Source organism: Indicator indicator, chromosome 3 (assembly GCF_027791375.1).
Source record: "Indicator indicator isolate 239-I01 chromosome 3, UM_Iind_1.1, whole genome shotgun sequence".
In the NCBI taxonomy this organism is placed as follows: Eukaryota; Metazoa; Chordata; class Aves; order Piciformes; family Indicatoridae; genus Indicator; species Indicator indicator.
This window is the reverse complement of record NC_072012.1, coordinates 40,801,752-40,873,840: the sequence shown is the minus strand read 5'-3', so window position 1 is coordinate 40,873,840 and position 72,089 is coordinate 40,801,752. Positions and strand designations below refer to the sequence as shown.

Genomic DNA, 72,089 nt, shown 5'->3' with positions numbered 1-72,089 from the left:
CAGAGAACATGTGGTAGTTACTAAAGGAACTTGTATGTACAGCTCAAATGTAGAGATACATCCCTAGAACTGTTTATTAATTCTTAAGCTGTGGAGAGAGGTTATGGCAAAGCTGTTCAACCAATATATGCTGAGTTTGTACTAACGCAGTGAAGATGTTGTAAGCAGTATGTAAACAGGACTGTTTATATTTTCTTTGAAAAAAGGTCAGTATTAAGATGTACATTCTCCAAAACCAGTATCTTGGAAGCACCTCCAATCCAGACCTCATACCCTGTGTTAGTGATAAGAGAGGATTTTCTCTGGGTCTGTCCATGAAATTCTCGAGAGAGCTCTGATGGTCATGTTGGAGACAGCTAACACTATTCCTTATTCTTCCAGAGGTAAAAATAAATAGTGTGAGAGTTTCTGTTATAAAAACAGAGTAAGTTATATATGTGTTAGGATTTACATCACAGCAAAGCAGATTTACAACAACTGAATGAGGAAATCAATGAAGGGAGTGCTGACAGACACAGGAGAATGGTTAAGTCATCACAAGTTTTTCAAATGTTGGCTGCACATGTTTGTCTACAACTATATACTTTAAGAATCTCTGAATCTTTGCTTGGTGAGTTAACTGCTTACAAAATAAGTTCTTAGCATGCTGCTCCAGGCAGTGTGCAGTATGCACTAGGGAATTCCAGCAATCAAAAACCTGGTCAGGATTTGGATAACAGTAGCCTTGGGATTACGAACTGATTTTTAATTTAGGGTACCTGACTGCTTCAGTGAGCCTGAGCCACTTATTCAAAGGTGCATCTAAAGTCAATGGCAGAGCTAGAACTCTTTGATAAGGTTATTCTTATGTGACTCAATAGAAGCTGAATTTACCAGGTTTATCATCTAGGAAATATGTCCTTGCTTATTTTAAAGCAGAGATAAACTTTCTTTGCCTTTTTTCCTGAGAGAGACTTTGTCCTATACATCACTGTGCTGAAATACCTGATTTATTATACACAGATATTTAGGTAATTACTACGTATTTATTACTTACTATTTTATTATGTGTTTATTCTGGAGAAGCAATAGACTATCTGTAATTGGGTTTGCATCTGTTATGAAGGTCTTTTATAAGATGTTTTATAGCTCTGATTTGCCTAGGCTTGAAAATTACCACATTTATTTTGCAGGAAATAAGAAATGTTTAGTTTGAAAAAAAAAAAAATCCTTGTACCTCAATTACCAAACTTAAACTTGGAAACAGAAAAGGAAATTACTTTTCTCACTTATTTCACTAAGGTGACAAAAAAATACGTTTGATGGAAGGATTTTGTTAATCTTTGACAAGATTCCTGACAAATTGCTGTCTCCAAAGCACACAGACAGTAGGCCTGTGAAGAGTTCCATCCTTTCAAATCTGAGCATTCACAAAAATTCTGTGAAGCAAACGTGCATCTACCTATTTGTAATTCATCCTCCAGACTCAGGGATTTATAATCTATTTTCTGTTTGTTTCCCAAGCATCATTCTCTGTCTGATCGATAAGAGATTTGGTCATGAAACACGGAAATAAAGTGGTGTGAAGTGAAACACAGCAAGTCCCTCCTGGTACCAACTGTTGTGTTTGAATTGGTGGCTTGCTTTTTGTGGTTGTTGTTAAAAGATTCCATTACTAAAACTTGGTGTGCTCTTTCCTCATTATTTAAGTGTGAAAACTTGTTCCCCTAAACAAGGTCCTCCTCTTTTAGTGGTAGAAGGGTGGAAAGCAAAACATCTGATTAATACATTCCTGGTCAATATCCCACCAGCACAACCAGAGATAGGATTGGTTTACAAACAATCTTTTTCCTCAGTAACTCTTACTAGAAGTTCCCTTTAAACCTACCAGGATCAAACTCTTGCAGTCCTCAAATGCAATTGGTTTTATCATGCCTCCTTTGAGTATGCAAATGCAGTTGGTTTTATTCCATTTTGCTCTATTCCTTAAAAGGAAAAAAAAAAAATCCTAAGTTTACAGTGTTTAAAACGGTCTAACGGTGACAATCACCGCACTGACTTCAACATTTTCTGCATCAAATTTCCTCATTTAAATTCCTTTTAGTATTTTTGTAATCCTAAACTAATTTAACATTGAAATGACATGTAAAGACAAGTGTTAAAAGTTTAGTATTTTTTCTTTCTTAGGCAATAAACATCCCGAGATTTAACAACAGGTCTCATTTGTTTAGTTAAAACCCATCTTTATTACCTCTTTCACTAACGCTAAAAGGTGCAAACATTTCGCAACATCGAAAGCTCTTTGGTGTTCCGAGCTGAAAGGAATAAACAGACTTGAAGTTGCCAGTGGGCTGAAAAAGTAATTACCAAGGGCTTTCTAGAAGAATTAGTGTCCTTTAATATGCTGATTAATCAGCTTTGAAATTGTGAAAATCCTCGATTAAATATTTCCAAACAAATGGAATGTCTTTAGAGCTTGTAGATGATAATGGGATTTGAAAAATAAAAAATAATTAATACCTGGTGTGTTTAACAGTACAACTATAATTATTTTCAGATAGGAAAAAGTTCTTTCTAACACATCTGTTGTCTACCTATCCTGTATGGCTGAACACTTTACTGAGGAGTTTTCTTATTCTCCCAGAAGCAGGCAGCAAATATCCCATGGACTTCAATGAATGCAGCTGGGAGCCTACCCGTCCCTGGACGACATCCACAGGGATAGCGAGAGACGCTTTGCAACCCCCACCCGCTCCACAAAGGCTCTGAATGACAAGTTATTGATGGCATTCAGCATCTCAAAGTGCTTCACACTTTGCGAAAGTAAGTGGTAATAGGCCTGCTCTTTGGTGCTTTAATTAGTGCTGTGCATTGGAAATGGCTCCTGAAAGCTTCTTAAGATTTCCCAGTCTAAGGCAACCTCGAAAGCAAATAAATAGCAGACAAATACCTTCTTAAAAGCCCAGTTATAATTATTATATTATTAAATATAACGCAAAAATACTCTGCCTCTTTCTTACAAGTAAACACAATTATTTACAAAAGCTTCTTAAAGTGACACCCACATCTTTATACGGATTTAAGGAAAATGTCAAATGTCCTCTTGGGTTAAACAGGATTAAGTCTTTTGTCTGTGCTGTGTGATAAGCTCACAAGTGCAGTTCCCTGATCTTTCACTCCCACACCTACTTGTGTGTTAGTTTTCTTGCCCTCTAAGGATTCTCCTTTATCGAAATCTAAATTTCTGAGTACAATTCACTATATATATTGATTTTTCTGTGATTAATCTCCTTCTTAAGATATTTCTCTCAATTCTTTGCATGATTTTAGATACAGAAGTAGTCTGATGGAATTAAAAGACCACTCACACTCCTAAAACTAAGTATGTGTGATTCTGATGTAGAATGTAGTCCTAAACTATCTCTTGTCCCTATTTCTAGTATTTCTAGGTTGCGTTTATTATTTTCTATCCTCTGTTGTGATTATAGTTTTTAACAATTATAAATATGCATAAAATGCTTTTTGCCAATTCTTTGAGATCACAAATTGAAAGAAAGAATACAAAACTTAATATCCTACAGTGTTTTTCCAGTCCCTTTGTTGGTCTTTCCTGAAGTTTCCAGCTAAAAATATGAACTGTGACCAAATAACTTTAAAAAACAAAACAAAACAACAAACAAACAAAACCCCCCAAACAAACAAAAAAAACCCCAAACTAGATTTCATGCAGAACAGAATCACAGAACTGTCAGGGTTGGAAAGGCCCTCAAAGATCATCCAGTTCCAACCCCCCTGCCATGGGCAGGGACACCTCACACTAGATCAGGTTGCTCAGAGCACCCTGTTTCATTTTCCAGAATGAACCAAACATGTTCCCAGAATAATTCATGAAAGCCATGGCTGCTACAGGACTGGGTTTAAGGTCACCGTTAGACACTATAGCACTGTACTGTTAACTATGGGTCAGAACATCATCTTTCTGATGGGGAGAAAGGCCCAGCCTTTTCTTTCAGGGGAGAAATGCCAGCTTCTTTAAAGCCATACAATAAAACACCCATTAGCTTCAGTGTTATCCCCCTTAGTTTATTTACTGTATGTGTAGCAGTAACACATATTCCAACATTAGCATCAAAGAGACTCAAAATTGCAGTTGTATAACAATCTGGTGAGTTGGAAAGAGTGACACAAAGGTTCCTGATCTGGGAAGATCTAACGCCTCAGCAGAGAGGGTGTTTCTATTGGCACTGCAAGTCACAGAAGCCTGTGGGGTGCAGCAGGATTTGCAGGTTTTCCTGCCAGGCTGTTGACCCTGAGGCTCAGCTGAAGGCTGCATTAGCTATGCTTAGAACCTACTGTATTCCTGACAGAAATGCATACAGTAAATGAAGTTAAATATTTGTGGAGAAAGTTGAAATGCATATAAAACATATTTGTGTGCATATGTGTGTATATATATATAGATGTGTGTATATATGAATTTGCATGTATAATATAAAAATGACAGTCTGAGCATTAGCTGCACATAAACCAAATAAGAAAATAGGACAAAAATGTATTAAAGAGCTGTAGCATACATGCAAACTTTCTGTCTTTAGACAGGTTTCTACAGCACTAGAAAAGGAAGAACTTAAAGTACAAGCACGGATGCATGCTGTTTGGTTTGCCTTCAACCGCTTTTCAATTTTTGAGCTCCTATACATTTTTTACTGGCAATCTGAATATCTGAGCTCGTTTTTCTTGTACTGCAGGTTCCATGATTATTAATACCAGATCTGCACATTACTGGACTAAATGGAAGGGTACATTGAAGCAAGATTAGGCAGGATTATGCAATTGCATTCTGCCAAACTGGACAGCACGATTTTTAATGCTAACTTTAGGATCTATTGCTAGCTTTATTTGAGAAACAAATAAATCCATTCTAATCCAACAGAAAGTTAAACTGGAATAAGACAACATTTGAACTAGCAGTTTTCAAGGACAAAGATACTTATAAGAAAACATATTGAATGTAGTTGATGAGGCAGAGTGAGGTTTTTTAAGCTGAAAGGACTGTGATGTTCCTACAAAAATTGGATTGCTAGAAAAAAATTGATTTATCACCACATTAAATGAGTTTCTTTGGGCCACAGCTTCTGTGGGCCACAGCTTCTGTGATATGTTGTTTTCAGTGGTAACAACAGCTTGAGTTGCACCTTGCCACATGTTCCATGCTTCATATTGTGGCACCTGGCATCATTTGTGGGGCCAAACGACAAACCAAATGAATGAACAGAGCCAGGTTAAAAACAACTCAAGTTAAAAATCATGACCTGGCTTCCTGTAAAGCACCACAAGCAGCTGTGCTTGAAAGTGTGGTAGGGGCAGGTCTGAGCAGGCACTGGATGGGAAAATCTGAAGCTATCACTGCTGAGAAAATGATTGGAGGAACCATCCAGGAGGATAGTCTGTTTGCACTGCAGTCCTTAATCCTCCCCATCTGAAAAGTTGTCAATGGGTATGGAAAGGTCCTCAGACCACACACTAAAGGCTGTTCAGATATGGCTGATTTACCGTAGGGTAGTGCTAGAGACAGTTTTGGGACACTCATGCTTACAGAACACTTACAGGTACAATGATTTTCCTAACAACTGCAGTCAGGTCCACTTTGGCAGAAGCCTGCATACTCAGATCCTAGTTCATGAAGGGGTCCAGGTCAGGAATAGTTCTCACCATCCATACCACTGGCTTTCCATTCTGTGTCCAAACCTTCTTCTTAAATGCACACTGATGTGCTTTTCTGAATCAAGGCTTTTTGCAACAGTCCATAACAGCTCTGGATATCAGTGTATGCCACTAAATAATGATGAGAAAAACAAAGGGCTCTAGATTTTTTGGTAGAGTTACACGTTTCTGTGAGCTGCTCTAACATATTTTATAATTAAATATATACTTACTTTAAAAACATCTGTTTAAGAAAATAAATCAGAGAATGAAGTATTTGGAAAGCATTAGAGTAAGTTTAAGAGATTTAAAAGAAGTCAAGAAGCTATGCTTAAAATTAAAAAAAAAACAACCCTACCACTTTAAGTGTTGCTATTTTTTAGAAAACAACATGCGTTTAAAAGCCATGTAAGAGATGATGGTTTTAGTTTTAACTCTGAATGTTCTCTTGTTGATTTTATTTGAACACACTTTATGATTTATTTTTTATGACACACAGGTGTTAAAACAACTTTATTTATAATTCAAGATATTAATTTATATGTGAAGTGAAATATATACAAGGCTAAGTTTCTTTGCTTGATATTGTTTTTAAATTGTATTAGTTTTCTAATAAGATGCAAGTCCAAGTGTTTAACATTGCCCCAGGAGAATTACAGTTTCTGAGGAGCACATGGCTTACAGCTGAGGTGAAATATCCATCACTGAAAATTTCAGCACTTTTAATTTCATTTCAGTGACATCAGTGAGATAACTGAAACATTACTCACATGTGGTACTCAGTAAGTCTGTGTGTGACTTAATCAAACTTCTAGGAAGGTTATTTTATGTTTATCATTAGCATTTTTTTTTCTAACAAAAAATCAGAATGAGAAATGTTAGTGTGGATAATGTGGTTATTAGTGGTGGATTTTTTTTTTCATTATGATTAAAATGTGATGCAATTTTCCAAAAGTTCAGAATTATCACCAAACCTTTTCCTGATTAGTTTCTGGGTTTGTTTGGGGGGAGGGGTGTTTTTTTTTCCTTTCCCCCCTAATCCCCCCTCCAAAACCTGGGAAATTTGTTCAGTAGAAATAGCTGAGCCAACCTTATAGAGGCTTTTCTGATTATAAATTACTCAAAGGATACCTCACTTATCTAGTGTCTGCAGTTCAGAGGAAACCATGTTTTCTTAATCACTGCTGCCAGACTTGTCCCCATCGTGATCAGTTATGTGGTAGTACTATTTTTAATCTTGACACTGTATATGTGGGCCAAGGTATCTAATAATCCATATTGTGGCACTGTGTCCTCTTACCTAGGTAAGATGTGTTAGGATGCCGACTCTGTTGTTGGCATCTCTCTAGAACACTGCTTTTTTCTACTGCAGAGCAGTCCAGAGAGCTGTTTGCATTGAAGAAATGCTAAAGTATCTCATTCTTTCATCCTATTTATTTCCTTTCCATGAGCTGCAAAAGCAATAGAGAAGATAGCTGCAAAGAGTGTCCCTGAACCGGAAGTTTCGTGTTTGGAGATGTCAGCAGACAACCAAAAAAGTGGCTTGAGATTCAATACACGAAACTCTGCACTGTGAAATATTTCATCTGATAGACTGGAGACTGTAGAGAGACCAGTGAAAGGGAGCAATGACTGAGAGGAGATTTCTAAACTGCAAACCTGGAAGGGAAAATAACAGAAAAACTTCACAACAGGCAACATTTACTGAAATGTGTGCTGAATATTGTTTTAGCTTATCCTTGCAGAAAACTCACTTGACAAAGTCATTGCGGACCAAGAGAAGTGCCGTGGTCATTAGGGAATGACAAACTCAGTCTTCCAGTGTTAGGTGGCAGATAACAGGGCTATTTGAAAAGGGACAGCTGCTTTTCAGAGGCTTCACAAACCATGTTGCTTGAATGTGAGAGATGTGAAAAAGACCATACAGAAAGTTTTGCTTGTATATGGTTGCCCAAAAGTGTGAGAGCCATGAACCAGATTCATACTAGTATCACTTGCAGTTTTTATCCAATTCTGTATTAACAAGATCGATACAAAGAGCATACTGCAGACCATTGTTCACCAATCTGGCCAGCTGGTGCACAATGCTGGGGTTTGCCACAAGTCTTTCTGGGCTATTGCTGGCAGCCAGCCCGTTCAGATCAGCAGGCTGTGTTTGCTGCTTTCTGATCCAGCCTGCTCTTTAATGCTCCATATCAGAAAGGAAAACACGGCTATTGCAAGTAACCACTTGAGCAGCTGCAGAAGTGGTGCAATGTATGTTTGGCCAACTTCTTGCTGGGACAGCACTTGCTTATTTCATTTCATATAATAATAATTGAGAAAGCAACAGGGAGCAGACAGCAGAAAGAGGGGAGCAAGCCCAGACAATGCTACAGTTGGCTATGACTCACTTTTTTCCTAAAGATGGCAATGGGACAGCTTTGTGCAAAAGCGCTACTTGCTGTGACACTCGGTATACTTTTTGAGAGAGCTGTAATCTGTGTTCTCCTAAGCCTCTTACGAACTTTTTGTAGCCTTCTCCTCTTCATTCAGTTCCTCTCCAGTCTTTCTCTATCTGACCTCAAAATGGGACATAGTACTTCATCTCAGCCCTCACCTGAACATAATTTCTTTTCTCACATAGAAAACTCTGACTGATATATCACCAAATGTCTTCTCAAATGTTTCACTGGTGACACATACTTATTTAGTTTGTGATGCACTATTAGATCCTTTTCCACACGGTCCTAATTTTGTATTTTTACATTATACTTCACTTAAGCACAGCACTTCCCTTTCTTTTAAATAAATCTTATAAGATTTGATGTTAATAAATCCTTAATACATCTTGTTACATCAGCTTACAACAAAGCAAACTATTATCATGGCAGGGGATTTGAAGCAGATGATATTTTGGCATCCCTTCCAACCTAAACCATTGTACGATTCTCTGATTACAGAGGTGTAGTAAAATCTAAAACTACAATTCATGTTTGCACTAAATTTTGCTTGCAGCTGTTACAGCAGCATAGCTTATAATGCCTATAGTATGTATCACAGAAAAAAGTTTAGAAATATGCTTACATATTAGCCTATTTAGCTATTTAATGTGCATATTTGAAGACACTGAGAATCATCCAAAAATTCAAGGTCTAGTCTACTCATAAGACTCTTTTTAGTCAATAGAGAAGGAGAAAAACCTCCAGAGGCTGATTCAATCCAAACGCCTTGATTGCTTTTTTTCAGAAAGGTAGTAATCACTCGCTGGATGAGACTTTCTACACTGACTACAGAAGAAGCAAAGAAAACTGCTTTTAGAATAGACAGTAAATTTCCAAATTGCTAAAATTCTACAAGATTAGTCCCTGCTGCATCTTGTTGCTCTCCTGGAACAGACAATCAGACTTAGATTCTTCAGAGGTTTAGGCCCTAACTCCCATTGACTTCTCACTGAGATTCTTTTAGCCATTGACTTCAATGAGAGTTACACACACATAACCATGGTGAATACTTAACATCGGGGGCTGCAAATAACTGACAAAAACTTTACCAAATCTGCCCATGACCATTTAGCAGATACAGCCTTCAAGAACACACACCTCTCAGGCAGAAATTTCCATCCCCGTTGCAAAAGGGAACTTGTGTTGATGTTTCAGGTTCAGTAGCAGAGGAGGGAAGAGCTGGAGACGTTACTGTTTGGGAGAACCATTGCTGGGTTCAAGAGAGCATTCGATTCATTTTTCTTGCCACAAAACCTTTACTTATTTGAAAAGAAAAGAAAAGAAAAGAAAAAAGAAAAGAGAAAAGAAAAGAAAAGAAAAGAAAAGAAAAGAAAAGAAAAGAAAAGAAAAGAAAAGAAAAGAAAAGAAAAGAAAAGAAAAGAAAAGAAAAGAAAAGAAAAGAAAAGAAAAGAAAAGAAGAGAAAAGAAAAGAAAAGAAAAGAAAAGAAAAGAAAAGAAAAGAAAAGAAAAGAAAAGAAAAGAAAAGAAAAGAAAAGAAAAGAAAAGAAAAGAAAAGAAAAGAAAAGAAAAGAAAAGAAAAGAAAAAAGAAAAGAAAAAAGAAAGAAAAGAAAAGAAAGAAAGGAAAGGAAAGAAAGGAAAAGGAAAGGAAAGAAAGAAAGGAAAGGAAAGGAAAGGAAAGGAAAGGAAAGGAAAGGAAAGGAAAGGAAAGGAAAGGAAAGGAAAGGAAAGGAAAGGAAAGGAAAGGAAAGGAAAGGAAAGGAAAGGAAAGGAAAGGAAAGGAAAGGAAAGGAAAAGAAAAGAAAGAAAAGAAAAGAAAAGAAAAAGAAAAGAAAAGAAAAGAAAAGAAAAGAAAAGAAAAGAAAAGAAAAGAAAAGAAAAGAAAAGAAAAGAAAAGAAAAGAAAAGAAAAGAAAAGAAAAGAAAGAAAAGAAAAGAAAAGAAAAGAAAAGAAAAGAAAAGAAAAGAAAAGAAAAGAAAAGAAAAGAAAAGAAAAGAAAAGAAAAGAAAAGAAAAGAAAAGAAAAGAAAAGAAAAGAAAAAAAGAAAAGAAAAAAGAAAAGAAAAGAAAAGAAAAGAAAAGAAAAGAAAAGAAAAAGAAAAGAAAAGAAAAGAAAAGAAAAAGAAAAGAAAAGAAAAGAAAAGAAAAGAAAAGAAAAGAAAAGAAAAGAAAAAAGAAAGAAAAGAAAAGAAAAAAGAAAAGAAAAGAAAAGAAAAGAAAAGAAAAGAAAAGAAAAGAAAAGAAAAGAAAAGAAAAGAAAAGAAAAGAAAAGAAAAGAAAAGAAAAGAAAAGAAAAGAAAAGAAAAGAAAAGAAAAGAAAAGAAAAGAGAGAAAAAAAGAAAAAAACCCATCACCACCAACAAACCAAAACAACTAGTAGAACAGACCTGGCAGGTGTTTTATTACAGTAGCACCATCCTGAAATTCCATTCACTTATTTTTATTCAAATTTACAACATTTCAACTTGAGTGTTCCTTAATGACACAAAACTAACTGTTCCTTTTTTTTTTTTCCCCTCTTTTGAAGTTACAGCGTTATAGATGTTGATTGTTTAATTGTCCTTCCAATCATGCACTTAACTTTCCACTTAGTCCCATGCAGGACATGACTTGAAGACATTAACAATCGTCACTAATGTGGATTGCCTTAGGATGTTTAAGTTTATTTGTAATGGAGTCAAACATTCACTGTTTGGATGAATTCTATAAAAGCTGAACACTTTCTGCCCTAGGCAAAGCTTTCAGAAAGAGTTCATATGGTTTTTCTGGTTGTAATCAGTGCATTCAAATTATGCATAATTTGGTTTTCATGGTTTCATCGTTGGATCACATAAAGTCAAGTATAATTACTACCAAAAATAAATTTCTGTATTCACCTTGGGATATTCACCGTGGACTTATGGTACACTAGTTGAAGATTCACAATTACTAGGAAATTACTTGATTTTTTTTTTCCTTCCCTCAAACACAACTGAAATTGCAGTGGTTAATCACAGGAATTGAAATAAATGGTCATGAATTCCTGGGTTAACACAGTCCACTCTTACAAGCCCCCCTCCTCACACTCAGATGGGAGGAAAAGTAACACCAAAAAACCCCAAACCAAACCTCTGGGCTGAGATAAAAATAGTTTAATGGGATACACTATACAGCTACCTTACCAAAAGCAGAAGCAGAAGCCAGTGACAAAACGGTGCCCCCTCACCGAAGCACACAGAAGCCAGCACAATATTAAAAAACAACATCCCAAACTTCAAAACTGCAGCAGCAGCTGGCACAGGATGCCTCTCATGCTACAGTCTGAACTTCAAGCCCCATGATACTTTGCTCCAGATGGCACTTTAATTTTGAAGCTGGCATGATAGCAGGATGGCATTGAATATCAGCAGCAGATTCAGCCCAAACCATGACTAAACATAGTATCTGTCCAGAGGGCAAAAGGAGGATGGAAATCTTTACATTTTATTTCCATGAAAAACATTCCATGTTATTGGATGAGATTCTTGTTTACGCACACAAAGTGATGAAGTGAAAAGGGTCTTCTGAATCCAACAGGGAGTTTTTGTAGGACTCTAGTAAGCTCCAGACAGGCACCTAAGGCAAAACTTTCTATTGCATATTACAACTTATTTTATATAAGCAGGCAGCCTCCACAAAAACACATCCTGCTCCACTTTTGCGTTTTAAGCAGGATGGGTCTCTCACTGGTTCCTCTCTCTCTCCAGCTGCAACTTTAGAAAGGCTTTGTTAGCCCTAAGATTTTAATTTTTTTAAAACGGATTATACTGGGAGACCTGCAATAGGGAGTGATTACCTTGAGAGGATGAATTCTTCATTTCCTTCTCCCAGAGAGTCTTAAACATTTTCTTTAACCAAAAATACAATTTAACTGAGAAAGGTTACGACTAGATAGACAGGACATTAATTCTGCCAGTATTCCTACAGGGCCATTTACTGAAAGTGGATAGATGGGCCATTTATTTCTATCTCACTCTATCAGCACCGAGATGTGTCAGAGTATAAACAATGTTGTTCTGCTTTGTTTCTGCATTTAGCTGCTGAACACTACTTAAGTCACTTTATATACCTATGAAAAGTACAAAATGTGAAAGACATACTAGACACAGATGTGGATTACCTGCTGATCCAAGACAACATGAGGAGACTCTTCATTCCCATGGTGGCCTTAAATGGATGTAATAATTTAGTAGATGCAACTGTTCACTCTTTTTGACCTTCTGACAAATCCTGGAGATTTGGCTATATGTAACTATATACAACTATATGTAACTCTCTCTTTTAGTGGCTTGAGATTTCTTTATGAATTAAAAAGAAATTAATTTAGATCAATCAAATTGTTAAAGTTACTAGTGTAATAAAACATCTTCTAATTTTAACTCAGAATAGAAAATGTATACTATCTTAATTTGTTTTTACTTAACTTAGCAAAAGGTAAATTACTGTTAATAATCAGCTAAAACCAGCCTGATTTATGGTTGACCTTTTCTGGAGCTGGGTTACTTGAAAGCAGTCCCTGATTTCAATGCGTTAATGATATGTAAAAAAAATCATACTTAGCTTTTGGGTGTGTCTTTTGCCTGAAGTGAATGCATATTTTAAACAACATATGTTTGGACTTGAATCTGTAAAATTGTGTTTCTCTGATTTAAAATAATCAGAGACTGAAAACGACACCATTAGCATTAACCTATAATATCCCAGTGAAGGGTCTACAGTTCACTATGCAATGTCCTTTCCTCCACAGCCAACTCACCCAGACTACTATGTTCAGTAGTCTTGTGGAGGAATCTCATTAGCCAAAGAGAGAGCTTGAGGGTCTTGTTTTACAAGACCTTTTCTCAGCAGCTGTGCTTCCCCCTCCTCAACATCATCCCCTCAGGGTGACCTATATTTAAGCTGCCATGGAAAAGGCCTGTCTTTGTGTAACCACTATGAATAAGTCCTCTTCTGTGTGCAGCTATGTGAAAAACTGGATGAGAGAATTATTACAACTCAGAACTAAAGCAGGGATGTGCATGTTATTATTTTTGATGGGGTTTCAGTCACATCAGTCCCTTAATCCTGTTGAATATTTATTTACACTAATGCTGATGCCAAACAAAGCACAGCAGAAACCCCTTGCATGTAGAGATAACAGGGTAGAGGAACAGGAGACTTCTCACTTTGATATAAACTTACTTAGCGCTAGGGCACATATAGACTAGTCAAAACTGTGAAAGAGACATTTGTAATTGCTTATTTATAGTTTCAAAGATGCTCTCTCAAGGTAAAACTAATGATGAGGACAACACTGGGCTGGGGGGTTGCCAGTGATTGCAATCCTCACATCAGGTGCAGAACTGGTCCCTGAGACTTCTGAAGAGCGCAAACTTCCCTGCAGGAAGATTTTCTGTTATGGGCTCTGAAATACAGCACATAAGTATTTTAGAATTCACAATATATACAGTTTTAAAATGTTTTTTTTTATTTTTAGAAAAGATGCTACAAAGACAAATGGATTAATTTTCTGAACTGATTTAGCTTGCTTAATTTAAAACAGCTTCATACATTATTAACACTAAATATGCATTAGGTTTTTCTAAGGGCACAGTGTTCCATGGCTGCATGACTGGCTTTCAAAACTACAAAACCAGAAGTTCTTGCCCTTTCCAACATTTTAGTATCTTTTTCTTTTTCTGCTTTCTTTTCTCAGGTTATCTATTGTTCCACAGTTCACACATGCACCGTGCATATTATTGGCTACTAAGATAAATTCAAAAGGTTGTTTCTGTTTTTTCTTTCCCTTGGATGTTAAATCTGACAGCTTAATAAATCTGTTGCTACTTACTAGTGAATCACTGCCTTTAACAACACTCCAGCTCACTTTTCACAAGTAAGAGACTCTTGGCTGTGCACTCTGGGAATTGTAGTACAAGGTTTAGTCGTTTTAATTTTGGCAAGATGCTCAGTAATTCAGTGGAGCTACATAAAACCTTCCTCTTGAATTTTTGATTACTTCACAAGTAGCAAGTACAGCATATTTTGCTTAAGTGTGAACACAACATGCTCAAGCGTCCCTTTGTCTTACTATAATGGTATGAAACAACTGGACAGCTAGAGTAAATGCTCGAACTTTTGAAACAGAAGGAAGCTCTCCCACTGACTTCAGTGGAAGCGGGTACAAGCTAATGATGGATAGCTCTGAAAATCTGAATTTGGCACCGTCCTACTGGCTGTTTAGAATGCCTTAGTGTTACACAGGCTTTATTACTCTAATGTCACTGTAATGTTTTTAAAAGGAAGATGTCTGCAGAGGGACTGAACAACTACAACACTGGAACAGGTTGCCCAGGGAGGTGTTTGGAGCCTCATCCCTGGGGATGCTCAAAGTGGGTCTCAACAGGGCTCTGGGCAGCCTGATCTAGTTGAGGATGCCCCTGTTGACTACACTGGGGGGGTTGGACTAGATGACCTTTGGAAGTCCCTTCCAACCCAGACCATTCTGCGATTCTATGACACATCAAAACTGCCAGGACTGTTTCCATTTACAAGAAATAAACTATGGTAACTGGTAAATACAACTTTTTTACTGTGTATTTTGCTGCTTTGCTTGCTTGCTTTTCTGTAAAAAAAAAAAAAAAAAAAGGAAAAGAGTGTCCATGAAGTAACTTCCTAAAGAACCAGTGATCAGTGAACGACAAGCTGACAAAACACACACAGCTGTGCACACCCTATGCACCTGGAAAGAGTCATGTTGACAGTTGCACATGAATATTCATAGTTACACAAGATTTACCTGCTTGGCTTGCAAATTCATGATTTCTGACTAAAATGTAGTTCTGTTCCTATACTTTAACCTGCATTCTGAGATGCACATGGGAACACAACAGGAACAAAGTTTCAGCCATATAAGCCTACGTATGCGAGCTGTCAGGTTTTTGAGGCTCCAGATTCCCAGTGTCCAAGATGTTTAAAACTTGCAGGTGAAATATATCAAGGTGGGAAAGAAAGCACAACGTCCATGAGCAGCTTGATGTCTGCTGCTGCCTGGTAAGGACGTGTGAAGCCTATGGTAATTGAATCCTTTGCAGGGTCCCGGCTTACATATGGAACTTGAACAATAGGTATTTACTTAAATTACATAGATTACCTCAGAGATGTGGAATCTGTATACCCTGCCCACTTCCCTGAACTTCTGGAGCTGGGATCCTGTGGGGAACGTAATGGGCTTAATTACGGTGTCTGGACTAGCCGCGCAGGACCCGGAAGGCAGGAGTTAACCTCACCTCACCTTTTACATGCCAGTGACCCCAGGCTTGGTTGGGAACCTGTTGGGGCCTCTGGAGCAGCTCCTGGATTGCCCCAACTCGCGCGAAGGGAAATCCCGCACGGGCAGGGCCTGGGCGCCTTCGCGCTTCGGCTCGCGTGCCGTCAGCGACGACCAGGGCGCGCGGGGCCCGCTGCCCGCTGTCACCCACCCCAAGAGAGGCCGAAGGCACACACGTGTGCCTGCTGTGCTGCGAGGCTGGCCGTCGGCTGCCCCCCCAGGGCGGGCAACGGGCCCGGGGTGCCACCGTTGTGGCCTGGCAGCAGCGGGGCTCGACACCAGCCCACCCGCGCCTCTGCCCACCACCGTTCGCCGCTCAACCCCGCAGGGCCGGGCCAGCCCGGCGGGACGGCCGGGGGTTACGGCTGTCACATGGCAGGGGGAGGGGGCTGCGGCGGGGCGGGCCGCACTCGGGGCTCCCCCGGCCGGGCGGAGGCGGGTTGAGGCGCTCGAAAGTTTGTGGAGTGGCTGGCGGCCGGCGGCGCTGCGGAGCCCCCCTCTGCCGCTTTCTCCCTTTACTTTTTTTCTACACGATCTCTCCCTCTCCCACTGCCTTCCCACCTTTGCTGCGGCTCCGAGGCATGAGCAGGAGCCGCCACCCGCGCTGAGAGGCAGGAGGTTACGCTGCGCCCGGTTCTGTCAGTGAAGGAAGAACAGGAACGGGAGCGCGGGCAGCGGCTTCGAGTCCGCCATGCCCCGCCGGCCCCGCGCGGCTCCCGCCGCCCTCCTGGCGTTGCTGCTGCTGCCGCAGATGCTGCTGCTGGGGGGCCGCGCCGTCGCCGCCCGCTGCCCCGCGCCCTGCCGCTGCGCTGGGCACCTCGTTGCCTGCAGCCGCCTGGATCTCAGCCGGCTGCCCGAGCGGCTGCCGCGGGCGGCGGTGCAGTTGTAAGTATCAGGACGATGGGCACCGCGACGGACTGGGGGTGTCGGGCCGCGCCCGTCCGCCATCTTCCGCCCCTGGGGGCTGAGGTGCCCGGTGGAGGCCGCGGTTCCGTCAGCGGGTGGGCTTTGTGTCGGAAGCGCGGGTTTCGTCGCCGTAGTGAAGCGGGAGGTGCCAGCAGCGAGGTGCGTGGGGCAGGAGGGACAGCGCCGGTGGCCGGCCGCCGAGCTGTCAGCGGGGGCGGCGGCCACCTCAGCGGGACAGCGTCCCTCGGGCGGGCTGCGGCCCCGGAGGTGGTGGCGATAAGCGGCCGGGCTGAATCTGGACCTGGGAGCGCTGCTCAGTATTTTCAGAGACGGAGGAAAAAAGTTCTGATGACTTTCTTGGGAAACTTGCAGTAGTAGTCATTAAGTTAATATCGATTCATGTATCGAGAAATCTGGTCTCAGTTTTCGTAATCTAAGTTCCCCGATAGTTGTGCCTTTAATGACTTTAACTCGCACGGGAGCTTTCCTTGCTCGCTCCTGTGGCATCGGTTCACTGAATCCACAGTAACACGTCCTTGAAATGCCATCTGTACAGAATTTACTTTCAGTGACAAACTTTTATGGACAAAGCATAAACTACGGGAAGTTTCTAAAAGCCTGAAAATAGCTGAGGGACTTTGCACATTTGTTTTTAATCTCTTGTCACTCAAAGATCTTCTATATTACTCGTATTAATTTTCTATTACATTTCCAAACCAGACTGAGATAAGGACTTTAGAGTAAACAGGAAGACTTTCAATTAGTTGTGGCTAATTCTGTTCAATTGCCTTGTCTGGAGGTCATGCTGCTTTACTCGTGAAATGCGGATGGCTGTATTGACACCATATGGAACTGAACATAGGAATGGCTCTGGGAGTTGACTATTTCCAGGAGTGGTATAGGAACGTGTGAGGGAAAGAAACTTTTTTTTTTTTTTTTCGCTTACGTGATTGAAGCATACGAATCGAATGCTGGATCTGCTTTGTATTCAACAACTTGTTTTCCATCCTATTAAATTTCATCCTTTTTGTTATTTTAAACTATTTCGGTGTTTTTGAACTACTTCTGACCAAACCAAACGCTTTTTTTTTTTTTTTTGATGCTAAGCTAACCCTCATAGCTTAGTTTCTTAGCTTACTTTAGTGCTGTAAAAAGCCAGATATGACAGCATACTAAACACAAAAACAAGGGGAAAACTGGAACTTAAATTTTTTAGAGTTGCTTTAAAAAGCATTTTTCATTAACAATAATCCAAATTTGTCTTTTTCATTTATGTTACTGAGAAAGAATAAAACACATTTCAGGGCCTTTTTGTTAGCACAAGGGAGATTTTTTTCTAATTAGAATTGCCTTGGTAGTGTAAATTGTCCTTATGTAAGTTCACATTCCTTTGAAAGTGTGAGAAAATAAGTTCCACTTGTATAAATAAGCTTTGGTCTGGTGTAAGAAACCCTGCTGTGAGTACTCATTGGACAGCTGTGTCATTCGCTCTTAAACTCACAAAAGTACATCTTTGTAGGTGTCACCAAACCATGTGGTCTGGTTGCTTTTGTGTAAATATTTCTTTTGTTTGTGTCAAATGCCTTAGAAGTACTCTACTCTTTTTTCCTTCTCCTCTTTAATAAGAGAACAAGGAAGACTGCAAATTGTCTGTCAACTCCAGCAACTCCAGTACCTGGAGCTGGGACTGCACCATCTATAAGATTATCGTGTGTTTCAGTATCACATACACAAAAGAGGTTTGACTAGTCTGGATTACTGTTGCAACAAAACGTGCACTTACAAATTGTAAAAGACTGTTTATGAATTTTACTGGTGTATGTTTGCTGTGTTTTCCATGGAAGTCCATAGCAGGTATAGCCAAAGGCTAGTAGTTTTAATTGCAGGCTTTCCAATCCTCTTTAGAAAACACAATCTGTGACACCATGCCTCAATATATGCAGTGGAGATCTTCCAAGCAAGAGAGTGAAAGCTCTTATGCCCAAGAAGGTCTAGGCCTGTGTTAGACTTTACACCTTCTTCTGCCCATTTGTCGTCTTGCCCAGATGTCTCCAGAGTGGGTCAGATGAGGTTGGTGTTTTGAAGCTCCATTTCGTGCTTTCATGGCTTTTGTGTTATTCCCTGGTGAAATAGAATGAGAGTGTCTAATACGAAAGGACTGTGTGACCTCAGAATGGACAAGGAGGGAGATGATAAAAAAATGAGCCTGAGTACTCGGTTACATCCCCTTCTTCTTGGTGACAAGTGTGAAGCTACTACTTTGTATATAAGCGGCTTCGCAAAATGGGGTACAAACAGTCTATAATTGTTAACTTCGCTGTGATTTTAGCCAAAAATACAGTCTTCTGTAACCCTGCCTTCACCGAAGATACCAATCTGAAGCTGATAAGCGTTTGTAATGACTTTGTGTAAAAAGTATGAAGTTAGATTTACTTTACTTCAGGATGTGTGTTGCGAGATTGCAAGTATGCGGCTTTGTTAGAACTGGTGTAGCAGAGCAGGAGGGGGGAAGAGCGTTTGGCTGGTGTCCTCCATGTGTGCAAGCTCTTGGTGGTATTGCTGTGCCCCTCTCCTGGTTCACCAAGGAATGCTAGAACTGTCGGTGGGGCAGGAGGGAAAGTCTGAAAGATGGTTTTCACTTGTGTTTGTATTACATCTTTAGTGTTTATATTTTATAAATCCTCTAGTTCTCCACTAGAATTGCCAGAAAAAGGGCCGTATGGTTTTCACAGCTGTTTTTCAATATTTTCCAGACTAAAACTTGAACAAGCTGATTTATGAGTCACTTTGGATCAGTGTCTTAAAACAGCTACAGCCCAGCTTTTTGTTTTTCAGCTCTCCTGATTTCTGCTGAATTAGCAGCTCTATAGGCCCCAGTGGGACTGATTAAGAAGCTGTTGCTGGATTTGCATTTTAAAATTTGACTTGGGGCTCAGGGTTCTAAGTTCTCTAAGAAAGATGATAATTGTGACTAAGTTGTATATTAAGTTAGGGTCTAAAAGATATGCATTAGGTCTTCCTTTCAAATTTTTACCACATAAACATTGATGATCAGATTTACGTTTCATCTTTCTAATGCAGAGACCTGTGAGTTATGAAAGATGCTTATAAAAACAGTGGAATATAGAAAACAGTTTATTTCATAAACTTGCTTCTTAAAATACCTCACAAAACTGGTATGTTTTTTCAAGTGGAGGCATTTCCACTTGAATGCTTGATCACTTCTATTAGAAATCGTTGAAGAACAGGTAAATATACTTTTTATTGCAATAAACAATTTCTTAATATAAATCTATTTTTGAAGTTTCAGAGTGCATTCACTGTTACATCTTTCATGGTTTCTGAAATTCTAGTAGCAAGAGTAATCAGGTGATTTTCTCCACACTTGTAATGTGGTTTTAAGAGACAAAGAAAATGAATAGTAATAATTTTAGTGTTTTAATATCATCACTTCCATTCCTGTGGAGGAAAAATACTCACTCATTTTCAAACATTTTCCTCATAGTTGTTTTAAGATACGTTGCGAAATGCATTGGACTGAAGCTTTGTGACAGGGATGATAGATTTTTGTTTTAAAAATGTATCAGATCTAGTCCTTATAAGTTTTAGAAACTTCTATGGGTCTAAGCTTCGTTTAGAGTATTAGTAAAATCCAAATATTTTAATAACTCATGGTTCGCTTCCAACCACTGATTTAGCTTAAAAATAAATAAAAAAGCCTCACAAGTTACATGTTTCTCATGCCAGTAATATAGTATTGAAATAACATTTAATGAAATATTTATAATTCATATTTTGTCCAACAATTGGTAGACTGGTAGACAATACAACTGTGTGAAAAAGGGGATTCACTAATGTCTGGAGGGTTGAGATTTTTTGTTGTTTTACTTTGGGTCTTTTTTGCAACTTGTGTTTGACAACCTGTAAGTAGACCAAGAAGGAGGATTTTGTATGTATATGTTTTTTTAAAGTAGGTGATAGGTGGAAAATCTGAGGGTATCTTTAGTGTTAAAAGACAGACACAAAAAAAATAGTTTGAAATCTAATGTAAGTTGTTACACTCACGGTTGCCTTGATAGACTCCAGATGGATGTGAGCTTGAGCTCTGAGTGAAAGTGTCTGGCTCCAGTGTGGTGATCATGCACAGCAGTGGTTGTAATTGCAGGATTTTTATAGTTTAAAGACTCTGCCAGATTTTTTTTTTTTCTTAACATGTTATAACTCCAACAGAACAAATCTACTCATGTCTGTTACTGTCTGGTAGGTCCTTTAGGCAAATATGTTTTAAATAAACCTTTTGCAAGGTTCTTAGATGAAATGAAGAAATGCAGTTTTTTAGCAGTAACGCTGAAAGACCTTTGTTAAAATAATTACTGATTCCTAAATCTTGTCTGAAGCATGAAGAGCGGTAACATACTAGGCACTAACAGCCATAACTTCAGTGAATTTTGGCAGTTTGTTTGCATAGTTCTTATAATCCCTGCAGACTAAAACCAAATACTGAATTAAGTTTAAGGCTAAAAGTTGTCTCTCTGTCTAGTTTAAAGGACCAAGTTAGATTCCAGTCTAGGTCTTTGTACCAGATCTTATTTTTCCTTTATCTTCCTTTTCCTATATTCCTTTGTAAGATTATTTGTATCTTGCACTTTAAGAATGCAATAGGAGAGTTTCAGATCTATGCAGCTAACACCTTCAAATGTTATACAAAGGGATTTTTACTCGGTCTATGGCCAGGTGAATTTTAGCACTAGATTCTTAAGCAGTGACAGATGCAATTCTCTAACTTAAGTGTGGTTAACCTCATTTACAGGAGAACTCAAAATCATAATGATGAAACTAACATTTGTGGGTTTTTGAGAATGTTAACACTGTATTGGTTTTCTGTCTTTAAGAGGAAAATCTGTACGTGTTTAGACACCTGGAAGAAGACACACATGTATATTAGCTGTTTGAGTCCAGAGCTGAGTTGCAGAAAACATCCCCCATGTGGCCACCTGAAGGTGGTGGAGGGTGTTTTCCTTCTTGGTGTCTTCCCCCAGCCCTCAATCCCCTTTCCAATTTGCATTGAAAAATGCCTTTTACACATGTGGGTCTGCTTTGTGCCCAGTCTGATGTAGCCCTGGCTTGGGAAATGTCATCTGTATCTTCTCCCTGCCTGTGGCCGTGAGCCAAGTGCCAGTGCCATAGCTCTGGAGTCTGCTGAGCCTGATCCACTTGCTCAGAGCATATGTTGTAACCAAGTACTGATGGTATTCCTTGTAACACCATAATCTGCCTGTGGTTATTTTTAATGTTTAGCTTTTATTATTGTTATCTTTTTTTAACCACTGACTCCAGGGGAGGACAAAAGAGATGATGGAGTTGTCCTGACAACATTGAGCAAGAACTGCATAAGGCACCAAATGATTAGAGGAGTCTAAAATACGGTTTTACCATCCCCATGTGCTGTTGGAGAAACCTAGATGCATGACTGGGTTGCAGCTTTACACAGGTGTCTAAGAATGTGTAAGGGTGGGTGCAGAGAAACCAGAATTCCCTCTATCTGCTGTTCACAACATAGTCACAGAGCAGAACACCTAGCACAGGCCTTGAAGCTGGCTTGATTTAAGCCATTTCTGGCCTGTGTGCAGCAAGGATTTGCTGATCATGAAGTTTCTTCACTTCCAGAACTGTAGATGGAGAGTAATGCACATCCATGACAGTCAGGCCTGTGTTTGGCATGCTCAGAAGATGTGACTGTGCTGAGTTGTATTATACAGAAAAAGTAAGGAATCCCACAGTCTTCTCATAGATTCATCCTGAGGTATCCCTCGGGTGTGACTTGATGAGTGCCCCAGGCATGTTGGATGCCTGTTCAGTGCTTAATCAGGGAGAAAAGTGTTCTGAAATGTGAGAAATTTCTTTGCCTTTACCTAATGATAGGGCAGCTCACTGCTGAAGCATGCTGATGTAATTCTTAATGTGTCTGCATTGCAAACTCTTACTGGAGTTACTACTCCTTAAAAGTAGTGCTGTTTTTATTTGCTGACTTGAATAAACTCCATGTTATAACATTCACCGAGCACTTCTCACATGGCTGAATCAGTTGGGAGATGAGTTCTAATATGGAAGCAAGAAGGTGCATGTTGTGATGGGCAAGTGACTAATAAGGCAGAAGTCAGCAGGGCCATCGTAACAAGACTAGTTGTGAATCTGTACCACTTGAGCAGATCTCTATAGACATGCGAGTTTGAGTTTCTGTAATTAGCTTCCATGTCTTCTGTTTTATGGTCATTCTTTTATTTCTGTGATGTTTCTAGTACTTCCGAAGCTACATCAAAAATTTCTTAGGGCTATTTTATAATGTTGTCAAATGTTTGAGAGGACATACAGTGAAGATGCTTGGTGTCTGTAGGGAAAGGTGTTACGTACTTAGTACCCTGGGTTGTTCTGTAGCAAACACTTCAAAGATGCTAACAAGTTTTCTTATAAACTGCATCAGTGTATGTTTGGCATCTTCTATACAGAGTGGCACAGTCTAAGTGCTTGAGCTACTTCTACAAGTGCAGTTAAGTGCAGTATTAAGGCAACTAGTGTTGCAGACGTTTTAAAACTCAGAATAGAATTAGGCCTTTATGTGTCAGTTTTCTTCTGATACTGTGTGTTCAAGATCCCTATTAAATTTAGTTATGTAGGAATGGAATCCTGAATTATGTGAAAGCATGAAAATAGAGCTGTGATTTAGGGACAGTCCTCATAGTGTACCTATGATCTGTGCATTGCTTTAAAAAAGTGAGAAGAGTAAATAATAGAAATATGATTGGTTCAAGGAATGAAACTGCAGTGAGCCTTGGTTTATGAATTTTCCTTGTAACCAAGAGCTTGCTTTAGCAGTATCTTTTGTTGTGAAGGGATGGGGAAGAGGGATTGGTGATAGTGTATATGAGTCAAAATCTTAATGTTTTTCTTGGGTCTTGCACACATCCCAAAGAACAATTATAAATTGTTCAGAGGTATAGGACACTGCTGGCAGTGATCCAGATATTTACACTTATTTGTACCTTGTGTACTCAATTTCTATTACAATTTTACTAATATAAAACCTCAACTTTTTTATGTACTTGGAAACAAATGATAACATAATTTGGATTGAAATTGTATTGCTTTACCTGGTATTTTATGGCAAAACTGACAGGCTGTTTATTTTTGTAACCTTACAGGGACTTAAGTCACAACAAATTATCTTCAATCAAGACTGGTCTTTTGGATCACCTTCACAGTCTTCAGGAAGTGTAAGTTAATTTGTCTTAATTAAAAAAAAAAAAAAAGAAACCAAAACACAGCAAACCCCCCTCCCCCCAAAAAACACCCCAAAATCTGAACCAAAGAAAGCCAACCAGTGTTTGTGTGTACTAATTGTATAGCTATTTCTCTGAGGATAATTGGTTGAACAATAAAGATGTTCTCTGTTCTAATATTTTACATTAAATAAGCCAGGATTTTTTTTTTAGTTTTAGGTTGTTCATCAGTTTAGCAAATCCAATGTATATACTTCTGTATGTTCATACATCAAAACTGACTCTCCCTTTTCTAATATTAATAGGAAGTTGAACAACAATGAACTGGAGATCATTCCAGATCTGGGACCTATCTCTGCAAATATAACTGTTCTGTCTTTGTAAGTAGATATTCCTCTTGTCTGTAGTTAGTAGAACTAACTATACAGGGTTTGTGGAAACATATGCATTGCAGAGATTAAAGTGAAATAATTGGAAATAGAGTAGCTTGTGGTTAAGAAGTTGATTATGTCATATTATTTAGCAGTTTGTTTAAAATGTGTATAATTGAGCTTAATCCTGGTAGTTCTTGCACTTCCTTCAGATACAAAGACTGCGTTAGAATTAATTTATGTTGTGGTGGTGCCCAGAAGCCTCAGCCCTGTCGTGCTAGGTGCTGCACAATCATTAATAAATATTATACAAACTTGTACAATGCAAACTTTAAAACAAGAGTTGCACTCTATCATTATGCATCTTGGCTGAAATCCCACTTGTGTTAAATCATGGCAGAATTCCATTAATTTCAATGGGCAACATGGGGAAATTCCCTTGAGACACAGCTTCAGGACAAGTAGCTAGGTTAGAAGATGTTTTGCCAATATCTTTAAAACTACTTTCTGAGACGATTTTAATGTATGGCATAATGTTTTTATGGCTGCAGTTAATACATGTGATTGTGACACACAATTATATCTATGTTCAGTTTTGTTTGCAAGAAACTTGTAGGTTACTTGAAGTGGCATCTGTAATAATGTTGTGAAAGGCATATAAGGCTCATAACCAAAACAGTTGATTCTAAAGGAAACTTTATGCCTGAGGTTTTCATTTGGAATGAGTTTGATAATTTTTTTCCCTGTGATCTGTTTCCTCTAAAATTTTGGAGAAGCTGTTAACAAAAATAGTTACTATCATGCTATTCATTTGAAAAAAGAAAAGACATGTTTTTCATGTGTGGGATTTGTGTTTTATCAGTGGAAATCTAAAGTGTCTAAAGCTACTAATATGTAGCCCTCTGGCCAAATCCTGCCCTTGAATACAAATTGCAAGTTACCTTTCTTGAAGAAAACTGAAGGATTAAAACAATACAGTTAATTTCGGAAAGCTGTGCAGTTAATTAAATTGATCACTATTCGATTGCTTACATCTGGTGATTTATAGGGGTTTGTTTTTGCTCTAGGCCCAGGTCAGCTAAGTCAGCTGGTGCAGCCGCTGTGTCTGGGCTGCTCTGTTTGAATAAGAACTAAGTGACATTTGATACTGATGTGGTTTCTTACAGATCAGAATCAGAAAAGAATGAAAGAAAAAGCAGATGGTGTCTGACAAATAACTGTTGAATTTCAGCATATCTTGTATTTTGCATTAATGTTGATGTTAATTTTACACTGGCATAGCGTTCTGTAGTTTAAGTGTCTAATTGATTTAAGGTCTTTTTGTTTGTTTGTTTTGTTTTTGCCACCTTGCTAAGGTTCTTTTTTTTCAACCACAAGGTTGAAAATATTAACATAACCAAGTGGTTTATTGTCTTCCGTCTTTCTGATGATTACAAAATTGAGTATTTGTGGTAGCATCTCCTCTAATACTTCTCATGGAAACTTAACTAGTTTAAATGAACATAAAATCTTCCTTCTGCAGATGTGCAAAGATTTTTGTATTCCTTTGGGAGAATAAATGAAGATCAGTCACTGCTGGACTGGTTGTTCCATATTCTTAGATCACTAGTTTGATTCATCTACTTAGGTGATCAAACATGGAAAAACCTTTGTTAGATCTGTGTTTTGCACTCTAGGTACTGATACTTAAAAGGAAAAATAAAAATGGTATTTATAAAAGCTGTTACCATACTGCCAGTGAAGTGAAAGTTGGCCTGGTTGGGTGCTAGCTTGTTCTTGTTCTAATTTCCATTACTTCTGTGTGGTGTCAGGAGGTAGCTGAATATAAATATGCTTCAGCTGAGATTTAATACATACTCTATGACCATAGCAGAAATTTCTTGAGATTAATACAGTAGAAAAATTTCTTTAAGGTATATGAAGGTTTTACCTTAACTTACGAATGTCAGTATGTGGCAATTAAGACAATTTTTGTTCCATATGAAAACAAATGTACATAGAACATAAAATTAGAGAGAGGTATCATATTGTTAAAAAAATAAAGCATCTTGTTTCTTTCTCAAAGGTTTTTCTTTGAAACATGGAATAGAACCATAGAATCATTTGTATTGGAAAAGACCTGTAAGATCATAGAGTCAAACCGTAAACCTAGCGTTGCCAAACCCACCACTAAACCACATCCCTAAGCACCACATATACACATCTTTTAAATCCCTCCAGGCATGGTGACTCAACCACTTCCCTGGGCAGTCTGTTCCAATGCCTCACAACCCTTTTGGTAATAGAAGTTTTTCCTAATATCCAGTCTAAACCTTCCCTGGCACAAAGTGAGACCATTTCCTCGTCCTGTTGTTTGTTCTTGGGAGAAGAGACTGACCATCACCTTGCCACAACCTTCATTGAAGTAGCTGTAGAGAGCAGTAAGGTCTCCTCCCCTCATCTTCCTTTTACTACAGATTGAAAGTTACTTATGTAATGATGTTAAATCTCATTATACAGAAAAGTGCATATATATAAAGAGGAACAAACATACAGCAGTTGTCTGGCATAAACATACGTGCAATGCAGTGGTATAGATGAATAAATAGTGATGCGTTTTTTTGTAAGTGAAAAAATATGTTAACTTATTTTTTCCTGTGGATGTTACTTGGAGGTGCTGAATTAAACCCAGTTACAATTAGAGTATAATTCTCAGAACCACTATTTAGAGAATCACTACTTGAAATATCTGATGAGTTTCTTCAGGATTTTAAACTTTTACATGAAATGAGCTTGTGGAATCTTTCAAAAACAAAACTGCTGTTTCCTTGTTGAATTACCTTGTTCTTAGTTTCAAGTAATATCAGAAAAGAGAGTGCTGGTCTTCTGGAATTTGATTTGATTAAATTTCTTATGAGATACACATACATTGGTTCATTACTGTCAGTTGAAAAGCTGGTTATTTTTTCAAGGATTTCAAGGAATGCTGTGGAGGGTAGTGCCCTCCTTTCTTGCCAAAAATTTACATTATTGAAGCAATTTCTTGAAATATTTTTTCCCCTTCTTAGTACTTGTACAGTCAACTGTGGAACCTTAGAATTTTACCTGTTCTGCAAAACATTTCTTGATTTGCAAAGGAAAAGACACTGCTAGTGTGTCTACAGTGAATACTAGTGCAAGTATCTCCATACAGCACTGTATGTCTAAATTCTTGAAGCAGTATAAACAAGCATGAGTGGATTATCATGTTAGTGTGGTTTTGATTTCTGGAGCTATCTCATTTCTGGCTAATTGATATTTATCTACATTAGATATTTACATACTGTTGAAATATGCCATGTAAACATACTCAGAGCAGTAGATGTTCCCAGTTTAATGTCACGGCCTGTCTGTAACATGAAAATGCAATCCTAACATTTTGGTTTTATGGATCCAGTTGAGATCTGAATACCATGGGAGAAAAGTGTCAGGCAGGCATATACCTCCCACCACTCTTGGAAGAACTTATGTCTGTGTGAAGGAGTATGCAAGTCCATGCAGCACACTTCAATTACATGGCTGGAGATGCAGCTATGAATTTATTCATGTGGTGAGAATGTATCTTGTTGTGTGGCATAGGAGAGCTTCTGAGGTTTCTGAGAATCTGGAGGCTGCTGTGGACTAAATGGGTGGTACTTTGGGCTACATCTGGTCAGGAGGCCTTAGGTTGTGAAGTTGCAATGCCTTACTTCACACTGACAGATATAATATTTACTGGATGGAGCAAGGAGTAGGATTCATCTTCTCTACCCAAAATTTTTGGAAGTTTGACATCATGAGTTACTAAGTGTAAATCCTCTTCAGGATGAGTGGAGTAGAAAAGACTCCCTCTGAAGTGATTTCTCTTCCTTAACACAATTGGGTTTCCTATTGAACTGTACCTAGGTTATCTATTTTAAACTTTTAGGTATCTAAAGTTAGGTTCTTTTTGAAACATCCAGCCAATGTAGCTGGGCATGCTTGTCTTACAGTGATGTTACTTGCAAACGTCTGATGACTTCTTTCAGCATATTTGTCCATTTTAAGTCAAATTACTTGAAACTGAAATTGCAGATTGTTCTTTTTGCATAGCTACCCAGTTTCTCTGTCTTCTGTTGAAGAAGGCAGGAAGAGAGCAGAGTGTCAAGGTGGAAAGGGAGAAGTTCATCCTTTTCCAAGAGACTGCCGTCTCTCCAGTCAACATAGTACCTCTAGTCAGGAGGCCAGAATTCCCCAAGTTTTGGACAACATGAGATTTTGGGGAGAATACTAGATTTAACAATGGATTTCCATAAATATATAATAGGCAGATGTTACAGTAGTAATGGAGATACATTTCTCTATCACTAGAAGTTAAAAAGTTAGATGTTTCCTAATTTACATTCTTGAAATGCTTGTAAAAGCAGTTAAATTAACACAAAATTGCATTGAGTTGTTGTGGTAGATAACTCTTCAGTTGTGGAAGAATAAACAAGTTATTTATCATTGCTTCTAGATAGATGGAGCACTTTTGTGTTGAGCAGAGAAATGTACACTAATGCCCTTGTTCCAGGAGGACAAAGGTTCTGAATTTGTTTCCTATTCCAATGGCATTCCTTATCCAGTGTGTATCAGTCTGTTCCTATTTATCCTGAAAATCTGCTAGAATCTCTGATGTTGGTACATAAGAACAAAACAAATGTTACCTTTTAGGTCACTGCTGTAAAGTTTTGTACCTAGATGGAATCCAGAACGAGGCTGAAACCAGGCAATGTAACTACTATAGTCTGGGATTGAAATCCTACATGAAGAACTACCAACTACTATTTACATAGGGGTTTTACTTAAAAACTCTTCAGAAAATGTTAACTACTTTTAGTGTGATTACAGGATCACAGGATGCCAGGTTGGAAGGGACCCAAAGAGGTCATTGAGTCCAACCCCCCCTGCCAGATTAGTGCTTTGTAAAGAAGAAGGACACCAAATTGCAAAGGCTGCAAAGTTATTTTAGGATTTTGTTTAAGGATATACAATTTTAATAAGAAACTTATGCTACTTAACTTGCAGAATTTTAAAAAATGTAGACACATTAGCAGTGCACTGTATGCTTGAGTACTTTGAAAAGCGAAGGCAGAAGTGTCTTTAATAAGACAGACAGCTTTGAATGTTAAAGTACCTTGCTGCCCCAGCTAAATTTTAACTGTTCTTGTAAAAATGTGTAGAACTAGAACAAATATTAAAGGTTTCTTATTACCCACATGCAGGATATGTTATATAGTAGTCACCTTGCTGTCTGTAGTGCCTAGAAAAAACTGTACATACCAATGTCTGTAGTGCATACAGTGAGAGTAACATAAGGCTAGCTTTAAATGATGGAATGTTTTAAATAAACCTGTGATTCTATGCTTTATTGGCTAGAAGTTATTTTATTTAAAAGCACTAGTACATATGGTACAGACTATTTAGATGAAAATACCCTTGTAGCTTATGTTGTATAGACTGATCATGTTAGTCTAGAATGCAAAAGAAAACCGTTGGTCTTACTAAAGCGAGAGTGGAAAATGTGAAATTCGTGGTGTGGAAGTAAAAGGAGCATGGATGATTCACAATTCAATAATGTTTTTCAAGTTTTACCTTAATATGGGGTTTGTATTAGGTTTTCACTTCACTTCTTTCAGAATATGAAATCTCTTCATAAGAGACATACCGAATATGGAATGTGCTGCAGGTTTTCCTCTGCTATGCTGAGAGGACTTTTCAACCCCAAGCGTGTAGGAAGCTTTTAAGGCAGTTAAAACAAAGAATTGCATGCCCATTACCCCTATTGAAGAGGTTTCTTTAAATGCGCCTACTTGTTTGTTAGGCGCTGGACTAAATCCACAAGTCACTTTCCTGAAGGCTCTTTACAGCCTTTGGTTTGTAATGTGTCCCTGTCAGTGTGTGCTGAGTTAAAATGCATTGCCTGTGAAGACACGTGTTGTTTCTGGATGTTTAAAATAAGTAAAAGAACAAAAAGTATTATCAAAAAAGATTAATCAGGAAATAAAAACAGGACAAAAAGACTGTAAAGTACCCAGTCTTAGGTGACTGCAGGGGTTACAAGTTTTCGTAGTAAGCAAAATTGTCTCAATGTTAAATGTAGATTTCTGATCAGCCACTATAGAATGACTATGATTGCTTGATTACAATTACTTAATTATTAAATTGAGGCCTTTATTGTTCAGTCAGGACTTCTGAAAAGCAAAACTAAAAGCTAGAAGTGAACTGTTCCCCTTCAAAAAAAAAAAAAAACAAACCATGAAAAAGGAGCAATCTTACCTAATCCATCAACATTAAAAAAAAAATGATCACTCAAACCAAACAAAAACACAGAGCATGTTTAAGAAGTTTTTTTGAGGTCCAGATGATAGTTGTGCTCTACTTGCTGCTCATCTAATCTGCACAGTTGCAGTGGGGAATTTGTTAGAGAAGACTTAGGAGTTTTAGTGTATGCTAGGCTTCATAAATAAGCTCTGAAACTTTAAGTTATCAGAAGAACCCAGATTTAGCTTTGTGTGTTGCTATATTAGTTCCTTCCTGCTACCTTACTTTGTTGCTCATTATTCCTGATTTCAGTCATCAGTAAAATTTGTTCAGTGGACAGAGTGCTTTGATCCCATCTGGATGAAATCCTGTTGATGTAAGACCTGGTTACAATGTGATTGTTTCTTGGATGGATAAAGCATTGTGCTATCAGCCAACAAAGACAGGCCTAACACTAATCTAACACAAACCTTTAATATGAGGAGCTTGCTATACTGCAGTTCTGTATTTTCACAGATAGGGCTTAAAAGGGTGAATGGGATTGTTCATGCTATCTAACTGAAATACGTAATCTGAAAAAGGATTTTCTTTATAGCTGTTAAAACTAAGTAAACTAAATCTTAAGTTGAAGTGGTTTATCCATAGATCTTTGGTAAACAAGGTACAGAGCTTGGGAATAAGATTTGTGAATTCATCTGTATTTTAGGCAGCTTTATGCTTGTTTCCATTGTCCTTGCCAGGAAGATCAAAACAGTCCTACGTTCTTCCTTTACCGGGGAATAATAGAGCATATACTGGTCACTGATTCTCATTCTCGGTTAAAAAAAACCCCAACTTTGTTGCCAAAAAAATAGCTTCCAAAATTTGAGCGTACACTGTTGCATCCTAGCTTTGATTAACCAACATACGGCTTACATGTCTTTCTAACTTTATGCCCAAATGTATTTACTGAAAGAGAAGTGGTAGTTAAGCCGAAAGATAAAAAATATGTTTAGTGATAATTTCCATCCCAGATCATGTTCCAGGCAGTCGTACTGAGAAGTGAAACTCAACTGATTGAAGCAAATGTGCAAAATAGATAATATGTTTATCCTAGCAGGCATTGTGGAAATAGTGATAGTTTGCACTGTGTAGCAGTAACTTAGTAAGGGAAGCTGCTGCAATAGGTGTTCTGTAAAGACAGAAATCTTTTTTTCAGAATTGTTGTTTGCAAGATTATTTGGAATAGGAATAGGTGTGAGAAATCTGCCTCTTTGTCATCTCAGAGCAGGCTGGGAGTAGAAGCTCTGTGTGTGTAAAATCCAGAAGAACGCTGTCTAAGTTTGCATTTAGAAATTTACAGTTGCAAGAAAGAGGTTTAGGCACAACTCCTGAAAAATGAAAGCTTACATTCAGTAGGAGTGGATGCCTTTCCCTTCTGTGCTTGCCAGAGAAAGTGGTATTGTGTGTTTATAAAGCTAGCATACTAAACTGAAACCTGGCTCCCAATATTAAGAAAATGTTGGTCAAATATTTTACATCCTTGTCATCTCTTCAGCTACCACTTTATTATGGGAAGGATTAAGATTTGGATACTGCCTGGAAGAATTTGTTTTGAAGAAGGATTGAAAGAAAGGGTCGAGGAATGCCAGACTGAGCTTCAGGCTGCTTGGAAAAAGTCCTAAAAATGAGTAGTGGTGAGGCATGTGTGACTTGGGCTGAAGTTGTGAGCAAAAAGCTAGAGTGAAGAAACTTACTGGAATTAGTTCTTGCAGTCTTTGACATTTGGTGTGGAGACTAAGAGGAAGTAAATGGAAGAATTTGAAAAGTAACCTGTTTGAGTCAGGCTTACAGACATGGAAAATAGATTTTTATGGCAGCAATTTAGGCTGAATGATGGGAAAGGGAAGAGCCATGTAAAAACCAAAGTAGTGAGAGACTGGATGATTGCATTTGCAATGAGAATGAAAAAGAATGCAAATTTTATGAGCTAATTTGCAGTGGAAAAAGATGGCATGATTTCATGATGAACAATGTTTAAAAAAACAGATTAATTAGAATAGTAGTGGCTCAGATAATGAACATTCTTCTTTTGTGCGAAATGGAAGAATGATAGAAAATTTTACCAGGGAGGAGGTGTGAAGTTATAGAGCATACGGTACAAAGCATTAGGGAAGTCACGATGAAGTTAAGAGGTCAGTATTGGGATTGTATTTTAGGAAAGTGGTAGGTGGTTTAGGTGGTTAATATGATGAAGCAGCGAAGTGTAATGACTCAGTGTCTTGAGTGTAGTAAAAGTGAACAGGAGAACACCCCTTAACTTGTTTTACAGTTGACATTAGGAGTGGATCTACATGTGCAATTTGAAGTGTCTAGGCTTTGGTCCATTCCTTCCAAAAGGGAGAGTTTGCTTTGTAACAATGAAGGATAGATCATTTTACTTCATGAATCCAAACATCAGATTAGGAAGATAATTTTTAACACTGGAGAGCACTGTGCTGGGTTTAATCTAGTTCATACCTATAATTGTACAAGATGTTAGCATTAGCCCACAGTCACACAGTGCACAATGTCTGCAGTAGGTTACTATTCCTGTTGTCAGCACATGGTGAAACAGCTATGCTTGATGAACTTACACATTCACTTGGCTGTCACATGCTGTGTAACTTGTGATTATTTTGGAAACGCCGAAAAGTGGAATGGGAGGCAGACTCTGGGCTGTCAAGAAGAGAGTTTGGAAGGAAAGTTTAATTAATTTGCATATTAATTAAATATTGCATACTATGATTGGACTCAAGAGAGAATTGCTATGGAAGTATGTGTTTGAAAGGTTGGGTTTGCCTGTCTTCTTATTGATGAAAACAATTCTGATGCCAAAGTTGTTCCCTTTTGCATCTTTCTTTCCTGTTTTTGCCAGTTGATGTTTGGTTTGGGACCATTGTTCTCAAGTTTTGGGCAGCATATCAGTAGCTTACAGAGTTCTGAGTTTTCGTTTTCTACTTTATGCCCGTATACCACAGAAAGCACAAAAAATAAGAGCAGAAACTTGCTGACATCTGGCTTGCAAGAGCAGCGACAGGCATGGATCATAGAATGAAGGAGATCTTCAAAAGAGGATCTTCTTTGCCACAAAGAACATGAGATGCCTATGTGTGAAGGAGGCATCAGACTACTAGTAGGACTGGAAGTGAGGCAGAATCCTGGCTTGCTGATACCTGTTTTTTCTCTCCTTGTGGGAGGTACTGAGACTTTCTTCTTATGCATGGCTCTTAAAGCTGTCCAGCCTTATCCTAAAAGCCACAAAGCATGTGTCTTCCAGCACTTTCTAAGGAAGTTTATTACAGTCTTAATCTTTCAGCTTTACTATAATTTTTTTGTTTGTTTTATTTTGTTTGTTTTTTGGTTGGTTTGGGTTTGGTCTGAGGTTTTTTGCTTAAATTTTCTTCCACTCACTTCCTTGATGTAATCGTTTCTTAAAAGTCCAAAGGAGTTTGTGAAGGCAGGACTGAGGGAGTGCAAGAAACAGTGTATGATATTCCAGCAGTCATATGATGTCAGTGGGTGAATTGAGGGAAGAACAAGTGAAGCAACCACAAAATTTTGAGGAAATGTGAAAAAGGAGGCTGAAAGATACAGTGGCATGTAATGGAGACCACCTGATACGTGCTTGGATGTGGACAGTCACGTCTGCTTTGTGGTGCTTCGATATGGCTGCCTTCAAGACAGCTCAAATTTGGAAGCTGGGTAAACAAACACAGGATGGTCAAAGGAAACATGTATGAATGCTAGCATCAAGCTCCAGATAGCAGTGTGCTTTATTCCTCTTTACATCTCCTCTTAGTCTCCAGCAAGACACTCCACAATTTTGTTTGGCTTTTTATGCTTCTCAGGGATTAGTTGAGGGATGGGAGATAACAGATTAGTCTAGAATCACACAGATCTTAAAATGTTGTTTTGCATCTAACAAGTTTGGAGAACAGGTTGCAGAGACAGTTCTCCAAACTGTCTTTCTAGACAACTTGGTTTTTACCAGGTAGCTCCACCTCCAGACTCCTACACCTGTTCCTTGTTAGGATCATGGTGTAAGATAAGACTAAGACATTTTAAAAATACAGTAGAGCAAGATCTACCTGAAAGAAATAATTATGTTGGAGAAGGAAGTGCAAGGGTATGTTTTTGTGCTGAGATTTTGAGTAAAAACAAAAGATAGGGCTTTAGGTCTTAATCTGTTTGAGTTGGGGCTTCCGTGTTATAGGATCAGAGCAATGAAGCTTGCACAAATTTTTCTCTTAGGTAGAAAACATTATAATTGACAATATTTAAGAAGAGATACTTAGTCATACTATCTCAGATATTTAAAAACTGGGTTTTTTTTTCAGCATGTAAGAACTAGATCCCTAAGAAAATGGATACAGAAGTTGCTGTCCTGCTTTATGTCTCCTCAGAGGCAAGGAGAGTACAAATCAGTATGTCAGTTATGTTACAGATGTTGTTTATAGAGTGAATCTTGAGGTCATAATTGATAGGACTGTTATAGATGTTTTGGCCTAGTGGTGTGGTTAAAGTCATGAATGTTGAGAGGGAGGGCTCAGGTTTCTTATACCCATAACAAAAAGCTGGTATTCTGTCTTAAGCTGGTATTTACAGAGGTTGTGTAAAAGTAATTAAATCACTCTGCTGGCACTCTTGAGTTGGGTTTCTCTTTTGCTGCAAGTCACACTGTAGGCACTCAACCTGCAAAAGGCGTATTCAGATTCACACAGGTATTTGTGGTGCTGTGATCTGTGTTCCTCAGTGCTCCTGATGCTTTAGTTGTAACAAGTTTAAGGAGGCCACAGTGTGTTGCTGTTTCTTGCACTTGAAGAAATTGTGATTAGATTGCTGCAGGTCCACTGCTGTGAGAACTTGATGCACTGGTGCTCTTGCATGGGATCTCTCCCCTTGAGATGTTCTCATCTCCACTTGAGGGTCTGTGAAATGAAACCAATATGGTGTGTGCAACTCCTTTTGTCTGAGCACAGTAATAACAGCATTTTGTTAGAAAGTTGGGGGCCTTGTTTTGTTTAGTTTTGGTTTGGTGTTTTAGTTTGGTTTGTTGTTTATTTTTCACAGTGAATAAATTTATATGACATTGTGCTCACACAAAGCTTACTGTTTGGTTCTGCCTTGACAATTGGATAGGCTTGTATTTTCAAACACATCCTTCTTGACTAATTTTGATGGTGATTTGGCAGTTATGAGGAAGATGATACATTGTTTTTATGTGATTTGCTTAAGTGATGATTGTGAAGAAAAATAGAATGAAAGTTTCTCATTTTAACTAAAATTGGGTCATAAAGTGGAACTGTTTGTGTATATTAGAATAGCTATGGGTAATCTCCTTCCATATGTGAATTATGGTACCTGGGTTTTTTAAGAGAAAACTGTATGAGAAGGTTGGAGCAATAAGTAGTGAACCATTCAGGTATTTTGTGGGAAGGTGCAGTGAGGGCTGGTTTGATTTTCATTGTGAGATAGACTAGGACTTTGATACATAGCTCTGTTTCACTGAACAAAAGAAGTTGCTTTCTCCCCACAATGTGACCGTACCATCTCCAAACAAGAAAGTATGTTCCCTGCAGCAAAAAAGCTGTGTTTTTTCATTTGTTTGTTTTTGTTGTAACCTGCTCTGTGTCAGGTAATTTGCCAGATAGTTTAAGTGCTAATCTGAAGGCTGTATAAGAGTTCTATTCTGTTCCATTAAGTCCAACTAAACTTTGTAATACAGAGGCTATTATCCTGCCAGTTGTGAAGAATTTCTGTTTTATGGAGCAGTGCTGACACAAAGACAGCACTGTGCAAGCTGTCTCTATAACTGAGCACTTTCACACTGCAATTTAGGAGGCGTGCAGTTCAGGAAATTGCTGGCTTCAGCTGGAGCACACTTTTACTGCAAGGAAAATTTTATTCGTCACTCAAGTAATTGGCAGTTTTAATACCTTGTTAGTAATTACCTTATAAACAAACTAATGCATAAAGGCAGGGCTCTGTGACCTGTTATCTAACTCACAGTCTTATTTGGCCAGTGGAACTGACACATGGTGGTGATGTTTGTTGTTTTTTATTAAAGTAATTTGTTTCCATTTATTATAAATACTTTCAGCTAAGAGTTAAAAAATGGAGTGTACCTCTACCAGGAAGCCTGAGGAATGAAACATGATACAAGTGCAATGCTGAAAGGGCTGCAAGATCACTTACCCATTCCTGCATGTGGTCAGAAGGACCATTAATCTAAATTCTGGTTTAGTTTTTAAGTCACGATTTTTTTTGTCTTGAGCAGTAATCTCTCTACACCCCTTGAATATGTGTGAGTTTGTCCATCCTATCCTAAATGTGTGGCTTACTATTTGATAGTAAGAGCAAGTATTTCTAATAAAGGCAAACACCTTCCCCAATTGACATTTTTGTTGATAGTTCTACTGAAATTGTCTTTTCATGCAATCTCTAGGAACTGGGGAGGTTTGATTTTGATCATTCATCATTCTAGGTGCAGAATGTACCACAGCCAGAAGTGACTGAAGCTTCCCAAGATAACAAGAATAGTTTGGGGTTACGTTTATTTAATCAGTTTTCCTCTGTGCAGCATTAGCCCCAAACAAATAACCCCAGTAATATTGCTGATTGGTGTGTATGATTCTGTACATGATGCAGCTGGGATGGAAAAACTGCTGGGCTGGAGATACTAACATGAAATAAGATCTCTGGAAAAAATACATTTCACTGGATGAGAGTGTTACTTATAGTAGACTAGGATACCCATGTCTTTAAACAGTTGCAGAGGAACTGGGTGTGATGCTTAGCTGAAATTTTACCAGACATGAAGTCCAGAACCTCTGTAATGAGCCGTAATAAGCGGAAATTTTATTCTCTGCTAAGTCACGAGAAAAATCTATGGGATGACATACTAGATCTCATTGCAGAATTATAGAATATCTTTACGAGGGGGCATGCTGTCACTTATCTTTTCTAATAAAGCTCTGTTTTTTCTGGAAATTGTCTAATTTTCATGCTATGGGGATTTTTAAAAAATGACAGTGTCTAGCTACTAGGATGTTCATTTGGTTAAAATAGAGAACGACTTTAATCTAATTTCATTACAATACTGTGACATACTGTTCAGTGAAAATACCAGGTATTTCTACTGTTCAGTAATAGATGTGCATTGAGTTTTATGTCTCGTTTTAAAAGCCATGATTTGCAGTAATTGGGTTATAGTGCAAATTTTTTCATCTTCTTTGGGAATGTTTTTAAAGAACTGTTGATGAACACAGTTTAGAGCATTCCGATTTGTGATTTGGAATGGCTAGAAATGAATGTTATGTCTAGAGAACATAACTTTATTGGTTTCCTTTAAATAGAAATTATTTTCAAGCATAGAAATTTAGAAGTAGCTTTCATCAGTCATATGTTGTGAACAACTGCTTATGCTGGAAATGACAACCTTGACTACCGTCCTTAAATTTCAGAACCAGTAACAAGATTGCCAGCATCTTTTCTGAACACTTAAAGCCATTTCAGAGTCTAGAGACTTTGGACTTGAGCAACAACAACATATCAGAGCTAAGAGTATCATCGTTTCCATCATTACAGCTCAAGTATTTGTAAGTAAAACTTAGTATTCTTTTCTTTCAGTTTGCTTTCAGAAAACCTACTATATATGTAGACTGGCAGCTGTTAATGTACTAAATCTTTTAATTAGACAGGAATTAAATATTCCTACTTTTCATTTGTTGAGTTTAACATAGACTCTGATAGCTCAAATACATGAGTTGTTGCAATGAGATCTTTTGGTTCATAAAAAGGGAAGGTTGGTATCTTGAGATGAAGCAAATAGATGTGCTTTTATGTTACAATTATATTACAAAAGTAGCAAGTTCCTGATGATGGGTCTGGTGTTGAGTTACACTGAGTTTGGTGGACTTTTTTGAACTCACCTTAATCCTTATTCCTAATACTGCTATGCCAGAGCTGTATTCTGTGCAAGAATAAAGTAAGGGAGTTGCAATGTGCTGTTTTCTGCCAATAATACACTTCTGCAGAGCAGAACAAAATGTTGGTGGTGAAATAAAATTTGACCATGGACTGAGCTGTCAGGAGCTCTAATTAATATGATAAATGAAATTCAATTTATCAAGGAGTAGGCAGTGCAAGAGCTTTGTGTTTCACTACTGGGTATTAAGATTTTATTAAATAACTGTAAATTTAACCTTCTGGACATTTTTTCAACAGGTACATTAACAGTAACCGAATAACCTCCATGGAGCCTGGTACCTTTGACAATTTGTCTACCACACTTCAAGTATTGAAACTGAACAGGAACAAAATTTCAGCAATCCCTCAAAAGATGTTTAAACTCTCCCATCTGCAGCACCTGTAAGTGCAACCTACAATTGACTAATTGTTTTCAGGTTTTCCAAAGCACTGGCAGTGCTTGAACTTTAGCCTTTAATTTAACCAGAGGCAGAGTGAGACAGACACAAAACCCATATTACTGCAGCCCTTGCTAACTGCAGCTTTGTAGTGAACAAAACTAGTCTTATATATGGGTGAGATTTGAATAGTATTTGTGTTTAAAATTGTGTTTGCCTATTAAAAAAAAGACAAAAAAAAAACCCCAGACAAGGTTGGAGAAGGTGTAATAGCAGTTTTCCTGTGAGAAACCATTGGAAAAATGTGAAATGAAGTAAACTTACATAGCTCATTAAAGCAGTCTCTTATTTATTTTGTGCTTTCATGGTGAAATGAAGGGAATTAATTTGCTTTCGAGTATGACAATAAGCAGTATGCTTGAGTAAATAGACCTCCATTGATTTTTTTCCTGTCCTACAACTCCTCCCTTCCTTAGAGTACAGGAAATTGACAAAAGGATGGGCTAGGATTGCACTTTGTCAAATCCTGAATAATTATTTTGCATGTTAGATAGCCAAGAGTGAAAAATAATAGACTCTTTTAGGTTAACCTTGAAAGTGAAAGGTCGTAAGAACAGTGAAGTGTTAGGATGCTCGACACGTGGAAATGGTGAATGTGTTTTCTTTGTACAAATGCAGGAAGTAGCCTCAGTAGAAGAGTGTGAGAGCAGTCCTGCAAAAGCTAATATAGCATCATTTGTTAATGAGCTTAACAGACTTTCTGATCTTCAGATTCAAGGTGGATTTGAGAAGTTGGTGATATTCTTGCCTAAAAAAGTTCTGTTGGTTTCCAATTTAATCAGTAGTCTGACCTAGTTATGTTAAGCAGCTAATCTGTAATGAAGGTGTAATATTTGTGTTATCACCTCAAAGAAGTATTTGGAGAAGAAGTGGGGAAGAACTGAAGGGTGATCTTACTGAGTGTTCTTCACTGGTTCTGCATATTTAGACGTAGGAAGAAGAATAGGGTTCTCTGTCAGTTATCTGTTGTCAGCTAGAGTTTTTATCAGGCTATAAGAGAGAAAAGCTGAATTCTTATAAGACTTGAGAGTCTTAAAAATAATTGTGGTATAGCTACGAGAAAGCATTATTTAGGCCTTCATTCCCCATGGGGAAGTAAACTTTTGAAGGGAGGGATTCATGAAGGGGCAGATGATCACTTGTATGTAAGTCTTTTCCTAGTATTGTCTAATCCTGTCTCTTTTTATTAGAAACAACTGATACATAAACTGTTAATTTAACAAACGATGGCTAGTTGAAAATTCACAGTTGTAAAAACAGTTAGCATTTTTTTGCCTGTGTGCAGGTAGACTTCCCTTTTCACATAGCTCGTAAATTTGCAAAGCTGCTTGGAGTTGGTGCAGGGTTTGGAGTTAAAAATTGCTAATGCCAAGAAAGTGTTGTGGAGAGCAGGAAAACAGAAAATACTGAGTGCTACTGTCCCTGCAGCTTGCCCTCCAGTTAGTTATGCCTTGTAACTCCTTTCCAGGATACGCATAGGTCCCAGCTTCTGACCTATAAGGGGTGTATGTAGTGGTAGAAAGGTGAGTGCAAAGACTACTTGAGAAAGAGGGAAGGGACTCTTTATAACTAGTTGTAGAGAATGGGCGAGCAATGCCTAGCAAGTGCTTGGTCCCAGATTAAGAAGGAAGGATATCATCCAGAATATTTAATTTTGCCTTGTTAACACAACTATTTTTTTTTGTTTCTGACTGAATATTGATTGATATTACAAGTTAACCTGGATGGCTCTACTGCTGGATAAACACAAAGACCTTGCTTTTACTTGAATTTGTAAACAGGATTAACCATGATATTCTTGGGTACAGTCTTTTAACTCTGAAAATAAAGAAACTACCAAGTACTTGTCCTCAGTATCAAAAAGTCAGAGAACAGTGGCAGTGTGGTTAAACATAATGTGTTACTGTATAGTGTTTGATTTTTATTATATCTTGTCTCTGTTGTTTTATGTACAAGAAATGTGTTTAAATAACATTTTGTTTCCAGAGAAGGAGGAAAGTTTTTTGTCAGGTAAACTTACTAGACTGTAACTGTAAATTTTATCGATGCAGGGAGCTGAGTCGCAATAAAATTAAAAAAATAGATGGACTTACTTTCCAAGGACTTCCAGCTTTGAAATCGTTAAAACTGCAGAGAAATGGGGTTACTAGGCTCATGGATGGTGCTTTCTGGGGATTGACCAACATGGAAGTCTTGTAAGTACTGACTTTTTGCTGAAAGATTCTGTTAATAGTGAACAAAATGAATGGAATTGCTTGGTAAAATGTAAAGATGTTTTTGAGTTAAATTGTTCTAATGTGGTTTGAAAAGCAGCAAACAGTCATTGGCAAATGTGTGGGACAGCACACTCTGAATGCATGTGTACATCTGTAAATGTAAATAGAGACTAGAGCTATCCAGCCAGTATCAGATATGGGCCTATGGCAAAGCATGCATGCTGCTGAGTTCCTGATCCTTATGTCTTTTATCTGTTTGTATGTGTTTATAGGCAGCTGGACCATAACAACTTAACAGAGGTAACCAAAGGCTGGCTTTATGGTTTGCTGATGCTACAGCAACTCCATCTCAGCCAAAATGCTATCAGCAGGATCAGTCCTGATGCCTGGGAATTTTGCCAGAAACTCAGTGAGCTGTGAGTAGTTTCTATTCTATTCCAGTTTTGAAAGCTAGGTACATGCCAAAGCATGAGCTTCTTGCCACTAATCTCTGAGTTTTTCATAACAAAGTTTCCAGTGTGGCTACAATTTTTTTTGTATGTGAGACAGTTATATTTTGTTGAAAGACGCGAAAGCCAACCCTGACTGCTTCATTTCACTGTGGCAGTTGTACTAAAGCTGTAACACAGTCATTTTCAAATGAAAGAAATTAATCCTGCAGTAATTCGTGAACTGTTGGAAATGATACGTAAGCTGTATGATAAAATGCAATGCAGTAGGTTTTGTGATAGTTGTAAGGAAAAAAACTTTCTACCTCCCTTGAAATTCACCTGGGTTGAACTGAGTAATAAGCACATTGGCATAAACATAAAAATAATTTCTTTTCCCCTTGAATTTGCAGAGATTTGACGTTTAATCACTTGGCGAGGTTAGATGATTCAAGCTTCATTGGTTTAAGTGTGCTGGTTGGACTGTACATTGGAAACAACAAAGTAAATTACATTGCTGATTGTGCCTTCCGGGGGCTTTCCAGTCTACAGACTTTGTAAGTTGGCAAACTCAATTTTTAAGGTCAAAAATCTTAAGAAAAACTCTGTGTTTATATATTCATTTTTTTCCATATGAAGTACACAAGAATGTTTTGTTAACTTTTCCAGGTCAGCATGTTTTTCTTGCAGTAGAATTTTTTTTTTCCAGAGTAGTTTAGAGAGGGAGGATTTGGTCTTTCATTAAGGCTGTGCATAATGAGTGGTGGTAATTATGATATGAACTTGCAGTAGCGTTATTATGGCAAAGGCATGTCTCCATTTGAAGGCAGCAAGCAGCACTGCTGCCAACAGCTTTAGGGATCTGGATCCTACTTGTGTCTTAATCACATTTCCCTCATGGTAGAAACAGGAAGACAAAAATCAAAACTTATTACTATGGCTGCTGATGCTTGTCATGACTAGGCAATTGCTTTAAGCATTTGAGCATTTTTTGAAATAGCATTTCTTAAAAGAAGGGGGAAGAAAGATGGTAAAATAATTTAAATATATTCCACTTCATTGAAATCTTCCAGTTACATACCATTAACTCATCTGTTAGACAGATGAATGAAATGGTTGCCATCTTTGAAATGGTTTCAGACACTTTACTTTCAGGAATTTACTCACATACTCATACTTTGGCCGTCTAGCAAAGATGCAGTTCAGAGGGAGGTAAAGAGAAATCAGAGATTTGCAAGGTGTCTAGGAACTGTTAGATTTACCCCATACCATTCTTCTGAAGTCTCTAATCACTTTATGCTTCACAGATAATTAGGCTAGTGTTGTGGGAGTTGTTGTATGTAAAAATTATTCACTTAATAAATCTGTGTTCTCTGTGTGTTAATTCTAAACTTTGAAGGGCATGAGTGTATTTTGTTTCGAAGGGGTGACAGCTGGTCCCTTCCCTTCCTATGACACTGCTTCTCTTACAGTAGTCTTGCATCTGAATGCCCTTGTAGGGAAAGAGGGGTTTGTTTTCTAACGATTCCTGAATCTTTAATTATCAGTGGAAAAAAAGTACTAATAGCCTTCTTTTAAAAATCAAACAAAAGGAAAAGCCAAGCAAACAAAAAAAAATCACAAGAAAGATATTTCAGAGATTGTTTTAAATAATACATGCTTTTGAAGAATTGAGTGCCTTGGTGTGTTTTTAATAGTTCTTGTGATTTGATTTTCCCTTCCCCCCACCAAATAGGGATCTGAAAAACAATGAAATATCATGGACTATTGAAGATATGAATGGTGCCTTCTCTGGCCTAGATAAACTTAGGAAACTGTGAGTAATTGCCAACAATATTTATAGTTCATCATTCCTTAAAAAATTAGCTTATATTATGTGTGTTTCAAGGGACAAACCCAACACTTAGTGATGATACGTTTTCCATAGCCGAGATTTTTTTTTCTTCTCCTTACTATTTTGTTCTGTATACAATGTTTGTTTTATATAACAGAAATTCCAGATTTTTCAAGTCTAACTAATCTGCAACATTGTAAATATTAGTACTAGTTATGCAAATATTTCCCAAAAAATGACAGGTTTCCCATAATAGGAGGTAGTAAGTGTGTTACTTGACAAAGGCATAGTGACAGGGATAGTCTGTGATAATGTAATGCAACTTCCAATGGAAGTAGCTTCATTACATTAACATTTTCAAGTGCACATCAATGAAATAAAAAGAAATTGATGTGTATACATTTAGAATAATCCATATCAGAACTGTACATGTTAAAACATCTACTAAAGTAAGTGTAAAATCTAAGTCTTTGGTCAAGGGGAATAAATGAGTATCTTTTAGAGGGGAGACATTTTGCTGCATAGGGGAAAATTGAAATGTGAATATTAGTCACAGTTTAGAAATTACCAAAAATACAATTGTTCAGGTAAAAAAATTACTTCAATTTTATTAATAATTTTTGCATCATGTACTTATATTTTTCAGGGTACTCCAAGGAAACAGGATTAGATCCATTACAAAGAAAGCATTTTCTGGTTTGGATGCACTTGAACACCTGTAAGTAGTACAAACATTTAACATTCACATTTAACCCAACATTGGAAAAAAATACTTCTGATGCTAATAGAAATAAGACTACTTATGACTTTGAATAAAACACATTCAAAGTGGTCACAACTGATTTTGAGAAGGTTGTTTCATTTTGGAGGTATGCTGAATATGAGTTTTGGAATTAATGCAGACATTGTTACATGTTAAGCATTCTATAAAATTCCTTAATCCTTTAGTTTTTGAGCTAGGGGATTTTTGTATATCACTGAAGGTGCAAACTGTTCCTTGAATCTTTAAGTTTATTAACACATTAATAATACATTAAATGTAATAAGTTACTTTCTCTTCCTCTAATGTTTTTTTTTTCCTTAGGGATCTAAGTAACAATGCAATTATGTCAGTTCAAGGAAATGCGTTTTCACAAATGAAGAAACTCAAAGAATTGTAAGTTTCTGTCTAAAGACATCACCTCTATTAAACATGTATCTCCATATAAATATAAATAAGAGCCTTGTGAGATGCTACCTGATGCAGCAATAAACTCATTATAATCTCTCTCTGAAGTCATGTAAAAAGGGTATGTCAGTGTTTGGAGGTTTTTCTATTTGCATGTGATGGCTGTGTTTAAGTGAGATAGTGTAGCATAGGTGTTCATTTTCTGCTGCGTTTGGTGTCTAGAGTCCTTATTTTAAAATGGCTGATCTCTAATAGGTATTAGATAAGGGAGACTTTGATGTAATGTGCTGTAAGATCAGCAGTGTTATCACTGAGGTAAAGCTTATTGGACCACTGAAATGCACTGCTGTAATTCTTCTGTAAAGACCTGGTTGTCAATGCTTGTAATTGAGTCTTTCTATCTGTCCTGTACTAGGAGCAAAGGGGCAGATCTTCAGAGAAGTCATGAAGCGGTCACTAGGATGAATGTATTTTTCTAGTGATTTTTTTTTTTCCTCATACCCTCTTTTTCTGCTGATATGTGCAGAAAAACACTGCCACTGTTCCCTGTGTTTTGAGCACAGATGATTTTTCCCTCTTGCAATGTCCGCTCTATTCCTATGAACCTTTTCTAGTCACATCTGTTGTCCTGAGCTGCTCTGTGGGTAATCTGTCAACAAACTAAAGAATAACTAAAAGATGCTGCTCTCATTATGAATAGAAACTGCCAGAGTATTGTTCAGTGCTTTTCATTTGTTGTTCTCCAGACTCCTTTGAAATATCACCCTAGCAGCTGACTGCCTACTTCACCTTATAGTATTAGCCCATATTGGGTGCCATAGAGAAAGCAGTCAGTAATTTTGTGTATTTCAGAGAATCATGGACCAGCCCAGGTTGGAAGAAACCTCTAACTCTAATTTGGTCCAAACTGTCATGGAAGAGAGAGCCTAGATGAGATTTTCTAGCACCCTGTCCAATTGTGCCTTGACAACTTCTATGCTGAGGACACCAACATGTCTCTGGGGAGGTTGTTCTACCATATGATTATTTGCACTGTGAAATATTTCTTATATCTAGACAGTAATTCATTCATTCAAAGTTCACTTTGATGTTACCCATATTCTGGTGTAGCAGCAGCTACTCTAAAAAGCAACAGCTGTGCTTCTAGCCATAATCAATCATTTTCTCCCTCTCCTCTTCTTTGAGCTGGATCTGGTCGTATTGCTTGGTTAGTTTGCTGAACTCACTGAGCCAGCTGTAGAGCAATTGCTGGATCTGGCACAAGAGAAGCAGTAGGAGCACAGTGCTGACTATTAGGGATTGATAAAGATGATTTTAAGAGTGCTCAGTTGTGATGGAATGACAGGCTTAACTGCTCCAGGAGCTACAAGATACCAAACTCTGAACACTTCAATGAAATAATAATTCAAGATTTTTCTTTTCATTGAAACACCTAGTATAGTAAACATTCATTATGGTTGAGGAAGATGTAGGGAGATGGTTAAAAAGTACCTTCCCAGAAGTAAGACTATTTAGTATGAATTCCCATCTAGTAATTTTATTCTGAAGCCCCTGGAAAATAATAGGACGGATACTCACTGCATCAGGATAGCAAAAAATGCTGTGGTTTCTCTGCCTCCTAAGAATAACAAGAATGCCCCTAGAACTTCAGTGAAAGATGCCTGTTTCATCTCAATATAAACTGGTGAGCTGTCACTCCTAGCTTTTATCCATGCAGTTTTAGTGTGAAAAAAGAGCAGACAGACACTTCATTTTCTTTGAGAAAAAAATCAAGAGCTGGTGTATCTTCACTTACCTTTAAAACTGTTTCTCTCCCTGAATCCATAAAGTGTTTTTACCACCAGGAACAAGTAAGATTTGAGGGGGAATTTCATTACTGACTCTGTTTTTTTAATGCAATTTTCAAGGGTTATTCTGAGTTTTCAGCCCAACTGAGAACTCTTCTTACTTCAGCTTCTCATTCTAGATGCTTCATAGACTGTGCCTTTCCTTTACTGTATTTTTTCCCTCTGTGAATGTAGCTATTCACATAAGTTAGGTAAGCTGATAATCAGGTCTGCACTTGTTATTTCAGCACTTGATTATTTTTCATCTTCCCAAACCCCTTTTTAAATACCTTCCTCAAGATAAATTCTGACTGGAATGGAAATGAAGGAATGAAATTGTCTCTGAACTTTTTGATGTTAGCTTTTAGAGTACCTCCCTTCTGATCATAGTTTTTTAACCAAAACACTATGAACATGGCTAAAAGCTTGGACTCGTAGCAGAAGCTGAGTGTTCAGGATAGGGTCTCTTCTTTGTAGAGTGTAGGAGTCACAACAATGTGTCACATCTGAGCTAAGTAATATTAGATTCTTTCTCTTGTGATATATGTGTTTAACCTACAAATTCAGATTTGTTGCTGACATGCTCATATTGATCTATGTTACAAACAGAAAAAAACCACAACCAAACAGGCTTTGAACGCAACTGCTTTTTCTTAGGCACTTGAACACATCGAGTCTCTTATGTGACTGCCAGTTAAAATGGCTGCCACAGTGGATGTCAGAGAACAACTTTCAGAACTTTGTAAATGCCAGTTGTGCCCATCCTCAGCTGTTAAAAGGGAGAAGTATTTTTGCTGTCAGCCTGGATGGGTTTGTTTGTGGTGAGTATAGTCTTTATTCTGCATTCCATTGAACAAGTCTTGTTGAGTGCTTTGATTTTTGTTATTGTTTCTTTGATATGTTTTTGTTACTCTTAACAAAATGAAAAGGATTTAATATTTGCTAACATTTCCTTTTCTGTTTCCAAACTGTTACATAGATGCTTAAAGCTTGTGGCTTTGTACAACACGGAGAGTGATGGTTATCTGACTTCTATTTCACATAGATTGTGCTTACATAGTACCTAGCACAGCATGCAAGAGAAAGCTCAATAGCTTATGGTGGTAAATGTATGTGCCTCTGAATATAAAAGATGGACATTGTTTAGATAACTATCATTTTTAAGTGAGACATATTTTGGCAAACATAGGATGCAGCTTTTGGTTTTGATGATTTTATAAACCATTTTCATACTTTATCACTCTTGAGGTTATTGCAGAGCTGAGAAATTTTGAAGACGAAATAGCCATGCTGGCCTCAGCTCTAACCTTTTTTATGTGTCCTTGTTGTCCACTTCGAAAACTATTTGAATTGTGAAAGTTATTACCTGTATGTAAACTGTCTTTTAAAATACCTGTTTGCTGTAGTGATGCTTCTGATACTTTGTATTTCAGTGCACCAGAGAGTAAGTGCTAGTAAAATATTTGTACTCTAAGACTCAAGAATTTGAGGTGATAGCATCCACCTTAGAAATGAAATACCTCTACATATATCTAGTAGCATTCATTATCACCTATATGTGATGTCCTCCATTTATAGCAAAGATAAGCATTCAGAGTAAAGATGTGTGTTTGAATACTCTGATATGTTGTGGGAACTTTGAAAATGTCAAGAAATTAAAAGCTAACTGTATTTTTATCTATTTTTGCTTTACATGTATTTTTTCTTACTAAAGAAACTTCAGACTTTGTATTCCTTGGAGACAAAACCATATTTGTCTTCTCAGTAACTTTGCTCACATAACAAATATGACTGCTTAATTTCTACTGTTGCCACTTAGAGACTTAGACAGACTGGAGAGCTGGGCAAAGAGTAACTTAGTGAGATTTAACAAGAATAAGAGCAGAGTCCTGCTTCTGGGAAGGACCTGCATCAGTACAGGTTGGGAGATGATCTGCTGGAGAGCAGCCCTTTGGAGAAGGACCTAGGAGTCCTGGTGGAAAACAAATTAACCATGGGACAGCAATGTGCCCTTGTGGCCAAGAAGGCCAATGGCATCCTGGGGTGCATTAAGAAGAATATGCCCAGATCGAGGGAGGTTCTCTTCCCCTTCTACTCTGCCCTAGTGAGACCTCACCTGGAATATTACATCCAGTTCGGCTCCCCAGTTCAAGAGGGACAGGGATCTACTTGAGAGACTCCAACAGAGGACTACAAGGATCATTAAGGGTCTGGAGCACTGGAAAGGCTGAGACCTGAGGCTTTTTAGTCTGGAGAAGAGAAGACTGAGAGGGGATTTAATAAGTGTTTATACATACCTGAGGGCTGGGTGTCAGGAAGGAAAGGACAGTCTCTTCTCAGTTGTCCCCTGTAATAGGACAAGGGGAATGGATGTAAACTACAGCACAGGAAGTTCCACCTCAACATGAGGAAGAACTTCTTTATTGTAAGGATCACAGAGCACTGGAACAGGCTCCCCAGAGAGGTTGTGGAGTCTCCTTCTCTGGAGACTTTCAAGACCTGCCTGGATGCATTTCCATGTGACCTGCACTAGATTATGTGATCCTGCTCTGGCAGGGGGGTTGGACTCAGTGATCTCCAGAGGTCCCCTCCAACCCCTGACATCCTGTGATCCTGTGATTCAGTGGGAAAGCAGGCACAGAATATAACACTGTCTACTAAAATGTTGGTTTCTCACTTCCTATCAGCAATCTAATGTTTAATATAATTATTGTTACATAATGAGTAGATAGTGCATAATCTAGCTACTGCTGAAAAGGAGAAGCTGACATAGTGCAGAAAATAAAAATTACTTGATAGCTAATGGAGTATATATGAAGTATACAGCCTTAATTATGAGAAGCTCATTCTGGAAAGAAATTCAATTGAGGTATTTAAAGGTACATCTCTTACTTGTTAAATCACAGGGGTGTGTAATCCTTCTTTCAGTTGCTGAATGCCATTTTGAATTAATAATTTCAAACATTTTAAGATGTATTAGCACAAAAGGATGGACAAAGTTGTTAGCTTTAATACGTAAAGTCATTGTCATTCAGAAGTCACTAGAATGTCTTAATACAATCAATGTTTCACTGTTTATTCAATCGTTAAAGTATGCCATCACTAGGCATTGGAGTGTACACAACCTTGCCATACAAGTTTACAATAGCCACTTTTATAGCATTTTTAAGAGGAGTTTAAGTCTTGTCTGAAATTAATTAAACTGATGTATAATTTATATGAGTGTATAAATCCTGAAAATAGTGCCAAATTGCATTTTTGAAAACAGCTTGGAGATGGGAGGGATTTATCCTAAATTTGTTAAAGACAAACATGTTAGGCAGGAATTCCATATCTGTGAAACTAGAAACACACAAAATCTTTGTAAGTTGTCCTTCCTAAGATCATGTCTTTCAAGTTGAAACACATCATGAGACATTTCTGTACTGAAGATAACAGTGGAAGAAAAGCAGAACAGATGCTTTTTTGACATATATTAATTACTTCAAGTTGACATAGTGACACTAGAAGAGTACCATCTAAGTGATTAATACCTTATTTTCTATGACATAGTAGTAGAAGCATAGAATTGTTTATGTTGGAAAAGACCTTTAAGATCACTGAGTGCAACTGTTAACCTAACACAGCCAAGTCCACCACTAAACCATGTGCTTCAGCACCATACCTACATGTCTTTTAAATCCTTCCAGGGATGGTGGCTCAACCACTTCCCTGGGCAGCCTGTTACAATGCTTGTCAACCCTGTCAGTGAAGAAATGTTTCTTAATATCCAAATTAAACCTCCCCTGGTGCACTTTGGGGACATTTCATCTTGTCCTATCACTTGTTCCTAGGGAGAAGAGACTGATCATTGCCTCCCTGTAACCTCCTTTCAGGCAGTTGTAGAGAGCGAGAGGTCTCCTCTCAGCTTCTTCAGGCTGAACAACCCCAGTTCTCTTAGCCACGCTTTGTAAGACTTGTTGCTGTAGGCCCTTAGGAACTTTGTTGCCCTTTGTTGGACACATTCCAGCACCTCAATTTCTTTCTTGTAATAGTTTAGCCTATCTGCAGGGTTTTTTTTTTTTCTTTTCCTTCTGGAAGTTCTTCAAGGAAATAGCACTTTGACCTTGGTATGTTGTTCCTACACAAATAAAATGTAGGGAGGCAAAGGTGCTAGGTAAAACCTGACTCTCCACAGTGCAGGTAGGATCAGCACTAAGAAGTATTTGGGGCCCAGGGCTTTTCCTGTATTCCCTATGAAGTTTGGGCCTGTGTCTTTGTCAGGAGTTACATCACATCTTGAAACCTGGGAGTACACTAAGGCTTTTGCTTTTCGGAGACTAAGCATTTGTCCACTTCTTTTGTGCATTCAGTATACATGCAGTTGACAGAATTTATAGTTCAGAATGCAGCTAATTCACAAAATGGCCATTTGGAGGTACGTTTCTAACAGTAAAGGCATGCATCTTTTGAAATTCTTATGTGTTATCCTGCATAAAGGATCTTTAGCATTGCTCTGTGTGTAAGGTGGACCAAACAGCCCCAGATCACTGAAAGTGTAACTTTGTATATCACTGTTTTTTATGGGTTTGGGGAAAACCCTCAACTTTAACTTGCAGTTTCTGGTAGTAGAAGAACGGTAGCAGAAGAAGGGTAGTTTCAATAAGGAAAAGCTCAGAGCAGCCTGAGGTGTTGGAAAGATCACAGAATGTTAAGGGCTGGAGAGGACCTCAAGAGATCTAGTCCAACCCCCTCTGCCAGAGCAGGATCACCTATACCAGATCACACAGGAACACATCTAGGCAGGTTTTGAATACCTCCAGAGAGGGAGACTCCACAACCCACACTGGGCAGCCTGTTCCAGTGTTCCATCATTCTCACAGTGAAAAAAAATTTCCTCCTGTTTCCATGGAACTTCCTATGCCTCAACTTCCATCCATTGCCCTTTGTCCTGTCATTGGGCATCACCAGAAAGAGCCTGACTCCATCCTCTCAGCACTCACCCTTTACATATTTATAAACATGAATGAGGTCACCTCTCAATCCCCTCCTCCCCAAACTAAAGAGATCCAACTTCACAACTGACATTCACAGTAGTTCTTGTGGATGTCAGGGGATAGATCTCTACTTCCTGGTGCTGCTGTTGAACAAAATGCACATGCAATCTGCTTTTAAATGTGCTTGCTTTTTAATAAGAGATGACTTGTCACAGTAAACTCATAAATATAGCCCTAAGACTAAAGAAATTTGAAACAAAAGCATTGTGTATCCATTTTATAAATACTTATCTGACTCTTCTCTCAGACATATAAAGCAAGGCTTACAAACTCTAAAGAGATCCTTGAGCCTCACATATTTTTTTTCTTTTCCTCTGTGTTACAATTATCTCCCTTCTGTGCAGATGATTTTCCTAAACCACAGATCACTGTCCAGCCAGAAACCCAGTCAGCAATCAAAGGCTCCAATTTGAGCTTTGTATGTTCGGCGGCCAGCAGCAGTGATTCCCCAATGACTTTTGCATGGAAGAAGGACAATGAATTACTGCAAGATGCTGAAATGGAGAACTATGCCCACCTCCGGGCACAGGGGGGTGAAGTGATGGAGTACACTACAATCCTTCGACTGCGCAATGTTGAGTTCAGTAATGAAGGGAAATACCAGTGTGTTATTTCAAACCATTTTGGTTCATCCTACTCTGTCAAAGCCAAACTTACAGTAAACAGTAAGTATGTTACTTACTTTTTGCTCACAGACTCAAAGTAGAATGATTTAATCAAGATGTATAAACATCGTGGTTTTTTTTTCTATTGTTATTACTTCCATCTTGTAGAAGATCCCTTAATAAACTGAGATTATTTCTTAAAATTTATCTCTTTCCAAGTTTACCATTCAGTTTTACACCTGGCCCCGTTGCTCTGAACCACAGTATAGTTAAAAAAACAAACAGACCAAATTTGTAGCAAATCTGCCAAAGTCTATGTAATGATGGAAAAACAATCTTTTCTGCACAGGAGTTAAGAGGTGTATTTTGTTTCAAGGTATTATGAAAGGTCGTGCGGGAGGCTGTTAGCAGAAATGAGGTTTTGATCCAGGCAGTCTCTCACACTTCACAGCTGCCTCTCTTTCTTTCTCTTTGCTGGTTGCTGATGAATTTATGTTGTATGTTTCACCAGCATTTTTAGGCCCAAGAAGCATGTTAAGAAAATGTTATGAAAGAAATTAAAAGTGTGTGTTTCACTTATTCATTTTGGTATCACTAACTTTTTTTTTCTCTTAGTGCTGCCTTCATTTACGAAGATCCCCATGGACTTAACCATCCGTGCTGGGGCAATGGCACGTTTGGAATGTGCTGCAGTTGGGCATCCTGTCCCACAGATTGCTTGGCAGAAAGATGGTGGAACAGATTTTCCTGCAGCACGCAAGAGGCGCATGCACGTCATGCCTGAAGATGACGTCTTCTTTATTGTTGATGTAAAGATTGAGGACACAGGCGTTTATAGCTGCACAGCTCAAAACACTGCCGGCAGCATTTCGGCTAACGCCACCTTAACAGTGCTAGGTAAGATGATGGCAATTCTTAGTGGCATAACCTACTTGAAGAGCAAAATCTTTATAGAATCATAGACTCAGAGAATGGTCTGGGTTGGAAGGGTCCTCTGAAGGTCATCCAGTCCAACCCCCTCTGCAGTAAGGAGAGGCATCCTCAACTAGATCAGGCTGTCCAGAGCTTTGTTGAACCTCACTTTGAATATCTCCAGGGATGGGGCCCCAACCACCTCCCTGGGCAATGTGTTCTAGTGTTCCACCACCCTCATAGTAAAGAACCTGTTCCTAATATCCAATCTAAATCTGCTCTTCTCTAGTTTGAAGCCATTGCTCCTTGTCTTATCACTGTTATAAATTGAAAATACCTACTCCAGCACATCATCATTATTATGATGCAAAACAATAAAAGTTAGTTACGTTTCACAGTGTGTACACAATATCTGATATGTGAGAGTGGAAAATGGGCTGCTAGTTTTGCTCAGAGACAGGAGATTTTTAACTTTTAATTTCCTGACATTTTGGTAACTCTCTTTATTTTAGTTTTCTGCAATCTTGAGCTATGATTTGGCATTTTAACCTTCTAAGGCATTCAAACATATAGGTCTGATCAACTGACAAGTAAACAGTAGGCTTGGAGTTCCAATTCCTTGAGTGTGTTTTTTTCTGAGAATGAGTGTAAGCTTCATTAGGCCTTACTGATGCATTTAATTTAGTTTTTCCTCTTGAGCTGTGAAGGAAAAGGGCATGTTCTCATTCTTGCAGGGTCATTTAAAATATAAGGCCTATGTTTTCTTTCAGAAACACCATCATTTTTGCGGCCTTTACTGGATCGAACTGTAACAAAAGGTGAAACTGCGGTCTTGCAGTGTATCGCTGGTGGGAGCCCACCACCCCGACTGAACTGGACTAAGGATGACAGCTCCCTCGTGGTAACAGAAAGGCATTTCTTTGCTGCAGGCAATCAGTTACTAATTATTGTGGATACAGATGTAGAAGATGCTGGAAAATACACTTGTGAAATGTCTAATACGCTTGGAACGGAACGAGGCAACATCCGCCTTAATGTAATTCCTACTCCCACCTGTGATTCTCCTCAAAACATTGCCCCATCCCTTGATGATGATGGATGGGCCACAGTTGGCATTGTGATCATAGCTGTGGTTTGCTGTGTGGTGGGCACTTCCTTGGTGTGGGTGGTCATCATCTACCACACCAGAAGGAGAAATGAAGATTGCAGCATCACAAATACAGGTGTGTAAACTGAAGGTTTGCCTTGGAAAGGAAAAATAGAAAAGGTTTACAGTTCCCTACTTTATCGTAGGAACCACTTGTGTGCTTTGACTCAGAGTCTGAAGGGTGATTTACTTGTTACCTTCAGCAGTTTGCTGACAAGTTAAAAAATTCTTCTACAAATTCTGAGGTATGCTGATGCCTTTTGTGTGTGTTTTGCGCCCCCACAGACGAAACAAATTTGCCTGCTGACATCCCAAGTTACCTGTCATCCCAGGGGACACTGGCTGAAAGGCAGGATGGATATGGTTCATCTGAAAATGGCAGTCATCATCAGTTCCTCACCTCTTCCATGGGAGGGTATTTTTTGCAGCAGAGAGACAGTAATGGTATGTGTAAAATATTAAGAAGATTTTCCATGTTGGTTGAGTAGCCACAGTTTGGCTATTGTCTTTCTAAATAATAGAAATAATACTAAAGGAACATCTTCAGTGAAGTTTAAGAGAGGATGTTAAATTTATTGCTTCAACAAGATAGTAACAGAAACTTGTTTCTGTTCACTCAAATGGCACGATGGCTTTGTTTAAATCATGAAGTTTTTCTCTACTTTCAAGGGTAAATCTAAACTGTTGGGCACATTTCTAAACCAAGAGTATCCAAAAGGAATTACAATAGCATGTCTTCCTCTGTTAGAGCTTGAAAAGGATGCTTTTAATGGAATGTAGGCATGAGTGGTAATACTGGTGTAACTTCATTATAATACAACTGATTCAACTTTCCTGTTAGAACAGTTACTAGGATCAGAGTCAATAAAGGGTTTAAGGTTACTGCAATTTAAAAGCTTCAGTATTTATGTAGCTGGCCTCTGAGAATCCAGAACATTCCTGGATTAGGAAAAGGCATGTTGCTTTGGGAAGGAATTGTGTCCGAGGTACTGTCAGGAGTTGGGGCAGATGAGAATGGAGCAGTTGGTAAGATAGTTCCGCGTTGTAGGGTAGTGGGAGGAGCAGCTTCTTCATGAAGCAAGTACCACAGACCATGTCCAGAGCTTTCAAGAACTGTTGAGCTGAAAGTCAGGATAGCTGTTAGGGCAGCCCGTAATTCCCTCAGATTCTTCCACTCAGGACCGTCTCACTAGCACTCAGTGCTCCAAAAGGTGGCTCTGTGACAGAGCATGAGCCTAGCTTCCAGTGCTTTAGAGGAAGGAAGTCCCTAGATCTGGTTCCTGGTATTGAGTTTGTTCTGTAACCTAGAGACTGTATAACGAAGCAGTGTGACTCATGCTCTGTAAAGCTGACTAACTGAACACTTGCTAGAATTAGAATCTTCATCAAAAGGTTAAGTTAAACTTAAGCAAACTCTAAGTACACTGAAATTTTGTAGGAAGAGATGAGATTCTTAAAAGAACAAAACTTACTCAGGAAACTACAAGATGAAGTTTAAGAAAAGACTATACACTGACATGTCAGTTTTATTTTTAAGGCATTTGCCATTTAGATACCGGCAGTGAAACAGACTTGGAGGGTGTTGGAGATCCATTCCTCTGCCACTATCTGGGGACTTCAGGGACTTTGTACTTAAAAGGAACCACATATGGCTCTGAGGCCTTTGAAACATACAGTGCAAGTAAGTCTTGGGTAGGAAGAGGAATTCATTATGTGATCTTGTACTATAATGAATGTGTATAAAACCAATTTTTCATTTTCTTTAGGTTGCAACCCTGACCAAGAACAAAGAACAGGATGCCTGGACCCTTACGAGTCTGGATATTTAAAGAAAAAGGAATGCTATCAATACTCACCTCCACTGGAAGATCCCTTTGACCAGTGTGGTGGCATTATCGGGATGCAGGCAGCAAGTAGCAAATTGATTAACTCCATTTATACTCAGAATGAAGGAACTGGACTAAAAAGCAAAAGTCTGAACTCAGACACATTTGATTTAAACAGATGTTTGGAACCCTCATCTATTATCAGTAACAGCACTTTCATGGGTATGTTCTAGGTATTGGTTTTTATTCAAGCTTCTGGTATCCTTACTGTCTCATTTTCTACTTCCAGCTATAAGCAAAACTGATTTCTCAGCTTTTTATTTCCCAGTCTTAGAATAGGTAATTCTGTAGTAGTTTTCAGATGCTCATACAGAGTTGTAAAAAAAATTATTTCATGCAATTTTGCAAAGGCTTCCTTTTAGCAAGTGTCTGTGAATTTAGTAAGGTAATGTGGCATGTGGAATACAAATAACTTTAGAAATGAGGAGAGGAGAGATGGAAACTATCTCAGGAAAGGCTTTTTGAGTTTTCTTGATGTTTTGCCTGTGTTCTTGTCTTTTTGCTTTTTTCCCCTCCCTTCTTCCTACTTTGTGATGTTGCAGTATCTGATTTTTAAGGCTTACACAACTGACCTGTACACACAGGCTTGCTGTCTCTTCACTGCAGTGCATGAGGACAATTGGATGCCCCAGAACTCAGGGTGCTCTCTGGTCCTCAGGTTAAATGTGGGAGTCCAGTGAGATGGTTCACCTCCAGCTATAACTGTGAGCCCTCTTCTGTTTCTCCAGAATCCTGACTTCTAAGAACCATTAGATACAACATCCCAAGCATTTGAAGTTCAGGAACAGAAAAGTGATTACAGTAAAACTATATGATAAGCATATTTAGATCACCTGGAGATTTTAGTGTCTCAGACTTACATAGGACATGGAGGCTAGATGGACAGAAGGACATGGACCTGATGGAGCATGTCCAGAGGAGGGTCACAAAAATGGATCAGAGCGCTTGAACACCTCTGCTATGGAGACAGGCTGAGAGAGCTGGGATTGTTCATCCTGGAGAAGAGAAGGCTCTGGGGAGACCTTATAGTGTCCTTCCAGTACCTGAAGAAGGCCTACAAGAAAGTTGGGGAGGGGCTATTTACAAAGGCAGGCAGCACTAGGACAAGGGACAATGGTTTTAAACTAGAGAAGGGTAGATTTTGATTGGACATTAAGAAGTTCTTTACTATGAGGGTGGTGGAACAGATTGCCCATGGAGGTGGTGGAGGCCCCATCCCTGGAGACATTCAAGGTCAGGCTTGATAGTGCTCTGAGCAGCCTTTGCTAATTGGGGATGTCTCTAGATGACCTGTAAAGGTCCATCCCCACCAGTGCGTTCTATGAGCTCATCAGTGTTGTGGTTCTCATCTTTTGATATAGCTGGCAGACTTCCATAAATGTTCAGATACTTACTTAAATACACCTTAACAAACTACAAGCATACCAGAAGTCTTGCCTGGCAGACAAAAGTGTGCAAGGTTCCAGGATGGCTCAGGACAGGTGGGGAGACTTGAACTCCAGTGTATGAAGATATATTATATAACATGGTGAGCCACAACTGTTTACCCTTCAAAGTAAGGCACTGTGGAAAAAATGCCCTCTTTATTTCTTCTTTCCTTATGATTTATATGACAAAATTGTTGCTGAAGCTTAATTCAGGCTTTACAGTTTTGATCCAGACTGTAGGGAGAGGTAGGGGGAGGGAAAAGAGTATTGCTTCACCTTTGAAGCTTCCCAAACGTTGTGTTCGTTTGGTTGTTTTGATTAAAAACACATACAAACCCACAAAATGGTTTTGTCCCTGTGATATCTGAGCACCAAGTGCAGCCCTGTTATGGACTGTCTCCTGGCTGGTGTGTCAGCATACTTGGTCAAGGGTCTACTCATTCTGCAGGGGAACCTGGGGAAATGTGCATCACAGGGCTCTTTGTTCTCAGGGGGTGAGGAGGGAGGTACAAGCTCTGAAGTTTTCCCTCTTCAAAAGCCAGATGTTGGGACTGCAAAAGCATTGCAGATGCCCTGACATCTGACAGAAGCCCTGGGACTAGAGGGCCTCCTGGCTGCTTGCCACTATTGCTGTGGTGGGGCTGTGCAGAAAGGGCTTTATCACCTGCAGAAAGTAGTCCCACTGTATGTTGGAGAACCAAGGAGTTAAGGCAGTGTCAAGGACTCATATTCCCCTTCCTGCCCTAAAAATCTATGCAGAGCTACATTGTTTGTCAGTTTTCTGAGCTGTTACCCCACCCACCATCATTGCCTTGGATGATTCATAATAGGTAGTCCTCTTCACTCAAAGACTCTACGGTTAGATCTTAGAGATGGTGGCTGTGGAAAAAAGTCTTACAGATTTCTTGTCTTTAGTTGTGGATTCACTTCTTTAGCATCATTATCTTCAAATTCAACCCCACTTTTGCCTCTGCTGTCATGATAAAGATGAAAGCTGGAATTAACATCACTAAATCCATAAGCCAGAAAGTTCACAAATTGGATTTTATTTTTTTTTAAGGCAGGATTTGTTTATAGGTCTGAGGAACATCCTTCCATATTGCGTTAGGAACGAAATTGCTCTGTAAATCATTAATGCAAATATGGACCTTGTCCAAATCCATTTTTAGTAACTTCTCAGATTACAGTTTTGCTGCAAACTTTTACTTCTAGCAACTAAGCAAAACTAGAAGCAAAAGCTAGAAGCAAAAACTAGGATTTTAGGTCCAATATTTATTAATGATTGTACTATTATTAATAAAAACTGAGGTCTTCAAAATCTGCCTGTGGCACATTGTACTCTGAAAATAGGTCTTTCGATTGTCGCAGACACTGTGACTTGCTATGGCCAAATCTTCCTTCACTGAAAAAAGCAAAGGCCCATCTTGCACCTTGTCAATGGTGAAGTGGCAGGCACAATAATTATTTTCTGGCTAGTAAAGCCTAATAATTATCAATAAATGTTAACTGAAATGCCAAGTTCTCTTTTGGGGTATGACTGTTCTAGGCAGTTGTGAGCAAAGAGGTCTACAGGTATGAATGGAAAATTTGGTTAATGGGACCTGTTATCAATGAGAGACAGCAGCCAGAAAAAGATTGGTTTAGCACTTAGATTCCACAGTGGGAAGATGTTGTGTAGCCCTATGCATGTTGTGGTTGCTTATTTATTTATGTGGTGTCACCACCCGGTATCCTGAGCCAACCCTCAGCAGTGGAGGAGGTCATGCTAAGATTGAAAAATTTTCTTGGAGTAAATAAAAGTGAACTGATGCCAAACAGCTGATGAGTTGGGTTTATTAGATTGGACTGGAACAGAGGGAAATGGGGAGAAAGAGAAGAGGAAAAAAAATCTACAGAGAGAATTAAGTAAAAGAAATATCACCACCCTTGGTTCCCGTGAGGTCTGGTGGGCGTAGTCCAAGTTCTTGGTGGTAGGTTTGCATACCTTCAGTGCCTTCTGTGGTAGATGCAACACGTGGACCCCGGAAGCTGTGGTCCTTTTATACCCTTTGGCAGGGGGGTAGTCTCTCCAAATCACAGAAGTATGCATGAATGCGGTGTGCACGTTGGCCTTTCAGTGGCGATGTTGCAGTGGTTTTAAAATAATGAAAGAGGGAATTCCCACTGCCACAGAAATTACCTCGTTTTGTTCCTAAGCCGTTCTGACAGCACAGCAGCTCTCCTGGAGAGATACTAAGGCCATGAAAACCACCACTCTTGTCTATTCAGACCAGGTAATGTCACACCTTGTTTGAGACAATAGAGTAATTAGGGGCTATCAGCCCTGTCCTGCCACATGCATTGTTTTGAGACAATAGAGTCATTGGGCTCTGACATGTATTTATTATTTTTGCTGAACTGCACAACAGATTTCATGTGTCATTCATTCACTGAAGAACAAAACAGAGACTGTTGTGAGTTTTGCATTAGAATGTGTCTTGTGATATGTTTGCAGTTTGATCTGTGTGCCCCCTTCTTCCCCCTCATCACCCTCCTCGAATTGAAATGGGCATGGGAGTAGTCTAAAAACAAAAGACAGACATTGTGTGTGGCTGTACATTTAATTTGGAAACCTTTTTCATGTCAGGCAGCAGAATCTTGCCTTATGCTTGTGATCACACAGATGTGTTCTTTTAGAGAGTAAAATAACAGTTAAGTAAAATCTCACTTTGGTGAACTGCAGAGGGATTGGGACAGGCTGGATTGATGGGCTGAGGTCAGTTGTGTGAGGTTTAACGAGGCCAAGTGCTGGGTCCTGCACTTGGGTCACAACAACCCTATGCAACGCTGCAGGCTTGGGGCAGAGTGGCTGGAAAGCTGCCCAGCAGCAAAGGACCTCGGGGTGTTGTTTGACAGCTGGCTAAATATGAGTCAGCAGTGTGCCCAGGTGGCCAAGAAGGCCAACTGCACCCTGGCCTGTGTCAGGAATAATGTGGCCAGCTGGAGTATGGAGGCCAAACCTTGAGTACTGTGTTCAGTTTTGGGCACCTCAACACAAGGACATTGAGTTGCAGGAGTGTGTCCAGTGAAAGGCATCAAAGCTAGTGAAAGGCATCAAAGCTAGTGAAGGGCCTGGAGAACAAGTCTTAAGGAGAGGCTGAGGGAACTTGGATTATTCAGTCTGGCAAAGAGGAGGCTGAGGGGAGACCTTATTGCTCTCTACAGCTACCTGAAAGGAGGTTGGAGTGAGGTGAGGGTCAGTCTCTTGTCTGAAATAACTAGCAACAGGACAAGAGGAAGTGGCCTCCTGTTATGCCAGGAGAAGTTTTGATTGGATACTAGGAAAAAATTCTTTACTGAAAGAGCAGTCAGACACTGGAACAGGCTGCCTAGGGAAGGTGGTAGAGTTGCCATCCCTGAAGGTGTTAAAAAAATAGTGCAGATATGGCACTTTGGAAGATGATTTAGTGAGCATGGTGGTGTTGGGTTGTCAGTTGGACTTGATGATCTTAGAGGTCTTCCGCAGCCTTAATGATTCTATGAACTTCTGCTTACATTTTGATGCACAGCTCTGAGAGAGACAGAACTGTTAGCCTAAGTATTTCTGTACATTTGCTGTCTTTCAGGAACATTTGGAAAGCCTTTATGGAGGCCTCGGCTGGACTCTCTTTCAAGCTGTAGACAGCCAGCAAATCTCCAAACAAAAACCTCCTATAATAATCCTCATGCCTCACTGATCTTTAATGCAGAGGCAGACGAAGATGGAAAGGAAAGGACAGTTTCCAAAGGAGAAGACAACATTTATACTTACAAACAATCTTTTGAAAACTTTAGGACTTCTACTTTCCAATCCTACAATTTGGATACATAGCTCCTTTTGGACCTGCCATTGATTTCTAGAACCAAAGAAACACTTTGCATACTACTACCTCAGTGTGGAATTTTATTTAAAGAGTGATTAAGGAGAAGAAGAAGGGAAGAAGGCAAGCACATGATGCTATGAATTCAGAACAAACAAATACTTTTTTTTTTTTAATTAAAATAAAACACAATTGCCAAAACACTATGTTTTAATACAGGGAAAACATTCCTTATAAAAATACTGTATTTCTAATTATTTTATAGCTTTGTTTTATGCAAATAATATCTTTTGTAAATTAATGGTGTAAATAATACAGCATATGTATTTCTATGTCAGACTTCATTTTATTGAAATGAGTAGTAAACATTCTAATTTTGTACTGTTACTTATACCTTTTTACAAATGGCAACTCCATGCTGTTTGCAGGTATCATGCATCCTATTTGCACATTACTTTTAATAAAATATGCTGCCATGTGGTCTCAGACCAACATTAGTGTACGAGGAATGAGACGTGTGGATTGTTTCTGTAGATAATGTTACATATGTAGATGCCTTCTGTTACCTGTTTGCACCTTTATTTGGCTAAAACATGTGTCTTTAGATTTACTGTGTTCAACAAGTTCAACTTCTAAGAGTGGGTGTGGTCCTGCCATGGCCAGTGGTAAAGTGAATTGATGCAATTTCTGCCAAAGTATACAAGTCTTCCACTTTGTGAATTCCTGCTCTCAGATGTATGCACACATTCTGTTTCCATGCACACAATAGTCTGCCCCTGCCTGTGTGCAAATAGAATGTATGCTTCTGGTGGAGGATATGCACAGCAAAAGCGAAATCCATGTCAAGCTATTCAGTAGAAGAAGCAAAAAAAGTACTGGATATCTGCCTGGTAGCACCACTCTTTTCCAAGTGGCTGAATGTTAAGTGTTTGCCAAATATGCAGTGCATGCCCAAGTCTTTGCTTTCCCATAGCCTTTTTCCCTCTTTTTTTTTTTTTTTTTTTTTTTTTTTTTGCTTCTGCAGCCCAACATGAGAAGGTAATCCAAGTACAAGATAATGTTTCCTTTACTTTTAACTCACGCTTCTGCTCCTTACTCAGCTGTCCTTTTCTGGTTGTAGATGAAATCTGTGCTTTATTCAGTTGCTCAGTCAAGCTGAGCAATTTGTAAGTTCTTGCTGGAGTAGATTTGCAGTAACGAACCCAGTGCCTTTAACTATAATAAGTCAGAGAACAAGGATTGCTTACTATAAAATGGTAGTTAAAACTAAGTGAAAACACTCTACTTTGTTTTTCTAAATACAGATGCCTACTATTCTAAAAAGGTGTGAATCCTGTCATCATCACTGCATTAAAACAGCAAGACTCCAAAATGGTTAATATTACAGGACAACAGCTTTTAAAATCTGCCTACTTTGAAGGTGCAAGCTTACATGGTTGCCAAATGGCTTCTTTTAAACTAAATTAAAAGCAGCTGTTAGAGTAGGCCATCACAGACATCATGGCTAAAGCTAGAGCAATGGTTTTGCTGCCTGTTGCAAGCTGAGCTAAGGGCTTTTTGTTTGTAGCCAGAAACCTGGTGCCCAGATTGGGATGCAATTTCCCTTTAATTTGGGCACCAGTATTAGAGACAGGAAGTTAATCCATTCTTAGTCACTGGTGGTCTAAGTGTAGAGAATGGATTTTGCGTGCTTTAGTTGATCATATTGCCAGAGTTTCTGACTCTCATTGTTAATTTGTCTGTATTGCTGCCAGATGTGCTCATGTGGTGACAGACGTTGATATGGGTATTTGATTATAATTAACTGCATTTTGAAGGAGATTAATTTTTCCAAGGTTAAACACAAAGCTCTAAGTCAGTGAGACAAGAAGTCTTAAATTTGGTTTAGTCAGTGCCTCTCCTTTTTCTTCCCCTCTCCCCCCCCACCAAGTGATTGGTGTTTTTTAGAGGAAGAAGAATTGGGGGCTGTGATAACTTGTGTTTGGAGCTGCACGCTGTTTTTTGACCAAAAACCCCAAAGTTAAAAAAAGAAAGCATATCTTTCATTTCACAACTAGTATTTATCCTTAAAACTTCCATGTTAAAGGTCCATCATGAAAAATAAGCTTGAAATTTATTTTCTGTTATAAGGGAAGTTTGGGAATGGTGGCAAAGTAATTTTATTCCTTTTTCATCTCCCTGTAAGTACTCTTGAAGAGTATAAAGATCCTAATCTTCCAAGGACATGGATCTCTGTAGTCAAGTAAATGTTCAGGGTCAATGACTGAATTTTAAGTGCTTCCCAGCAAGTTTCATTTAGCATCCTAGAAATACAAATGACTTAAAAATTTATTTGATGCTTTAAATATCCAGAAATGGAAATGACTGCTCCTGAGTCCTCATTTCTGCCCCTGAGTTTTCATGTAGTAAGTTGATTGTACGTAAATAGAGTGGCAATCTGTAATTGCAAGATACTTGCAATATCTTAATAGTTCTTTTTAAGACCACAAAAGTAACCAAACATCTGGTTTACAGGCTTGGAAGTTAACTTGCCTTTATTTCCCCCCTCCCCCCCGCTCTCTTTTCTTTTCCCTCTGAAGACCCAGACGTCAAGGAGCTGGCAGTTTGATATTTACACAGCTGAAAGCTAAATCATAAGTCGATGTGATGGGGAAATAAATTGCAGCTAAGACTGAGTAAAGCTTGCCCTGCATCTTAGAGTCTTAGAATGAGACACAAGTGTTGCTGAATGCCAGAAGAGATATTTTGCAGTTATATGACCAGCAGCAGCTGGAATCTTTTCCTGGGCTCACTTGAAACTTGTGAAATGTAATTTAAAGGCAGTATTCTTTCAAAGCTTCACACAACAAAATCTTTTACCTGATGAACTCATACAAACCATTGCTGAGATACAGTTTCTGCAAGTTCTAAATAATGATTTTATATTTTTAATTTTTTTTGACAGATAAATAGAGTTAGTTGTTCACCAGAATCTCAAGGAGCGTTTCCTAACCAAATAACCTAAATGTGTGTCTGAGATGACACTGGGGATACCTGTGTAGTTTCGTAATTGAAAGCTTTTACTATTTCAAGCACATAAAACCTTGGTAGCACTACAGTATTTTGGAACCAAATGCTTTAGTATAGAATATTTAACTGGAAATGGATCTTGACACTGCCACAGTGGCAAAGAGTTAAGCCCAAACTCTGCAGTAGAATATTGCTACTTTTCTAACTGAAGAATCATTAGTGTCACCAAATTTTTCCTATTTCAGTCTAGGTGACTCTTGAACACTTAGCTTTTACTCCTTGAACTGCTTTAAAGAAGCTTAAAACTAAGACTTAAGATTCAAGATCCATTAAACTCGCAGAGATTTATCCTGCCAAGCCAAGACTGTAATTGGGGATTGTATTTCTTTTCTAGTATAAATGCAAGCAGAATTTTTTCTTGCTGCTTGCAAGACTTCTTAGTGCAGATGTGACACATCTCAGAGAATTACATTTTCTCAGTTGAGTCTCCCTTACTGTCTCACTTTGTGTACTGCTTTGTCATAGAGAATGCCTGAATAGCTGGATTCGAGTTTAGCAGCTGTGTGAAATTATTAAGAAAAAGAGTGAGGGGAGGAAACAAGGTGCAATTCTTGAACACAGGGTTTTACTTAGAGAACTTTCCAGATGCCTACCTTTATTATATTTTAGGGAAGCATTACAGCGGGGAATAAAAGCCACAGTCACAGAATTGTCAGGGTGGGAAAGGACCTCAAGGATCATCTAGTTCCCAGCCCCCTGCCATGGGCAGGGACACCTCACATTAGATCAGGTTGCCCAGAGCCACATCCAGCCTGGCCTTAACATCCAGGGATGGGGCTTCTACCAACTCCCTGGGCAACCTGTTCCAGTGTCTCACCACCCTTATGGTGAAGAACTTCTTCCTAATGTCTAATCTAAATCCATCCTCCTCTAGCTTGGATCCATTCCCCCTAGTCCTATCACTACCTCACACTCCAAAAAGTTCCTCACTAGCTTTCTTGCAGGCCCCCTTCAGATATTGGAAGGCCTCTCTTCTCCAGACGGAACAATCCCAACTCTCTCAGCCTGTTCTCATAGATGAGGTGCTCCAGCCCTCTCACTATGTGTCTTTGCACACTTACATGTGGCAAAAAAGTGCTTCTCATGGTTGTTGTGCCTAAGTATGAGGGGTCAGTGGTTCCACTGAAATAATGTGCACATCCTGCAACTTGCCCAAAAGGCACAGGAGGCCTCTCCCATACTGCTCCCATGCCCTTTGGGGACCCTCTGATAACCCACACTACTCTGCTTCCAGTTTCTTTGCTTGCCCCATCCCTGTGGTTAAAGGCTAGAACAAATGCATTCAGTACACAGAGCACAGTGTAGTCGAGAGCAAGAAGTCAGTAGTGGTTGTGTGCTGGAGGAGGGGGGAACTGTGTGGGACAGTCTAGCCACAGCTTTAGGAAGCTCTTGGTATGAGTATGAAGTAAGTGCATAACTGAGGAGAGAGAGAAAATATTTATGAGAAAATACATGCATTCCCATACTTTTCACAACATTTTAATGTATTTAATTCCACTTTGTGCATTAAAATGCCAAAAGCTGCTATGCACCAAAGAGCATGTCAGCTGGAGAGTTATGTCTTACTGCATATAAAATCTCCTTTTCTGGTACACAAGAAACAAGATACGTCTGTTATTCTGTGTTAGTGTTCAAGACTAAATACTGCTGGTGCAAAGCATAGTTTCCCACAGTCTTACGGTCCATGGGGTGCAATTGTGTGAGAATGCCTGTGATCGATGTGACTCAAGAATGCCATGGCACAACAGGACCTGAGAGTGAAGTTGGTAGTAATTTAAGTTCACTGTTTGTAAACAAAAAAAATTAGGTTCTGTGACTTGAGTCCAGGATTTTACTTCCCACACAACAGAGAATAGAAGCATAAATTACTCAAGATTATGGACTACTGATAGCACTTCAGCTGATCACTTTTCCTTAATCATCAATACAGTGCCTTTCAAGTGACTTTCTTATACCTGTTCAGCTTGACTATTGACCATGGGCTGTTCACCAAGGAATGGAATACATGAGTTTCCAATTTGAACACCTCTATATACTATGTCCTGAAATGAATTCTGACTAATTTTAAAGCCTGCAAATGTTAAATCTCATGGTATTGGAAATAAGGTTTTACTTGGTTGACCAAGTTAATAAGATCCCTTGAATATAAGACAGGCTTTGATATTTTGTAGGCTATGACTGAAAGACTTGTGTGCAGCATGGTCTAAAGACCCTCTCACTTGCTTTAGTAATGCACGCCCCACTTACAGCCAGCACTTCCTTTATGGATGTGCATGAGGAAGCTGAAACTTATGACTTGGGTCTGTTGCTGGATAATCGAAATGCAGGTATTGATTACACAGCCATTTGAAATAATATCTTCTTGAACGGTAAGGCTTTATCTTCTTTTGAGGCAAAATGATGCAAGGCCACATCAGTACCTACCCAATTAAAAAAGCCAGTTTTGGCACTGATCCTGCTGTCCAGTCTACTTATTTTAGAAATCTACTGAAGATCAATATGGTAATGAAGGATCCTAAGGTTTTGTTTATGCTGCTGTCTTCCATTTTGCTTTGCTAGAACAGAAATTAGGGCTCTGCTCTCGGTTTGTCAACAAATGGTGGGATTTCATGCTGATTTTCTCAGATGTTCTTGCCAGCACTTGACAGCAATATGTGATTCTGTGCTGCTGCTAAATGTGCTGCCATGCCCCATGAAAAGGAAGTAGTCAGAGCTGCCATAAATCAGAGCTACAGAGACACTGTAAAGTGAATGTAAGGGAGAAATGCAGGAGTTCCAGTCGTATCATAAAGTGGTTTTGAATAATCCTACTTTTCCAAAGTAGCATGTTTCAACTTTTACTCTCTTGTTCATAGAACCAGAGAATGTTTCCAGTTGGAATGGACCTTTAAACGTCACCTAGTCCAACCTCACCTGCAATGAGGACAGACACCTTTAACTAGATCAGGTGGCTCAGAGGCATATCCACTCTGGATAAAATGTTTCCAGGGATGGAGCATCTACCAACATTCTGGGTAATGTGTTCCAGTGTTTCACCACTTTTCTTGTGAATAATGTCTTCCTTACCTAGTCTAAATCTACCATCTTTTAGTGTAAAACCATTACGCTTTGTCCTGTCAGGACAGGGCCCACTAAAAAGTCTGTCTATGTCTTTCTTTTAAATCCTCTTTAAGTATTGAAAGGCTGCAGTAAGGTCTTCTTGGAGCTATGGCTAGGCTAAACAATGCCATCTCATACTTTCCTCATAAGAGAGGTGTTCCATTCCTCTGATATTTGGCCATCCCTCTGGACCCACTTACAACAAGTCCATATCTTTCCTGTGCTGAGGACTCCAGAGGACAGGACACTACTCCAGGTAGGGTCTCACCAGAGCAGAGTAGAGCAGCAGAAATCACCTTCCTCAACCTGCTGACCATGGTTCTTTTGATACAACCCAGACTATAATCTGTGAGTGCACCTTGTTGACTCATGGTGCAGCTTTTAATCCTCCAGTATCCTCGAGTCCACAGGGCTGCTCTCAATCCCTTCATCCCCCAGCCAGTATTGATACTGGGGATTGCCCCTATCCATCTGCAAGATCTTGTACTTGGCCTTGTTGAACCATACTGCTTTCACAGAGCCCAGTTCTCCAATAAGCTCACCAAGGTGTTCAAGCTGCCACTTTATCAGTCCTTGAATGGGGCAGCTGCACCATTTTCTGCAGAACGCAAAGTACATCTGAGCTGGAGGTACGCGGTGAGACACTTGTCTGATTCTCAGTCTGCATATGGCAGAAATATTATTGACAAAGAGCCCTCAAAGTGGCAGGGAGGACTGCATCTGAAGACATAAGCACATTTCCCCCAGAAATGTTAGATGAGTTTTTGAAGCAGCTTTCGTTGTTCTTCTAGACTCTCGAAATAAGCAGAAAGGCTTGATCCTCTGTTTGGCCTCAGGAGTTCCCTCTGCTCGTGACCTGCCTTAGTGCGTGCAGAAAGATTGTGCAGACTATTGACTGACACAGTCAAAATCTGAGAGTTCACACACAAAAATACATGATCCACTGGTACCACGTAGTAACTGTAACCTACCTCCAAGTGAGGCTTTTGTTCAGTGGTGTGAAGCTGTGGCTTACTAGCACAGCAATGAAGAAGCTGCTATTTGAGTTAAGTAGCAGAAGAGACATACAAATAAGCAGGCTCATAAAGCTGAAACTAGCTATTCTCTTGGCTTAAATTAGAGTGTACTTGCACTCCTACCTGCTCTGGGCATGTATTCCAGCAGCATTAAGAAAGCAGCCAACTGCCCAGAGCCTGGCTTCTGCCACATGCTGGTCTTATTCTTTAGTAGTGTAAACTTCTTTCTCCATTAACCTTCCCTCGGGAAAGGGGAAACATGGCCCCATCGTAATTAGCTTACACAGCCTTCCATGTAAACTAAAGAATGGAGAGTGTCAGGGGTGCTTGCAGCAGCCTTGTAGGTATTTGCTGTAAGCAGGAAAAAGTTAATCTGCTTTTGGCAAGGGGACAAAACCTATGTGTAAAAGGCTAAGAATGAATTAAGTTTCACATGACTGTGACCACGCAGTAGGTAAAATAGTAAAATGGTGGTGAGGATGGAAAATATGACTAATCAGAAAGTTGGATTAATGTAATGAATTAATTCATGCTTTAAATGTAAATGGAGGGTCTTAAGTGCCTCATTTTGAAAACGTGCCTGTTTATTGTTCTGTGTAGTTTTACCTACCCGCACACTATAGCAGCTTCATCTGAAATAACATTTTCCCTCAAAATATGTTTAAACAAAACAAAACAAAAAAAGAAGACAAAATCAGAAGGAAGCTCTGTAATGCTGAGCCACTGAACTTATTTCACTAAATTGCTTAAATCAGAATATACAAAAAAATTCTGAGAAAATGGAAATGCTTTGATTTTTCACCTTGAAGTTGCTTTTCATTTCAAATATATTTTAATTTCCATTTTTAAATTCTCATTTTTTTCCATTCGGAACCAGAATACAGACTGCAGAGCCCTTTGGTTTATCAGGGCAGCACAGACCAGGTTCGGAGGCTGGTGTGGGCAGAGCTGGGCTTGCTCTCTCCCCACCGCACATCTCACTTCCCAAAATCCATTTGATCATTCAACAGTCCCCTGCAGATTGATTGTCATTGCTGCCAGAGTGCTGCCAGAGTATATTTCTCTTCCTGATTTCTCTTAGCAGTCCTGACTCAACAAGTTTCTATCGTCATAAAGAGTCAGGTTTAACATTTTCCTGTGTGATTTGAAATAGTCTGCTCTTGCTGCACTTTGAGAATTGCAGGAAGCTGCACTTTCTGCATAACCCAAGGTGGTTTGCTTCTGAGCAAGCACTGAGTGGAGTCTTCAGAGCTCCCACCGTGTGTACTGCAGGCAGGGGAACTGCAGCGACAGCCCCACTCTCAGGATGACTCCCAAGGCAGAGACGCCCTGCTCCAGCATATTTCAAACAGAATCTCAAATCATCACTCTAGTCCAACTGAAATGAAAAATAAAAGGCTGCGTTACATAGTCATCTCTCAAATAAGGCAGCTGAGGAAACTTCTTAAAGTCTATAATGTTTGACCAACCAAGGAAACTTAAAAAACCCAGTGGCATAAACAGCACTGTGTTGAATGTTGGATGATGGAAATCATGTTCAGCATTCCCAAATATCATCATCTATCTTCCCTGCTTTCTTTGACGTTTTACTGTCTTTCAAGGACATATTTGATAAGCAAAACAGAAAAGCAAGATAGTGTGCATGCAGAAGATGACCAGATGGACCTGAGAAAAGCATTCCTACCTCTTTTCTTCACTCAAACATTTCCAGCTCTTTGATAGTGTTGGGCCTCTTTTCTCCTCACAAAACATTCTTAAATAGAAAAGTAGGAATTTGCTCACATGGTTCACAGTAATTAAAAAATAACTATTATATAAATCTGCTGTTTGGGGGGTTTTTGTTTGTTTATTTTTTTGTGGGTTTTTTTAATGGCATCTTTCACAAGGGAGTTTTGAGCTGATGTGGGCTTCCTGTTTAAGCTTCATACTTTCCTCAGGAGAAAAAAAAAAAAGAAAGAAAGAAAGAAGAAAAGAAAGAAAGAAAGAGGTCTGCTTTTGTTAGGGCCAGGTGTTTTATATAGCTAAGTTAAAACATGCCTGGAAAGGTTGTTATTCTCCTGTGTGAAAAGTAATGCATTTCCCCCCCTGCTTTGTAGCATATAAGAATATATAAAACATATAACCTTTAAACATGTTGTTTATTTCTGTGTTTTCTGTTTGCCAATCTTCCACTACCATTAGTGGATTCAAAAGTGGACGCTGGTTTCCTCCTTCAATATCCTTCCAGATGTTGTTTTAAATCCATTACAGGTCTGACATAGCACTTGGCTGCCTGACAAATACGCCACAATAACGCTGCTCGGTAAAATGTGGAATTTCTGAGGTACTGCTTGTAACTTTTTCAGTGCTGTTGTAAATTCCCAGCCATGTCAGTGCAGGTGGAAACAAAGTCATAAAGGGTGAATGTGTGTATGTGAGCACATGCACACATGTGTGCATAGGAGGTGGGGAGTAGAGGTTGCATGTTCTTATTCTTCTTAAACAGTTCCCTAGATGCTTCACAGCTTCCATTATTTAATTCAGCTACTTGAAGCAAATTAAAAAAACAAACAAATAAGAATCTTCATTAAAATCAAAATAACTTGATTTTAAAAGTTTAGAGAAAGAATGTGTGGGTTCAAATTGAAGCAAATAGGCTGTTGCTGATGCAGGTACAAGCCAGCCCTGTTAAGCCATGCCAAGCTTCACAGCAGCATCTCAGATAATGATGAATGCCATTTCAGTTACCCACCATGAGTTTCTGCTTCTCAGAGGGTTAAGCCAAGCTGTACTTTGTCTTCAAGAGAAATCAGCAGTCAGCTGGAACGCTGTGCTGACTGTTCATAGTGCTGGACAAGAATAGAAATGTGCCTAATACCAGCACCTTTGCTTTTGTGTTTCCTTGTGCAATCGATTCCAAGAGGCAAAATATTTAGATATTTCCTTATTCCTTTTGTTCCTAGGACATTTAAAAGTATGTTTAGCATTACTTATATTTATTTTATATACTTATTTATATATATACTTATATTACACTATATTTAGCAATACAGTGAATCTGACTATAAAGGTCCATGCTGACAAGGTGGCCCCCATCCAGCCTGTCTTGCCATGATGATGCTTCTGCCCCTCCTGCAGGAACTGGACTTTGCCTGAACATGTGCTAAGCCTGATAAGAATTTAGACCATCCTTCCACAGAAAAATAAATAGTTTCTGAGTGCTCCCTTTGAGTCCATGGGAGTAGGACTATTCAGGAGTTGTTACACAACAGCTGAGGGCAAAACATTTAGAGGTATCTTAGAAAGAGTTTGATGAGATGGTTCTGCTGAACTACTGAGAGGAAAGCTGGGCTCTTGGAACACTGATTTTATAAATATTGCCTTCTTCTTACAATCAACGTTAGGAATTATTACTGCTAAGCCACCAAATAATAAGCTCAGCCTAAGAACTTTTTCTTAGCTATTATTTCAATCACCAATAAGCTATTATTTCAATCATCAATAGAGAAATGTGGTTTAGAACAAAACACCAAATTACTGTACACAATAACATAGTCCACAGATACAGTGACTAACATTGAGCTGCACATAAAACTGACATTAAAAGTGTTATTAGTTTCACAGTTACAGACTTTATAAACAAATAGTACTAAAACTAAAAATGAGTGTTTTTCATTATAAATGTCTTTATGTGCTTTCTGTCTTCAGCTGCTTGAAAACAAGCAATTTCTTAAACCTGGTGATGTATGCATGTTGTATTTTCACTTATGTTTATCTCAAGTAGTCTACTATTAATATACATCAGGATCATCAACTGACAAGAACTTAGGCTTCAAAATGTGCAGAATGTATCCTTGAACTTAATTGGAAGA

General features: G+C 38.8%; 1 protein-coding gene across 1 annotated transcript; it reads left to right on the top strand.

Moving 5' to 3' along the window:
- The first annotated feature begins 16,141 nt into the window (after positions 1-16,141).
- On the top strand, positions 16,142-61,065 carry LRIG3 (leucine rich repeats and immunoglobulin like domains 3). Its single transcript, XM_054399612.1, has 19 exons — positions 16,142-16,335; positions 23,556-23,627; positions 23,939-24,013; positions 37,768-37,902; positions 38,531-38,674; positions 40,782-40,925; positions 41,219-41,362; positions 41,788-41,931; positions 43,110-43,190; positions 43,855-43,926; positions 44,293-44,364; positions 46,860-47,023; positions 51,583-51,903; positions 52,459-52,740; positions 53,526-53,978; positions 54,188-54,346; positions 55,440-55,583; positions 55,669-55,950; positions 60,821-61,065. The coding sequence occupies exons 1-19, from the start codon at positions 16,142-16,144 to the stop codon at positions 61,063-61,065; spliced, it is 3,327 nt and encodes a 1,108-aa protein (XP_054255587.1).
- The last annotated feature ends 11,024 nt before the right edge of the window (positions 61,066-72,089 follow it).

What these genes read in the sequence shown, in the direction of transcription:
- LRIG3 (XM_054399612.1), top strand. Translation starts at nt 16,142, where the DNA reads ATGCCCCGCCGGCCCCGCGCGGCTCCCGCCGCCCTCCTGGCGTTGCTG. An exon ending in CTTCACAGTCTTCAGGAAGT is followed by an intron (nt 23,628 to 23,938) that starts GTAAGTTAATTT and finishes TAATATTAATAG; the next exon opens with GAAGTTGAACAACAATGAAC. An exon ending in AGCCAAACTTACAGTAAACA is followed by an intron (nt 51,904 to 52,458) that starts GTAAGTATGTTA and finishes TTTTTCTCTTAG; the next exon opens with TGCTGCCTTCATTTACGAAG.